Raw genomic sequence first — 72,089 nt, 5'->3', positions numbered from 1 at the left:
CAATTCCTAAGTCTTAGGATAGTTTTTCTGATTATTGAGATAATTGTATTGCTTAATCTGATTATATTTGGAGATTATTGTGACTGAATTATTGCCTAGCATTTGACATTGAGATGTTTATAACTTTGATTTCAATTATAATGTTATGGTTATGACATTTGTAATGATTTTGGAGTTAATATATTGTGATTTTCTAAGGTGGCTTAGAATTTTGGATTATATTGTCTCTTGCTAGCTTTAATTCTGTTATTTTGGATTTAAGAGTTCTAATCAAGCATTGGTTTCTAGCATCCTTAATCCCATTTTACTATTCTGGTTGCAGTTAGTAAATTGGGATTTTAAGAAAATATTTTGTGGCAACTCGAGGTGGCTCGGTTGTTGGATTAAAAGCTTAATCATAATTCTTAATTCATTGTTTTTAACTCCCATATCTTTTAGAGTGATGATTGCCTACGTTGTTGAATTGGAGGATTGATTATCATCAGTGTTATTTGTGTGTCTCATTTTCATTTCTTTCATCTTCAGTTATTTCAATCATCTTTTATATAAAAGAAAATAACAAAAAAAAAGTATTTTAATTTCAATTTAATTCAAGGCATTTAGTTAGTAATTTTTCAAAATCAAAAAATCCTTTTTATAGTTTAGGTTATTTGCATTTATTTATTAGGATTCAATTTCATTTTCGGCTCCTCAAAGTGAATACGACCCGGATTGTGCACTATATTGCATTAATTCGGTTAATTTTTGGAGTAACCCCAAAGCGACAATTAAGGGCAGTCTACTTCAAGTGGCGCCGTTGCCGGGGAGCCAAGAAATTGGTTCTCTAGTAATTAAGTGTCAAGTAATCTTGATTGGTGTTCATTTGTTGAGCCTTTTTACTTTTTGCATCTAGTTAGTTTTAGGATCTTTAGGTAGTTTGCATTTGTTTCTTTTGATTTTTCATGGCTTTTCTTTCATTTGCATCAAAATTTTTCAAAAATACAACCAAATATTTTTATTTTTCTTTGTTTTGCATATAGATATAGACACTTGCATGCCTTTGCATCATAATGTTGGATCTACATCCAAAATTTGGCAAAAATCTAAGTTCTCAAAAAAAAAAAAAATAGTTTGCTGGAACTAAAAAAAAAATTTTCTCGCCTAGAAAATTCTGAAAATTGGTATTCTAAAGATTTTGGGCATTTTAAGCAAGACTAATAGCTATGATATTAGCCCTAGCAAATTTTGGCCAAATTCAAACGTTTTCCTTACTTTTTCTAATTTTCTTTCTTTTCTGGAATTTTTCCAGATTTTTCTGTTTGTGTGTTTTTGTGTTATTTTTCTGATTTTTCTAGCTTTTTAGAATTGTTTTGAGTTTCTTTAGATTGGCTCTTTTAGGAATTGATTGTGTGACTCATGGCTTGGTTTAATAGCAATCATGATCTACCCTCGTACTCTCACTTTTTTGCAGGAAATAGTACATGGAATGAAGCACCTTCTAATTCAACATGTTCTCAAGAGATTGAAGAGTTGTTACAACAGTTAGACTCCTTCCAAACTCAGCTAGAGTGTCAAATGCCTAATCGCCTCTCTACCCATGACCCTTCTTGGATGAACCATCCTTCACATCAATCACCTAACCCATCACTCCAACCTCACCAACCATACTTTAATCATATATCTCTACCATATGCACGCCACCAAGAACCACCTCCTTTTCCATATGAATACTACCATCAACCCTCGTCCCAATCCAAGTACCATTCTCTCTCCCAATCTCATGAACCTCAATTCAATGAACCTGACCCATTTCTTACTATTCCTAAGAAGGACCAGATACAATTTTTAAGAGAAGCTTATGACCGCTTAAATTCATACTATCATGGATTACTTGAAGAAGCACGAATATCTGGAATCTCAAAGGAATCAAAGGAAGAGTTAGGAGAATGTAAGAGTGCATTGGAAAAGATCTTGAGTGATATAGCTCAAATTAAATATGAGAATGGGAAGGATAAGCCAAAGTGCCCAGATTTACTCGTACAAAAAGTTGAGATGAAGCAGGAGCATCTACAAACTCATAAGGACTTGTGTCCTATATCAGGTAATATTGATCCTCTTCTTGAAGAGATTGACCCTTGTGCTATAATTACTATTCCTATTAAAGCTTTTGATAATATGAGTGATATTGAGGTGGATGAAGAAATTGTCTGTGAATCCCCTCATGTTTTTGAACATGCTAATACTCAACCTATTGCTCTTAGTGGTAGTGATTTGGATGAAGATGCTGTTTTGTGTGATGATTTACATGCCAACCATGTTCCTCTTCACAGTGTTAGAAGTACTGTTATTGATAAGTATGAAAACATTAAGGTTGCTAAATCTTGTTTGAGTGCAATTATTGATGACAAATGTGAGAATGATCATTGCCTTGAGAACCAAATGCATGATAATTCCTTTGAGTTAGTAGCTTCTAGTGTTGTTGAGAAAGACTCTGAAATTTTGATTGACAAAATTATGCATGTAGATGCTGTGTCAATAGTAGTATTCTGCATGAATTTTCTTCTGCTTTCATGCTTTTACCTCCCACCTCTTGTGAATGTGATAGTGATGTGCTGTACTCTAATAACTGTCAGTTGGATTCTTCAGTTTCCACGTCACATGAACCTAAGTGTTTTGAAACTTTAAATGATTGTTTGACTCCTACTGATGGGAGTATCATTGACTTTCTTGGATGCTGTAGCTACTTGAAGAGCCTAGATCATAAAATGTCTTTACTTTATTTGAAATTTCTTGAAGTCTCTATTGTTAGATTTGGTACTGCTGCTGGCTTGTTTTCTGTGCAGGCACATAATTGGAAGGGATCTCCTCAACACCAAACTCCTCCAAAAGCTCTTGGACCTCTTCCAATTGATGCTGAGCCACCACCAAGAAAGTGCAATCATCAAGAGCAATCCTTTTTGTTAAATTTCATGTTTCTCATTATTGATGAAAATTTCTCTTTTAAGAGTCTAAGACACTTTAAGCACAAGGTTGTCTCTTTTCTCACTTATTTTCTCTTAACTTTGCATTGATTAACTATGCTTAACTGAATTATTGAAGAGGATAAGTGTGGGGGAGCTAGTCTAGTAGAAAAGTAACCTTGTTTTTGTTTACTCCCCTATTGATCCTCTTTTTCTCTTGTCATTAGCTTACCCTTGGATTTTGCATTGAGGACAATGCAAAATTTAAGTGTGGGGAAGGGATTGTTGTTGAGCTGTTTTGGAAAAAAAAAAAATTTTGCCTTTGGATTTGCTCCTATTTCCTGAGTATTGCTACTATAATTGCTCTCTTCTTTGCCTTATTGGTTGATTTCTAAATTGCATCGCATGATTTGAGAGTGATTCTTGCTTGGGAATTTTGATGATGGTTTCTATGTCCTCCTATTTTCATTCGCCTCAGTGTTCTGCACTGTTGTATGGGTGAGTTGCTGTTTTCTTTGTTGCTGACTTGACTTTTGTAATCCTTGGGCATCTCTTTTAAAATCCTTTTGCACAATGCTTGTGAATGTTGTACGGCTGAGTTTGATTGCATTTGATTTGAGTGATTTCTGTTCTTAGTTGGTTAGCATAGTAGAATGTCTTTGGTGCAATGTTATTAACCTTGTTTCATAGCTTGATCCTTAAGGAGGAAACATCTTGGAGAAAGCCTTGATGGAAGGATTGTTGAGCCATATATTTTTTCCTATCTTGTGCGATTTTCATCTAGTTTTGGTTAACCTGTAGAACTTGTCTAGATTCTTTTTCAAAACTGCATTAATACCTAGGTTTGTGAAGATGATAGGGGCATTCATTTCTAAACCTTTACCCAAACACAAACCACTTCATTTAACCTTTGTTCACCCCTTTGAGCCTTCACTTTCATTCCATTCATTTTATTTTTTTATTTTTTTTAGCAAGTGTTTGCATGAGTTACATTTGATTTTTCATTTTGAAAAGTACATCATTAATATCTATATCTTTGCCTTCTTGGGTTTGGATGCCAAAAAAAAAGCAAAAAAAAAAAGAGATAGAAAAAGGCAAGAAAGAGAAGAAAATGTTTAGAAAAAGCCAAAGAAAGAAAGTTATTAAAAAAAAAAAGTTGCAACAAAAGAATAAATTTGAAATAAGGCATTCCATGGTGGTTTGAAGAGCAAGGATTTCTGTCTCAAAAGGTTAAAATCTGCACTTTGGTGTTCTTTTATGATTGTACTTTAGCTCACTTTGAGTTGATACTTTATTGCTCATGCATTTCACTTGTTAGTCCATTCATTCATTTGGTCTTGTTTTTTGATATTACAACCCTTCAAGTCCCCTTGATCATGAGTCTAAGGTATGTTAGTGGTGGAGATATTAGAATTTCTACAAGCTTATGGTAGGTGCTAATCTAGGTGGATTGAGTGAAATTTTTCCCATTTGAGAGATGAGTGAAACACTTGTACCCTATATGAGCTCTATTATGTTTCTCTTCCTTTATCCTGTTATGTTTCTTGTGTTAATTTCTTTGCATTGAAGTGTTCTATGATTGTTGATTGATTAGGAATAAAGATTGCTTGAGTTAATTGCACATCTATGCTTAGTCGATTTTATGTTTGCTTGCATTGAGTCTCGTTATTGGATTTTTCTTTACTGATGTTTTGCCCAGGAGTGCAAAAGGCTAAGTGCGGGGGAGTTGACAAACTCAATTATTTTTATATATTTTGATATCTTTTATATGGGTTTTGTCAACTTAATTAGTCTTTTTAGCCTTAATTGATTATTAATTGATTTAATATATTTTATTTTGAATTATTATTTTATAGGGGCAAAGTTGTCATATTTTAGTTTAATTGTGATTAATTGATTTTTTTAGGACAATTAATGCTACCTTATCTTTGAATTTTTGCTTGCAGGTTTTTGGAAGATTTTGAAATGAAAATTAAAATAAAAAAAAAGATAAAAGAAAAATAAATTAAAATATATATAATAATAAAAGGGGGAGCAAAACGCAACGTTTTGCCCCCCAACCTAATATACTATAATTCTTCATCTCCACAAGACGCGGGGGGAAGAAGGCACGAGCTGGGGCGGCGGTGAAAAAGAAAAATAAAGAGGACCAGTCAAGACTTGTGAAGCACGAACAGGAGAGGACGCAAGCGGCGTGAAAACAGAGCTGGGCGACGTGAGGCGAGACGCGCTGGACGAGCACGGATGGCGCACAGGGACCTGTGAGTGAAAGAGAGTGACGGCACCCTTCATCACCACCGTCTTCTTCACTGCCATGGCCGACCGTATGAGGAAACTTATTGAAGTAGATTCTGAAATTATGCGTGGCTAGAGCTGAATAATCCTCTAATTCAACAATAATGGCAGGAGCTTCGATCATCAAAGGGGAGCTTCAGTTGCTTTAATTTCTTACTCAATAATTGTTTAACAATTCCTAGGTCTTAGGATAGTTTTTCTGATTATTGAGATAATTGTATTGCTTAATCTGATTATATTTGGAGATTATTGTGACTGAATTATTGCCTAGCATTTGACATTGGGATGTTTATAACTTTGATTTCAATTATAATGTTATGGTTATGACATTTGTAATGATTTTGGAGTTAATATATTGTGATTTTCTAAGGTGGTTTAGAATTTTGGATCATATTGTCTCTTGCTAGCTTTAATTCTGTTATTTTGGATTTAAGAGTTCTAATTAAGCATTGGTTTTTAGCATCCTTAATCCCATTTTACTATTCTGGTTGCAGTTAGTAAATTGGGATTTTAGGAAAATATTTTGTGGCAACTCGAGGTGGTTCGGTTGTTGGATTAAAAGCTTAATCATAATTCTTAATTCATTGTTTTTAACTCCCACATCTTTTAGAGTGATGATTGCCTGCGTTGTTGAATTGGAGGATTGATTATCATCATTGTTATTTGTGTGTCTCATTTTCATTTCTTTCATCTTCAGTTATTTCAATCATCTTTTATATAAAAGAAAATAACAAAAAAAAAGTATTTTAATTTTAATTTAATTCAAGGCATTTAGTTAGCAATCTTTCAAAATCAAAAAATCATTTTTATAGTTTAGGTTATTTGCATTTATTTATTAGGATTCAATTTCATTTTCGGCTCCTCAAAATGAATACGACCCGGATTGTGCACTATATTACAGTAATTCGGTTAATTTTTGGAGTAACCCCAAAGCGACAATTAAGGGAAGTTAACTTCAGGTTCCGCCCACTGCCACAGAAGATTCCCTTCACTGAACCCTAATCAACTAAATCATATCAAGATGGGTCCTCTTAGTTTCATGTTTTGCTCGCTCTGGCTCAAGTTGGCTAGAGAAGATGATCTTAATCACTTCATTTATTGTCGTCGTCTTTTGTTCTCTGTTATGTTATGTCATGAGATTGTAACTTTTGTGGTTTAATTTTTATTTGAACTCTTAAACCATATGCTTGTACATATATAGTGTCATGATATAGAAATGTCAAGGTATGTGTTATGCTACGTTGGCTCTCGTCCTTTATTTCACTTTAGTTTCTCAGATGCACCACTACTCCTTCGGTCCTTTTTATAATTCATAAATTCAACAAAATATTTTGTAATTTAGTACTCCATAATTTGGTTCATGAAATTTAATTTTCATCAATATGTTACATAAGGACTAATCTTGCATGGTTATGAAATTCGATAAATATTAAATTGCATTAATCAAATTGATAATTGAAACAAATTTTGAGGGACTAAAAATTTTGATGTCCCTTTTTTAGGGAAAAAAAACCCTAAATTCTGGACCATGTAATGTTTTAATTTGGGTCATTGTGTGTGCGTTTAAAGAAAAACACAGTGGCTGCGCATTGGGCAGACCTTTTTCTGAAGAAACTGGAGCTCTTACCCAAAAAAAGGAATCAAATTATAGTGTCTGCTTTTTTTTTTGAAAGAATTACAATCAAGTCTTATAAAAGAGAAATAATTATAAAAAAATTCTAATAACAACCTCAACAGCCTATAATGACAAGTCTTATAGTGAGAATAACAATCTATAGGATTTGTTTTTCAATTGTTTTCTTTGCCTGGGATCTCATTGTAATTCTTTTTTTTTTTCCCGCCAAAGCTTTAAATTAAACTTCGACGATGGCAAAAAGATAAAAGTAAACTGGCAGGCAATTGGTTAGGTGATCATCACACATGATTTGACTAAAGATTTCTCGACGATCAAAAGTAAATAAAAATTCAAAATATATATACCATAAATTAGCAACTTGTTATATGATTCACTAAGTTAGTACAACTACTTTTCAACCTTATTGTTTCCGAAATTAAATGCCTTGATTTATGTACAAAGTAGTTCACAGCATAAACATCTGATATTATCTCCCTTTTTTTTTTTAAATAAGAAACAATTTTTTTCGGAGTATAAGAAACAAATTGTCTTTGTCTAAGATTTTAAGGTTAATACAAACTTTGATTTTTTTTTTTAAGTTTACCCTCATTTTAGTTTTGGTCCTTCAAATTTCAAATCATAGGTTTTGGTCCCTCAAGTTTCTTTTCATTTAAAATATTTGTTCTTATAATCCAATAAAAACTTAGACCATTTTACTCTTTGAAGGATCAAAACCTATGATTTCAAGCTTGAGTGATTGAAACCGAAACGAAGGCAAACTTGATGGATCAAAAATTATATTAACTCTAATTTTAAAATGGTCTTTTCACTTTTACCCTTATTAAATATTCACTTATTATCTCTCTGAAATAAATTTTTACTCATTATCTCTCATATACTTTTTTTACAAACAAGGGAATAATTAGAAGAAGATGTATATATCTTACACATTTATTGCTTTTAACTAAATTTGACTAATAGTTTGATCCATATGATTTTGGTAGTTGTTTCTTATAATAAGGGATGGAGGGAGTATGTTTCACTCTATAATACTACTTTCAGCCCTTTATAAAGAACTAGTTGAAGATTTGATTTAATCTTAAATATAAAATCTCAATCCACCTTATCTATAGTATTTAGATAACTACCATAAAAAGTAATTTTTTACCACTATATAATTACAAAAGAGCTACTGCTTTTTTTTACAGTATATGTTGTGTTAAACACCGTAAAAAGATGTTGCTAAAACTGTTTTTTATAGTAGTGAAAATGAAATATTGTGAGGATGATTTAGCATTAGTGACCATCCACATATATATATATATATATATATATCTCAATACTACCTTTGATCTTAATTATAAGACCTCATTTGTAGTCCACAAATAAGGTCTTATAAATAGGATAGGAGGTAGTACATGTTATTAAAATTATCCTTGACTACATCTTAGTAGTGGTTTAATTTAATTACTGTCATATCGTGAATTAATTACTCCACCCGATATTTATTATAAGGATTTCTAACATGCCTCTTAATATAATGTTTTACTCAAAGTAATAATTTTTTATCCAATGTCTCTGGTAAATTATAAAACTTTCTAAGTAATTAATCAAACTCTTTTAACTAATGAATTTTATTGAGGATAATTTTGACATTTTATAATAAAAATTAATTTTAACTAGATTTCTTAATTTACATAAGCTGTTAATATGTACTTATAACTAGAATTTGGATAGGGAATAATAAATAATAGTAAGTCATTAGAACACAGTCTAATATGATGAAAAATTTATTGAAAAATAATGAAAATTTTCCAATAAATGAAATGGCTATTATATTTAAACGTGTGCACCATCATTGCCAAGTGCTTTGGAACAATGATATCTCACCTAACGCTCGTTTTTTACTCAAATTTTCACATCGGATATCCAAGTGAATTGAGACATAGGGTCCTACACTTAATTAATTGGACCCTTAGGCTGATAATTCCATGCTTAGAAAGGAAATTATTAGGACATAGTTAAACATAATATTTATTTGAGGGTCCCACTTATAAGTTATACTAAGGTATATTTTAGCATATGTTGACTAATTTCTATCATTGTCTGTCCAAATTTTGTGAAAAACTGAAAACTTTCATGAAATTGGATGTGTGGTAGATAATTGGACAAAGCAAAACCGACAGCCCAAAGTGACTTTATGTTGAGAAACCCACAAAATATATTTGAATTTTTAAAATGGAATTAAAAGTGATGATCATTATACATTGTCAATGACTTCTATGAGGGAATATTATTGTTAGTTACTAATTTTTTATCATTATGATTGATGAGAGTGGGGAGTAAGTTGAGTCCAACTGTAATAATTAAACATTACACATTAGTTGCTTGGGAACAATGGTTCAAGCCAGGGTTATAGAATGGCTTATTTCTAGTTTGTCCTTTCATTTCAAAGGAAAACAAAATGACAAGTAAAAGAGGACCAAAATGGTAGTAAGCGGCATCACTCTCGTAAAGAGAAAAACATATATTTGAATATAGGAAAACGCACTTATTGAGAATGCTTTAATCTTAATATTTCTGACCTAATAGCAATTAGTCTTAAATCCAAAGTAACTTAAGGATACTTTAAATTATGTAAAAAAAATAGTGCATATATATATAATTGTATCACATCATTACAGAAATTTAGTTTCAATTTTATGACATTTTATTTTTTTTAAAAAAAACACACAATCACATGACTTCATGATTTTTTTTTTTTGGGTTTTATGTGATTACTACATGATTTCAGAGCGACTATTTGTATTCATTTAGCACGTAACTTTTAGTTGATGAATACAAAAAGAAGTAAGGGTTTGATGGGTGGCACAACCGACGCCCCATGCCCTATTATGGCTAAGGCAGTGACTTCCAATTGTAGGGAGAAGGACTTGGAGGCCTAATATTAAAAGTTGATTGCTCTAAATTATTGAAATGTCATTTAAATAGTTATATTTTTAAGTGAAATTAAATGACAACACACAATTACCAAAAAGTTCCTTCTTTTTACGAAAAAAACCTATTTCTGTGGTAGAACTCTATCCCTATTGTCAATATTCAATTCATCATCAATCGCAGCCAGAGACACCATTGCCAGTGATTGGAACCACTATTGTTGATGGCTGGTGGAGCAGCCACCCTATTAGAGTTGAAGCGATTCTCAGTGCCCTTTTATTTTTTTAATTAAAAATTTATAATCTTATTTTTTTAATTTTTTAAATCAAACTCATCAAAAAATTTTCTTCCATTTCTCTTGTACTATATATAACCATTTCTTCCATTTCTCTTGTACTGTATATAAGATTAGGATGTAGGAAATTTTGATTGCCAAACCGTACATATAGATTAGCTTTCATCTGTGCAATGCTTTAATTTATCGTGATTCTAAATTTAAATTTAACATCATATAATACTAGTAGTATACTTACAAATGATGAATGCTTGTATAGGACTTGTTTTGGCTTTTAATTAAATGTATAATAACTGCTGGATTTTATTGTAATCGAAGAAACATAAAATATAAAGCCGACAGAAACTTGAAACAACAAAAGGAACCTTAGAAACAAGCAACTAGCTAGGTAGCCGCTATGAGTCTGATACATGAAGAGATCATTGTGGGAAGCATGTGGAAACATGATATAATGTGTGTGTAGATACATTGAACTTTATGAGGTGATGGAAGTTAGTAGGATGCGAAAAGATTTTGTCTAAATAATTAATGACCAACTTAACGTCAATCACGCAGACATGCTTTAAACTGATATAGCAACCTCACCATCTTATCAATAATCCTTTTATAAACCTCTCTTTCTCTCTCTCTGACTTCGAATTAAGCTTAACCTTACTCCATGTGTTTTCATTCATCTAAGGACTTCACACATGGGTTAGTTCTAGTTAATCTAACCCTTGTCCACAGTCTGATCTAATATCACGGCGACATTTAGTTCAAATCATCATTAATAAATTAATCCATAGATTGTTATGAAGCTTTTACCTGATTTTTAATTAAGGTTCTTGTGATCTTTTTTAATCAACTTTTTGTATTTTTTTTATTTGCATAGTTTTGCTTGATTTTAAATAAGTCCTCATACCTTCAGGTGGTTAATGACAAGATTAAAAAAAAAAAAACTATAAGAACCTTATTAAAAATCAAGTAAAACTATATAATGATCTGATTAAAGGGGGGAAAAACTCAGTGACCCAATTAAAATGATGTGAAACTATAAGTGTTTGGTAATAAAAACTACAAAGGCCTGACTTTTTTTTTCCCCAAAACAATTAAGGGCATGATTATAGCCTTATTAAATACTTTCTGATTTTATATGTAATACTCATTTTATAGTGTAATTTATAATACAAAATGAGTTTTATATTTAGAATGTGAAGAAATATTACACGTTGCATTATTCACTACGAATAATAAGCATTGCTATCAATAGTATTATTAAATTATGGAAAGTATAGATTTTTAGACATTATTATTTTAATTTTTTCCACATATTTTAATGAGGTTTTTTTTTTTGCAGCATTATTTATTTGTATTCATTTTATATTTCTCCTCATATTTTAATATAGAGGTTAGATATCTTAAAACCATAGGTTATCGGACGAAATAAAATAATCAATGAATTACGTAATGTACTAACTTGCATGACACATAATTAATTATTGTCAACGTCACTTTCTCTGTGCTCACACGTTCAAGATCTGTTTAAATACGACAACATATACAATAGATATTCATTATCTGAGATCTCTGATCCATGACTTGTGTTCTATCTTCTGTGCTTTTTACCAATATGACAATTTTCCTTCCTGTCCCACAAATGATTTTGCTTTCCTGTTTCTGAACATGCACTAAGCTGGTTTCTCTTCTATAAAACTTGCACTTATTTCACCACTTTTCAAGCTCTCACATGCCCACCATATTCACTTTGATCGATCACATAACTTTGTTTAATTTCACAGTTTCAAATCCCAAGATCGATCGATCGAAGTTCTAATTAGTTTCTCATCTTCTCTCTCCAATCTCTCTCTATCATGGCTGATATTGATTACCATACTAAAAAGCCACTGATCGATACAACTCCGACGTCGTCTCTGAAGCTCTTTGGCATTAACATTCACAAAGGTTCAGAATCTGATGAGGCCTTTAACTCCGGCAACGATCACCGGAAATACGAGTGCCAGTATTGTTGTCGTGAGTTTGCCAATTCACAAGCACTGGGAGGCCATCAAAATGCACACAAGAAAGAAAGACAGCTTCTGAAGCGAGCTCAAATGCAAGCTGCTCGTACTGCTTTTGCCGCTTCGCATCATACTTATATTCATCATCACAACCCAATCATATTTCCTCCACCTGATACCCTCACCGGATCGCCACCTCCGCCTCCGCCACGGCAGTCTCCGTGGCCGCACAGTGTGGCACAAAATCCACCACCTTCGGTGTATCATTCTGGGGAATTCGGTGTGTGTGTGAATTCTGGTTTTGCAGCAGGTTTGCATGATCCTTCACGATCATCATCTATGGCGGCATACGGCGGCTTTAATGGCGGCGATGGTGGCGAACGAGGCTTCAGTTTGGATTTGCAACTTAGTCTCTGATGAGTAAGGAGCATATTATTGACACTGAGATGCGCAAGATGTACGACAAGATCCAAAACAAGACGACACAATAAGGCTATATCAAGTTTGTAAGTATCTTGTCGGAGTTAAAATGAGTGTTGGATACAGTACTACTGTTTCATGTTTCGAGCACCAGTGCTTTAATTAATTAGATTTTGAGTTGCAGATGTGTTTTGGGAATTGATGTAAAAATCTTGGTTCGAATTATAAATCTGAAGCAAATGATATATATTCAAGCATTTTCAACACGCCCAAATCAGAACTTAATTAGAAATTGTTTTTCATTTTTTGACATATATACTTTTGTTCCACTTTCGCCATGTTTGTTATATAATTAATTAGTTTCAATAAACTTTTCCATAAGGAGAGAGAGCTATGGGAGAGAATGTGAGTACTATAAATATGGGATATAGGATTGCACGTATAGGAGCGTTTATGAAGAAAATGCTCCCATACCCGCAAGTCAATTTTCCCTAGCCTCTGTTCAAACACCTTAATTAGTCCATCCAATTCCAGTGGGTGATTGTGGTGCGAAGAGTCTAAGTGAGTTAGCAATTTATTTGCAGTGTCTTCGAGCAAGGTGATTTAGGATACTCCTTTTGTTCTTAATATAATACTTATTTAATTAATTTGATGAGATTAAGAAAATTAGATAAATTAGTTATTACAAGAAATATAACATATTTTTCCTAAAATACCATAGTCATCTTCCTTAATATCCCCCGACCTCCTACTTGATTATAGTTAAGGGAATATTAATAGCGGTAACTTAAAAAAAATTTGATAAATATAAAAAATAGGTATTACATTTAAGACTAAGATTAACTTAATAATTAGGTTATATATTAAGGAGTAGAAAAGTATCACATAAATTCCAAGTCAAACGAGTTGACTCGCCATTATGACAACTTTGCCTATGTTATGTTGGATGTTTTTACCCCACTATTTGAATTTATTCTACTGATAATATGGTGAATATGACTTGAGAGAGTTATTTTAATACAAATTATTGAAAGAAATATTGGTATCCCATAACAAGTGAATATGACTTCCTTCTACATTAACATTTGGGATCAAATGCTGATAGATGGAAAAAAATAATTCAAGGAGCAAAATCTGATAGAAACAAGTGTTATTTTTTAAGAAAACAATTTGTGACACGTTAAAAAATCAATTTTCTTAATTTTAACGATGTATTCTCTCTCTTTTTTGGTTTTATTCTTTTATCCAAAGAAAGAAACCCACGCACGCAGCCTATGTATAAAGGGTCAAGTCACAACTCCATACTCAATAAAAACTTAAAGAAGGTTATTAGAGCTATTGGACCCAAAAAACCCGGCCATAACGAGGGAGTTATTTGCCCCTTAGTGGAGGGAATATATTGCTAATTATTTAAAATCATTATCTTGACTGGCTACTACTAAGGTTACACAACACGATAACATCACACAGAAGTGTAAATATCTCTGGTGGAGCATTGAAGTGAAAGGATCACGGGCAATTAGGGTTTCTGGCAGGACCTCCAAAGAAGAAGAAGGCGCCCCAATTAGGATCATCAGAATGGTCAGGCTGGATATCGTAGCAATTGGGACGATCAATGCTGGTGAAGAGATGAGTATTAGGAGGAACCATTTGGTCTTTGTGATCGGCAATCTTAATGTTGGCAAAAAAGTTTGCTTTTCCATAACCTTCTCCTGCGAAATGCCCACTTCCCATTTGGGTTGTTGTGTTTTGTCCATTCGAGTTTGTGTTTATTATTTCGCCTCCCCACTCTACCGTCGTTGCGTTGTAAGAGAGTTAAGAGAACAAAGAGGAAGGCCAATATCCCATCACTTTATCTTCTCCGTATTGCATCCACCAGTCTCCGTTTTTAACATCCTGTGCTCATCACTTATCACAATTAATACTCCTTTCATATAAAACATGTTTAATTGACTTGGGTAGATTAAAAAAATTAGATGAACTAGTTAATCATAACAAATATGACCCCGATATCACTACAAAAAAATTGACTTTCAGAGGTGACAAAAAGTCACAGATGAAAGTATAAAAGTCGCCTTTGAAAGTTTTTAGCGGCAACTTGAAAAGTCGTTGCTGTAGTGACCGTGGTTGAAAACTTTCAGTGACGACAAAAAAATTCACCCCTAAAAGACACCTTCAGCGGTGACTTTTAGAAGTTTCAACAGGAACATTTGTCATCACTGAAAGCTACTTTCAGCTGCGACCTTATTGTCGCCACTAAAAGAACTTTTGGCCTGTTGCCGCCAAAAGTGACGCTAAAAGTAATGCCTAAGTAAAATTAGCTTTAATGATGCCATGTCATCATCACTGACGCCACGTCATCACTGGCCACCTCCACCTCATCACTGTCGGTCGCCACATCATCATCGACCAGACGCCACGTCATCATCAGCCACCTTCATGCCGTTGCCACATCACCACTCTCATGCCATGTCACCCTTCCCTGCCACGTCATTGCCTAAATATTTTCATGTTAAATGTGTCTTCTTCAAGGTTTGAACTTGTGACCACCTCTTTTCGTGTCCAATTTTCTTATCGTTGAGCTAGATTGAATTTGTTTATTATTATTGTAAAATAAAATATATATATTATTATATTATACTTTCATCGGTGACATTAGAAAGTCGCTACTAAAAAGTCATCGCAGAAAGTGGACTTTTAGTGGCTGCGGTGACTTCTTTTGTCGACGCCAAAAGTCGTCGCCTGAAGTCTTTTTTTTTTCATAGTGTTATATGTTCCTAAAATAGATAATAGACTAAAAGTGAATTGAGATCTTATATTTATAATTCATCTAATCCCCTAGTTACACTATCTTAGGGATCAAAGAGATGGCAATGAGTAAAGGAAGGACACTATATATATACTACCTGCGATCCTTAATGTAGAGTTAATTTGATTTTTAATTTGGTTCTAAATATAAAATCTCAATCTATTTTGTCTTTCATATTTATCTTTTTTTTCTAAAGTAGTTCTTGTAGTAGGTGCATATGTTAAATATTTCATTAAATGGTAGTTTTATTTAGTAAACATGATTAGCAAAGATATTTGGAAAAAAACAATATCTATTTATTACAAATAACTAACTTAACTAACTTTTTTAATCTTTCCAAATTAGTCAACTAGGTCTTATATTAAGGATCGGAGCCGGAGGTAGTGTGTGTGTAGAGAGAGAGAGAGAGAGAGAGAGAGAGACCTTCCAGATCATGATGGTGATAGAGGCTTGAGCATGGTCATTAGCATAGGTAGATAACGGTGTGATGCGTCCTCCCACGGCCACACCAGCATCGAGTTGAACAAATCCAGAACAAAGAAGATCATAACATCCAGTGGTATTGCTGGAGTCACTCTATCATCGGATCACAATATTTAATTTAGAAACAAATTTAACGATATGAAAATTATTCTGAACACAAACAGCAGTGTTGTTGAGAAATTAAACTTGAACTCACGGTCCAATATGTAAAGAGTCTGGTCGTATTATCCCCATATACTTGTGGATTCACCTGATCAATAGAGATATAGATTGGACAAATATAGACCTTTTTAATCTAATCTCATAAATTAAGAAAGGTAGTTAACAACATTAATCTTTTCAAAAATCATGCTCATTTTCCAGACCTACACCTGTTCAATTTTATTTCCTCACCTACTTTTGCATAAATTGAACAAAGGTAGATTTGAAAATGGCTGATAAATATGACTCCCCAGTCCTTAATATAGTCCTTAATGTATGATCTAATTGTTGAGTTGACATTGGTTCTAAATGTAAGACATATTTATTATATTTATCAATTTTTTCTAACTTACTCTTAGTAATACTCCATCAATCATAATCAAGTACGAGAAGAAGGGAGGACATCAAGTAAAATGATTATAGTATTTTAAGAAAAACATGTCATATTTCTTATAATTAATTAACTTACCTAACTTTCTTAATCTAATCAAATTAATTAAATAGGTCTCCGATCGTATTCTGTAAAGGTTCTTATATTTAGAATAAAAAAAAGCAGAATTAAAGGGTTTTATATTTAATATCGAAGTGAATATTCAAAAGCTACTTCATATGTTCGTGTGTGTGTGTGTGTATGATTAATTAAGAATACCTGCCAACCAGCTTCAATGGTATTTGTATTTACATCATCATCATTATTGATAAGCCAAATTTGAGAGACACTAAATTCACCGGACTGAACATGAGGATTCCAGGTGTTTATGGTTGCCTTTGCTCCATAATATGGTTCTTCATCTACATACATTGTAGCATACTAAATGCTCCAAAACCATCAAATCAAATTAAGTCAGAAAAAGAGAAACAACCGTAAATAAAGAAGAAACACATCAAATAAGCAAAACGAGAGACAAAGCTAGTAATTTTGGATAGAGGAACAACAATAAAACCTCTTGGATTCCTTTAGATCTGGCATATAAGCGACGAACAGAGACAGTTTTAGGATTCTTCTTCCCAAATCTTTGGATAGAGCTTGCCCTTAATATGTCTTCTCTTATTCTTCTTATAGGGATGGTTCCTTCTGGGCAGCTTCCACTTTGGTGCCATGGTTGAAAAATTGGCTTTGATGATTTCGAAGATCCATCAAGTTTTTCGAGTATATCGCCTTTTGGGTAAGAACTTGGCCTCATCTTGAATCAAATCGAAAATAATAATCAAGCAGCTTTGGAATTGTGAAAAACATATGTGATGAGAAGAAGCCCAATTAATAAATTAAACTCATGAAAGCAAATTGTGTGTTGGTTTCACCTTAATTTTGTGATTTTTGAGTTTTGGATGATCAAAAGCTGGTTGATTTAGAATCGAGACACAATCAATTATATCTCCATCAGGACTCTGCTTTGTTAACACAAAGGATCATGAAATTGCAAAACCATGAATTTATCCGAATTGTTAGTAAAACCCAAAATGACTTGGTCATATATTATCTTCGGTTTTAATTATAAGACCTCATTTGTAGAACGGGGCCTTATAATTAGAATCGGAGGTAGTACAATATAATCAGACATGGGGATAATTGAGAAATATGAAGATGAATTTGTCTACGTACCTTGATAGATTTAAGAGCTGGTTTATTCAACTTCTTCAACAGTTTCTGAACCTCAAGTTTCTGATTAAAACCGACGTCTTTGCGACCCGCGTTCGTCACTTGCACAGAAATCAACAAGAACACCAAAACATTTGCCACAAAGATCTTGTAATTTCCTAGATTGTCTGCCAGTATCGACTGTGAAAAGTAGACAAAGCTTTCTGAGAATTTATATATATAGGCAGATTATGCTACTAGTTGAATGTGAATTTATTGTTTTTCCTTCTTTTTTCATATAAGATCAATTTCCTTGCCAAATGAATCTAAACCTTCTCTGCTATAATCAATTGGATATATTTTTACTATATATAAGAAGTTATGTATGACTAACGTGTGATATGGCAAAGCATATTCATCGCCTAGTGCTCGTGAAATATGTAATCTATATTTTATGCATATCCAAATATTTTAAGTATAGCATTGATGAAATTATCCTATCTCGACTTGATTTAATCTTCCAAATCCAAATCATTAAATGCAAGAAAATTCGTAGGTATCAAATAATGCTTCAAGCATATATGCTTTTGATTCGCATACTTGAGATGCATCAGAACTCACAGGACATTTCTATAACTGCCAAAATATAAATAAATTAAATGCTTGTTTTGGAAATTATCATATGTGGAGTGAATATTTTTGTCCAGAAATAAAAAAGTGCTACTGGTTTCATGGTAATATAACGCTGCATCATGAAAATAAATAAATAAATGGCTGCTATAAAACGAAAAAAATATAAACATGACTCATAATACCTTTTGTAGGGAAAGGAAGAGCACCTCTTTTGGCAAAGAAATATAAATGATCTTCTGGAACTGAAGCATAAAAACTGTATAAAATTAATTAAATAATTTCTTAATTTTAAAAATTAATATATAAATAAATATAATATAATTGATGTTGTAAAAATTACAAATTGATATATTCCATATATAGGAAGTCTTTAATTTTCGAGTCCAGACGTAACAGCAGTCACAGTTAAAGTACAGTGTCGCGGTTAAAAAAGGAGCATTATGGCAGTAGATAATAATAGATAGATATGTTAAAAATAATAATAATAATAATAATATGTCATAGACAAACATGCTATAAAAAAAAAATACTTTCCCCTCTTGTGCTTATTAATATAAGTGCTAGTTTAACTTTCAACTTAGTTATAAATACAAGATCTCAATTTATTTTATTTTTTGTATTTATCTATTTTTTTAAAAATAATCTTTATAGTAGTTGTACATGTTGAAATTTTCATTAAATGATAGTTCTAACTAATGTATATGATTAGTAAGGATATTATAAGGAAGGTAATGCATATTTATTACAAATAATTAAATTAACAAACTTTTTTAATCTACTAAAATTAGTCAACTGCCACTGGTTTTTATATTAAAGACTAAAGGTACTAATAGATATTTTGTCCTAATTACATAATTTTTAATTTTGAACAATAATAACTTTTAAATAGAAAAAAATAACTTTTTTATCTTTCGAGTTTTAACTCAATTATGATTTAGTCCCTCAATTATTACACCTTATGATTCATTTCTTAAACTTTTAACTTGGTTAAAACTCATAGCGCCTAATACTTTCTCATTTAATAAATTAGTATTGGAGGTTTTTATTTAATTCTAAACATAAAACCTTAATTCATTTTCCCTCCTAAATTTATGATTTTCCCTCCCAAATATCTCTATGGATCATAAGTATTTTCTATCGAGAGATGATTTCAATATACATGATTAAACAAAAATAGTTTTAAAAAATCAACATATATTCGTTACAAATAACTAATTTAACTAATTTTGTTAATATAATCGTTATCTACCTCTTAATTGATTAGAGGTACTAACTTATTTTGAGTCATCATCCAATGTCTTTGTGGCAAAAAAAACTATTGTTTGGCGTGACTGTCAAATAAGCTCCAACCTTCGTTGATAACCCACAGCCCCTCCCCTGTTCCTCCTCATTGACTATATTAAATTGACAAATAATTTGAAAAAAATTGCCCTTGAATTTGTCAGCAACAATACCATTGACTTTGAAGTATTCTACTGAAGCTTAGGGGCAATATCAAGTAATTCTCCTAACTATATATCATCCAAATGTTAATTAGAGGCCAAGAGCCTTCACTGACCCGGCCGTCTACAAATAAATACCTCTTTTTTATTTACGCAGCAGGTCTTCTCTCTTCTCCCCTTGACTTTTCTTTTTGTTTTGTTTTCATTTTGGCCAACTTATTTTGACCTCTTCTAATGCCATATAATGAAGCATGTAACGCAGAATCCAATTTAAACTTCTCTTGCATCTTCTTGCCTTCATAGATTCTTCTCCTTTGTAACCTGAAGACTTTACAAAAAAGTCCCCTTTTCATCTCTCTGTTTCTCTCTCGGGATATTCGTTTTACCGTTGCAAGATCGAATTTTTAATTCTAAAGTACTGAAGAGTGAAGAGCCCAAGAAGCAAAGCGATTCACCAATCAAGCTTTTGATCCGTTCATTATGGCTGAGACGAGCAACGTCTCTCTGCAGCCCACTCTTGAGTCTTTCTTCCACACTCTTGACCCCATTTCTCAGATCCTCGCTCAGAGAAACTCCGACTCCGACCACCCTCTTCTTCGCCTGAGGCTAACCGCACTGGGTCACGGGCCCATGGAGAGGGGACCCAGCTATGAAGCTTACGCCCAATTAAGAGAATCAAAGCTCCGACTCAAGCTCATTACTCAGCAGCAACAACAAGAAGAGCTTGCTTGTTCAGAACCCGACCCGAAAGTAGTGACTCCTCCGCCGACGAAACTGGTCAGGTTTCGGTCGAGTTCGCAGAGAGAAAGGTATAGTGCAGGCCGTTCAAGTAGTGGGCGTAAAGGGTACTCTGTTCTTGCTCAGTCCGTTCCAGATTTCTCGGCGGCGGCATTACGGAAGGAGAATCGAAAGCCTGTGAGTACGACGCCGCCGCTGCCTGCAGCCAAGAGTTTATCGAGATCGTCCAGCGTGAAAGGAAGCAAGTCGGCGAATATTGCAGGGGAGAAGAGGGGTGGCGGCATTCTGATGGCGAGGAAGAGCCACGCCGCCATGGATGAACTCAGGAATTTCTCTGCCGCGGTGGGTAATGCCATTAAAGGTGAAAACAGAGGAGGAGGAAGAAAGACTGTTCTGGGATGCAGTAAGTTCGGATTTTGAAAATGAAAGGACTGTGGATATCGTCGAACCTTCTGATTTCTCCATTGTTATTTTATTCCTTCAATTTTTTGATCACCGGTCACATTGTAATAAAATTTAATAATTTTTTTCTTGCCCGAGAAATTGTAATAAAATTTGGTTCTGCCATCCGACTTACGAATGAATAAATATTTATGTCCTTGGGCCGAAAAGATAATATTTGTCTTGCCGGGCTTTGGACTGGACTCAGGCCCAATACAATGGACAGCCCATGCATCCAAGGTTTGGTGCTTTTTTTTTTATATATATATAACACAAACTCACAATTCACAAGCCCATTGGAGTTAAGTCTGACAGAACAGACCAGTTTCTCACAATATGATGAACCAAGTTTTAAAGTTTTACGGAGAGAAGTATCCATATTTAATACTCCTCCGATCCTTAATATAAGACCCATTTAACTAATTTGATTAGATTAAGGAAGTTAGGTAAGTTAGTTAATTATAAGAAAAGTGACACATTTTTCCTAAAATACCATAATCATCTTTTTTAATACCCCCTCTCCCTCTTCTATTTGATTATGGTTGAGAGAGTATTTATAGGGGTAATTTAGAGAAAATTGATAAATATGAGAAATGGGTCTTATATTTAGGACCAAAACCAACTCAACAATTGGGTCCTATATTAAGGACCGAAGGAGTACTTAACAATATCTTAAATAGGATTGTTTTCAATAATAAGATATCTATACATAAAAAAATGAGGAACAAACTCACAAAGGTTTGGCGTTGAATGAGGAGGAGAATGTTCTTTTTTTGGTACAAACGAGGAGGAGAATTTAATGTTAAGCAAGGATCAAATATGCTAGGTGGCCCAAAGCTTGATCGTGCGACTCAGTAATAGGATTTAGAAAAAACACCGAATACTAGATGGCCCAAAGGCTTATTAAAAAAAACATTTTATAATACTTTAAGCACATTCATTAATATTTTAACAATAGATTTACGCTTTAGCTTTTTTATACTCTATATGATAATTAATATTGTTTTCCCTGAAATTTCCCCTTAAAAAATATCGTTTTAATTATATAAAACAGAGTAAAAGAAAATAATGAACATGATGTGGGTAGATTTGGCCTTAAAACAATGGGTATGACTTGGATGAATTTTTAAAGCAGAAGTTAAAGCCGAATATGCAGAAGCAAGCATTTTAAACTCGCATCAGTTCGTGAAGGGCAAGAACGCTAGAGCGATTTAAACCAAAATAAAGTACTAGTAAAATAGAATAAATGATAATGATGATAAAATGTGGCCCGCATATACATAATTGCATTCTCTTGTAGTTATATCACAATCTCTAAGCATCGAACTACGTGAATTTAGAGGAACAAAGTCATTTGTCTCAAGTGGGAAAATAGACTCCATAAGTCAGCGTGTGTATTATTTAGTTTATACTCTTTCTCTTCAATTAATGCGGAGAAATGCGAAGATTCGTTAGACAAAGTTGAAAAAAGATTACAAATATGCCGAACATAAATTGTACTGTATCTAGTCCTAATTATAAGACCTTATTTATAGTCTACAAACAAGGTTTTATAAATAGGACCGGAGGTAGTATCTGGATTTTTAAGCAAATTTTAGATACTTTTGGGTAGCAAATTTTATAATGAGAGATTTTTAAGCAATTATTTATTTTTTTAAAAAAAATGCATACGTTAGTTTGCTTCTTATCATTCGATTTATTGAGGTTTTATTTATATTTTTCTAATAAAATATTATTCAACTTGAATCGATAACAATACACGAGGTATTTCCCTGACTCTAAATGTATAAGTTAAATAACTAATTGAAAAAATGATAGAAAAAGTACATGTTAAATTTCAAAATCAGAAATACGTGGTTTTAACAGATTTTAACTTGTCAAATACGTAACATGAATTATATATTGATTTATCTTCTATATCTCTCCAATCCTAAATATAAAAACACGGTAATTAATTTATAGGAATTAAAAAGTTAATTAAATTATTCATTTGTCAAAACATTATGTGTTGTTTCCAATTTAATCTTTTGTGTTCTGTAATAAAACTGCCATTGTATAAAAATTAAAAATCATTTTTTAGGTGTCCAATCAACATGGATGGTTTGAAAACAAATTATTTCATTCAATTCTTAATGTAAGACTTACTAATCTAATTTAAATAGATTGATAAAGTCAATTAAATAATTCAATTATAACAAAATGTGACATTAAGTTATACTTGGGTTTATAAAGTAAGTAGATTTTGCTTTTTTTAAAAGAAAAGATAAATATGAAAAATAAAATGAATCAATATTTTATATTTAGAATTAAATTTAATTGTAATTAATTTTTATATTAGGAATGAGATGAAGTATAAATATAAGAGATAAAATAAATTTAAATCTTATACTTAAAATTAAAAGAAATATCATAATTAACTTATATATATTTAGGAGATAAGGAAAGGAGTTATTCAGCACTCCCTCCAGTTTAAAATATGAGATAAAATTTATCTATTTGTATTTATTAAAAAAATTAGTTAAAATCAGTTTCAAATAAAGGTATCTATTTGTATTTATTAAAAAAATTAGTTAAAATCAGTTTATTAAAAAAATTAGTTAAAATCAGTTTATCTATTTGTATTTATTGATCAAGGTATGTATTTTCCTTCAAATGACCTTATTAAAAAAAATAAAAGATGTAATATACTCCTCCGGTCCTTAATATAAAACTCAATTCTTGAGTTGGTTTTGATCTTAAATATAAGATCCATTTCTTATATTTATCAATTTTCTCTAAATTACCCCTATAGATACTCTCTCAATCATAATTAAGTAGCAGAGGGAGAGGGAGTATTAAGTAAGATGATTATTGTATCTTAGGAAAAATGTGTCATTTTTCTTATAATTAACTAATTTACCTAAATTTCTTAATCTAATCAAATTAGTTAAATGTGTCTTATATTAAGGACCAGAGGAGTGTAAATTAAAAAGAGAATATATGTTAGGAGTAAAATTGAAAAAAAAACTCATTAAATATTTATACAAAATAAATGTTCTCTTATAAAAAATATCAAACCCCTTCAATAAAGTTTATCTTATATTTTAAATGGGGCAGTAATTTACTAATTTTTGTGCGAACCAAATCTTTAGGTGCTTGGGATTAAACTTTTTTTTGCCCCTCACATTTATCCTCGAGCTCTAAAGTCACTTTTAAAACATTTATCTGGGTTGTGTCGTAAAAAGTAAATGAGTTTCGCGAATCTTTGGGAAGAGGCAGGTAAACAAAATCCTCTGACCGCACGGCATGAAGTTTGAAGTTACAAGCAGTCAACCACAAGTTGTGCTGCGTCCCGACCGCTGCTGACGTACGAAGTTGAATCTTGGGAAAATCCCAAAAAAGGTCTTTAGAATATGTGAAATGTCAGATTGGGTCCTTAAATTTCAAAAATGACAGAATGGGTCATTGACCCAATCTGTCATTTGTGAAATTCAGGCGAATTGATAATTTTGCCCTCATTTATTCATTCACTACAATGATTTAAGGAATCACTATAAGAGTTTAGGTGTTACCTAGATTCGTATAGCGAATAACTACTCACTTTTTCATAGTCAGGTGTCTTGTTATTAACTAAAACTAATTCTGTAATCACTAGAACAATGTAAGTATTACCTAGATTTGTGTAGAGAATAACTATTCATTTTTTCATAGTTAGGTATCTTATTATTGTCAGGTACCTTATTATTAACTACAACGAATCTTGTAATCACTAGAATAGTATAAGCGTTACTTAGATTTGTTTAGAGAATAACTACTCACTTTTGCTCAGGGGCAAAAATGTCAATTCGCCTAAATTTCACAAATGACAGATTGGGTCAATGACCCATTCTGTCATTTTCGAAATTTAAGGACCTAATCTGGGATTTTTCATATTCCAAGGGCTTTTTTTGGGATTTTCCCTTGAATCTTCCTCTCTAAGTAATAGATCCCCTTATATTTTTAATACAAATAAAATATAAAAAGTGCTGTGAAAAATTGTAGTGTGCGTCAATTTGGTGAGGGGAGAACCATGCGCATACCCAATATTTTTTCGATTTTTAATATAAGATCTATTTAACTAATTTGATTAGATTAAGAAAGTTAGGTAAGTTAGTTAATTATAAGAAATGTAACACGTTTTTCCTAAAATATCATAATCATCTTTCTTAATACTCCCTCTCTCTCCCCTACTTGATTATGGTTGAGAGAGTATTTATAAGAGTAATTTAGAGAAAATTAATAAATATGAAAGATGTGTCTTATATTTAGGACAAAACCAACTCAATAATTAGATCTTATATTAAGGATCGGAAGAGTATTAAGTGACTAGGAAGATAAATGAGTCAAGAGGATGGTAGGCTTTGTACACGTATCAACCAGTTAATAGGAAACGATTTTCTCTCTGTGTAAAGTAACAAGCTTTTTTGTTATTATGTCACCTTGCTCTCTTATAAGAAGAATTTATTTAATTTTGAGGAGCATCGCTTCTTAAACTACTGAGGAGCTGCGAAGTATCTCGCCATGACTTAGACCATCAAATTTTTAGTGCTGCTTTCAACAAAAACAAATATAAAAAGAATGCTTAATTGTCATTTGTTTTTTTTTTTTTCATTTTAAATGACAAAGTAAGGTGAAACAAAAATGAAAAGCCTTCGTAATTGTTTGTAAAGGTTAAACACACTTTGTATTCTTTTTTTAAAAAAAAAAAAAATTAAAGGAGCATATGGTAAAAACACGACATTATAAGGGGGCTAAATGCTAATAGCATCAAGTTGCAAACGAGATTGAACTCTAAGTGGCATAAAAGTTCCTTGTAGTGATAGTTCATAGGCTTAGCTTGATTCTCCCTGCGCCCATTCTTTTAGAGGTGTTTGGACATAAAGCAAAACCATGATTTGAGTTGTAAAATCATGGTTCTGGAATCTTACTATCAAAACATGCTAATTTTTTGTAAAATTATTTTGTTTGAAAACTATGGTTTGAAAAAAAAAAACCAAAGTGTTTTGGAACTCCAAAAATCATTTAAAAAACTGTTTTTTAAATCAAGATAAAATTTTTCTTAAGTACTTATTTTGAAATCCGCAAAATTATTTTGGAAAAAGCTAATCCAAGTACACACGAAAAAAAAGTTGAGAATATCTTTGATACACATGAAATAATATTAAGATGATAAATTATAATTATCAATAAAACAAATGTTTCTAAAAGATAATCTAAAAAATAATAAACCATGCTGCATGAGGTATAATAATATCAATTATCGAACCATTATTTATAAACCATACTGGCTAAAAAGATGGCGGGTAAACAATACTTGCTAAAAATTATATTATGACTAATTTTAATAACATGAAAAAATTATCTAATTTTACTAATAAAAAAGAAGAAAGGTTTCACACAGATCATTTATTTTTTTCACCATTAGACGTTCTTAAAAAAATTAATCATGGCAAGACTGAAGCAGAAACTTTAAAACTTAAGCATTTTACTTTAAGATTTAGGCTTAGGTGTTTGCATGTGAAGAAAGTAATTAACTAGGAGTCACTCAATCACATGACAATTAAAATTGGATTGAAATGGTAATTTTGTAGAAATTATTTAATTTAAAAGAAGAAAATTGATAGATATTTTTCTGAATGAGTGGTCAGATCCTTTGGACAGTGTGGTGGTTGGATATCAACTGGGTCATGCCAATTCTTTCACTCCAGTCTCAGACGACAACTGCCCGCAGTCAACTTTGGCTTACATCTCATTTTCTAATTTCTATGTGAAATTTATGTAAAAACTCCAAGTTTTTTAATATAAATAATTTTAAAATAAAATATATAGATAAATAATATGGATGGTTCCCTTTTTTTTTGTCGGTAATTTTATATATAAAAAATTTTATACATCACGTTAGATTTACCCCTTTTGGTATTCTTTCAATTTTTTATATAATTGTATTAGTAAACTTTAAAAATTACAATTTTTAGAAAATTAAAAACACACTTTTAGTTATTCAATAAAAATATTAGAGGAAGTCTTGTGTGTTTGGATAAAGCACAAGATCCACAACTTCTGAATAGTTATGCCAAGAAAGTAATCTTTTCTTTTCGATTTGAAACTCCAAAAATTAAGAAAAAGGAGAATTTTTTTATAACAAAAAAAAAACAGAAAATTTTCTTTGTACTTGTATATTGGCATGGTTAATACTTAAAATAATTATGGGCAAATTATTGAAGTCCATCTAAATATTTAATTAAATCAGGAAAGAAGATTTTCCACTATATGTTGTTAGTTTTAAAAATATAAAAATCAAATCAGAAAAAATAAAAAATTAAATAACTTGGTATTTTTAATTATGAAAATAAGATGCACGGTACTAATAAGATACTAGTAATGTACATTGAATTATATATATTGGCATTATAACTGAAAATGATTAGAACTTTAGAAAGACTAGACTAACTTCAAGGTAGTGATCATGGCTAATTACCAAACAAATTTTCAAAATTTCTCAAGAATCAACAGTGAACAAATTCTGGCAAAAGAAATAGGAACAAGTGGCCATCACACCCATAAATAATGACAAGAAAAACAGAGCAAGCTCTTCGGGCATTCAACTGGACAACCACCGTCTCTGTGTCATTACTTGATTGTTCTATCTAAAGTTGATCACACAGAACAAGAAGCAATAAATATATAAATAGATAAGTAAATAAAATCAGTGCATACAGCCATGGTCTGATCTGATCAAAGAACAAAACAGAGCGACAGAAGAATAAGCAAGAGTGAAGAGACAGCAATACAAGGATGAGTTTCTTACCATGTGCCTCCATTGTACTATGAATCCTCTGCACAACCATCAAACATCCTTGTGTTTGACTTTGTCTTTGATCATACAACTTTTGCCCATATCTCAATGCATCACCACACGGTACAACCAGAAAAGATAAAAAAGGTCGCTTTCTTTACAAGAAATATCTGTGGAGGACCATATTGACAGTTCACTAATCTAATCTAAGGATCAGAGTAAAATGATTGGAATAGAACACGCAATGAAATGTATAATCACTTCCTCTTTGTCTTGTCTTTACTTTTGGAGAAGATTGAACCGAACCCAAATAGATTTGCAGATGGGACATGGAGAATAACAGGGACGCCATTACCATAAGATGCTTGAGATTTTTTCAGGGGAGGTTTTAGATAACTGTTGTGACACAACGAGGAAGATGAAGACCTTGCTGAAGCATGCAATTTCTGCGTATTGTTATTCTTACCTTCTTTTGACACAGACATGTTCTTCTTAACACTTGAGGTAGAAGGCGAAGTTGATCCTGTTGAATAGCTTCGAGATAGAAGTGGCAAAGGGCATAAGCTTCTTCCATACCCCGTTCCATAGCTCTTACTTCTCTTAAATCGCCAAAATGACTTGTGATTGTGAACTTGCTTTTCAACATCTGCTTCTTCTTTGAGCCTCTCTGGCTTCGAAACCTTCATGATTGAGACATTTTCTCGAACAGCTTCTGGGGGTGGAGATCTATGCTGATGGGGCAACAGAAACTGATGATGATCTGTTTGTTTCTGGGGAAAATTCTTCTTCTTCTTCTTCTTGATTTCAGAGGGAAGGAGCCTCCCATCTGAGAAAAGCTCATCGGCTGAAGACGCCTCCTGATCAAAGCTTTCACGAACACAGAAATCAAAATCAAAGGACGGATTGTTCAAACCCCAGGAATTTGATCGAGAAAGGTGTTGCTCAACTGGGATTGCATTAGAATGAAAGTCATAAGAGAATGAGATTCTTGGACTCACGGGATCCCCAGAATTTCCTGAGAAAAACTCAATAGCCATTAGAGAAAACAATAGCTACGACTGCGAAACGTGAGGATTAAGAAGAAGAGGAGGAAGAAGAAATGTAAATGTAATAGGGACAAGGGTTAGTGAACTAGAAAGTATTTAATAGCTTTCAAACCTAACAAAGACTGGAATTAAAAAAGCAGAGAGAAAAGCAAAAGTATTAGGAGTCAGAACTAGAATAAAATAAATGAAGAAAAGAGGACTAAGTCGTCACAGGGGTGCGATATCTGACACAGTTGAAAATGGAGAACAAGTTGGGAGGGATGAATCCGTGGTCCAGAGGAGAAACAGAGAAAGCAGCAGTGGGGGATTGGTTATGGGGAATGAGAAAACGATGAAGACTTTTGGGGAATTAAGCAACGTGACTTGTTTTTTCTCTGAAAGAAAACTTCTGGTGTCGATGATTTGTTGGGCTGTTGGAGAAGAGAGAGAGGGAGAGTTTAGCTTGACCAAGTAAAAGCCTAAAAGCCAGCTTGGTTTGAGGCTGCTAAAAAAAATCAAGAAAAAAGAAGATAGCATATTCTATGTATTGAATTTTTAATGAAAATATAAAAAAATTACGCACAAATTTTTTATATTCCTGAAATAAACCCCTAAATATTGTGGACGGCAAAATTCTTGAAAGCTATAAGTAGGACTGTTTCACAGGACGGTACGGGGACATGCTCGTCTTGCTAAACAGGAACAGGACGGGATGTCCCGTTTTCTTTTTTTAAAAAAAAAAACTGTAATTTTTTGTATAAATTTTTTAATAATTTTTTTATATTAAGCTTCTAAATATAAAAATATTATTCAAAATTTTATGTAGAAAGCTTAATTATATAATATAAAAAATATATAAAAAATACTGTAAAAAAATACCATAAAAAAATACTGTATAATAGTTTTATAAATTATTTTATTGAGGAAGAAAATTTTGTTAAGATAACATTGTAACTTAAGAGTTGAAAATTACTATAAAAAGTAATAATTATTATTAATAAGTGAATTAAATAATCTAATTATAATTATAAATAAGTAAGTTTTTTAAAGAAATACTCTGGGAGAACCCCACCCCGTCCCGTCCCGTCCCGTAGTTGTCTCATCCTGAATTTTTTTTTTCCTCGTCCCATCCAATCTCAAATTAATTACGACTGGGATGAGACAATCAGAATGGGACAAGTTGAACACCACGAGCTACAAGAATCATATCATATTATTATATATACATAATCTATACTTCCTTATAAGTCTTAAATGTAGTAATAAAATGTATTAATCAAGGAGATACTAAATTTTATGTGCTATTATGTAAAATTTGTTTTTATTGCACACTACCCTCTATATAATGTCCCAATATTTGAGTCAAGGATTATTAATTAGTGAAATTATAGAATCCAATTCTTTAGTCAGTTCTTGCATATATTAGCCAAGGAGATACTAAAATTTATGTATTATTATGTAAAATTTGTTTTTATGGCATTATTACCCTCTATATAATGTCACAATATCTTAGTGAAGGATTATTAGTTAGTGAAATTATAGAATCCAATTCTTTAATCAGTTCTTGCATATTTTAAACTTTTTGATACCCGTTAGCACTAAACAAAATTCAAAAAATCTATTTATATTTACTTTTCAAATTAAGGACTGATGAACATTTTTTTTCTTATTTTTATTTGTATTTTATGGATCTCTTAATGCTATTATTTCAGTATTTTTTTTATCCATAAATAATTGAGAATAATATTGATTCTAATTAGAAATAGATCATTGAGTTTCTTAAATTCATATAATCTATATTTAATTTGTTTAATATCAAATTATCAATATATTAATATCAATATTCAAAACCAGCCCAAGATAAATATAGTAGTATCTTCCTACAATGATTTAAATTTTGATTCATCACATTATAAGGGATTAATCTTTTCCGTCAGACCTAATTCCTATTAGTATTATAAATAGTAAAGTTAATTCTACAAATTTTATGTGATGCGTTAAACAATATATATTTCTGTTTTTATCATAAAATTTGTAACGAGCCATAATATCCATATATCATATGTTGGCAAAAAAATTTCATGTATCATATATAATGGATTTTACGTAATATTGATATTGTCATATAGTGTTTCTTCTTTTTTTTTGGGTTAGTGACGTCAATATTATGTAATCTTGAAAAGATACAAACATACGTCGTTATTTGCTATTGCCAATTTGGCATAGACATGATTTGATTAAATTTAAGCTGACGCTGAGATGATGCTAATAAGCTTTCTTTTGGCCCAAAAAATTAAAAAAATGGAGGATGCTAAGCTTATTTCACTAAATCAATCATTACTAACAAAATAGGAAGTTAATCAAACTTAATTCATACGCAAGAAGAATCCGAAATGCCATTAAATTTCTAATTAATGTGATAATCCTCTTAAATCAATGGATCGAGTTGCTTAGAGACGCAAACTCGTACATATGTGAGTTGTGTGGTGAACATGACCAGAATTTGGGTGTATGACAAACACAAATCTTTATAATGAGGTTTCATTTTCAAAAATGACGGGACGACTTGCATGCTTTTTTTTAATATTATTATTGGTTTTTACAAATTTGATCAAATTTTAATTTTGATCCTTATACTTACTTAGTTTGAGTTTAAATATAATACAGGGACCAAAACTAAAACTCATTAAAAGCATAGGATCAGTGGCTGAACTCATGCTAAAAAATTATGAAACTATAAAAATCAGAACCAATAATTTGAAACTATAAGAATCAAAATCAAAATTTAATTGAATTATTATTATTATTTTTGGTTAATGGAGGCTAATGTGACAAGCTTTGTATATGTTTTTAGGAGTTAGTCCCTAGTCGTATTTTACGTATTTATGAATAAAAAGGTTGCATTTTTGTCAATATAGTCGCGAATATACGACAAAATACATATTGATTATAAAAGAGCATATATATAGAATAATACATAATAGAATTCTCATTTAAAAACTCAACTTTTTCATTCAATCGTAGCATATGTACACATGGTTGTGATTTGACATCGACCCGCCCTAAGAAGTGTGCAAACGCTGAGGTCTTGATAATCCCAATCCTAACTTGGAGACTAACGGCTTATTTGCAGCTGCTCTTATTAAGTATTTATAAATACATTAATGTAAATTGAGACAAAATTTTCTTCAAAGTTATTTATATCATATTCTGTAGATTATAATTAAAGAACTGTTTTTGGAGAATCCTAACGCTAGTTCAAACAAATACTAAATAATCAACAGCCAACTATGAGGTACGCATGCCATTAAGCTTAAAACAACAACTTCTATTATTCATAAAAAACTATACATTACTGCTCATAAAAATCCCTTTCAGAATGAGAGTCTTGAGTTCAAAAGTCAAAACCCTAACTCAAGGTCTCAAACCAAATTTAGTGGCCATGAAAATTTAGTCACAAGCTCCTTTTCACTCAAGGTTTCTAACTGAAATAATTTTATCGTCAAATAAAGTGTAGATTATTTATACTGAAAATATCCAAAAAAATTGACAATAATTTGTCCATAAATAGTAAAATCACCCAAACTTATAGTCTAACCACATAATCAAGTTTCAACAAACATTTCTAAGTTAACATAGCAAAAAATTGAAGTTTCAAGCAGTTATCAACTTTAAATTTCGAAATCCCTTTCATGAAACTTATGAAATGAGAAAACAATTAAAATCCGATTAAATTCATTTTAGAACAATAAACAAACTTCATTAATTAAAATCCTTAAGTATAATCTAAATGCCCAATAACAAGTCAAATTTAAGCTCCCATTTTTGGGTTCAGCCCAAACTCCAAAAAAAATGATCGGTTAAAACTTGAACAAATCAAGAGTAGAATGAAGATTGAAGACTACCTTGGTGTTTAAGGGATTTTGGAGGCCTCCAAATCAGTCTAAAGTCGCCCAAAAATCATTCCTTAGCATAGCATTACCGTTCTTCCTTCCTTCTTTGTTTTTTTTTTTTTTTTAAATTTCCATCAAATTGTACCAGATATAAAATTCAAAAATTCAAAATTAATATGAAGCATATCCACAAGTTATGAATTAAGATTTTTTGAAAAGCTTGAGACATTTCCTTTTAGAGTACAAAGAACTTCTATAAAGCATTGCCATTTGCCCCTCAAAATTCAATAATTTCTGAGACAGTTCAGATATCATAAAAGCCCAAAGGTTCAGTTTGGTATGAAGTATTGAAAATGAGAAGTAAGGATTGAGATTAGGGTTGAAAAAACCTATTAAAAGATTGCTTAATATAAGTAATTATTTGCCACTTAGGATTGAGAAACCCATGTAGGTGGGATTGATGAATACTATGGAGGGAAGTTGTATTTTCTAATTCCACCTACATGGGTTTGCCCAATCCCAAGTAGCATATTAAACATTTTCTTAAGGTATTTTTTAATCTCAATCCCAATGTTTACTTATGATTCTCAATACTTTATACTAAACAGGATAAAACGATAATAAAAAAGTTATTGCGAATTTATCCGCTCTTTAATTTACTTAGATAATCATGCTTCTAAAACAAGTTTTAATGATGCGGGGTGTGTTACACTTTCCGAGTTAAGTTAGCTTATGATTTCGTAAGTTGGATGATTAGTAAAAAGGACACACGCACATTTTTGTTTCACAAAAGAAGTAGAAAATTAATTATTTATTTGTTACATGAAGAAATTAGTCATTTTTTAATTTAATGCAATGTAATGCTTGAAAAAATTGGCGCCAAAGAAATTTTCAAAAACTACATGCAATATAACATTTTACAAATAAAGAAATACATATGTACAAAATTAATTATAACAATATGGAAAATAATTTTAAAAAATTTGCATATAATAATAAATTTTTGAAAAGTAGATTATATAAATTTCATTATGCAGAATAAATGGCATAATGATGTGAAAAACTAAACTGCCGACTAGAATAGCCTCAAATATGGTTCACAAGTCCTTATATAAATTGTTGTTTCCAAGATGTGACATTAATCTAACTCTGCACATTCCTATAAATGAAAATGTGGCAATTACGTATTAAACGAAACTTCTCTTACTAACTACCACTAGCTAACTTATTATTATTGAGTCACATTAAAGCCACAACATGGTAAGAACAAGATAAATGACCTAACACATTTTAATATATCATCAGATTGTCTTTTTTTTTTTTTTTCACAAAAAGACCCATCAACGATATGAAATAGTCGGTTTTGAATAGATCCTTTTCTATTTAAATTGTATATTTTATTAAGAATAATTCATTTAATTTAAAACAAATTAATTCGGCGCGTTTTACCATATATACCATTATTATATATTGAGTTTCATTAGTGAATCTTAAGTGTGACATGATCTAAGTTTTAAATTATAGACAAGCTTGATAAATGAATGAGCAATCTTTCCCTTGAAAAAGATGGAAATTACGGGTTTGCTAATTAGGATATAAGGGAAGAAATAAATCAATTTTGAAACATCATTAACCAAGTTGAACTATTTTCTTGATGTGTAAGCTATTTGCTATCTCTAGTCTTGAATATAAGGAAAAAATAATCACCTCATTAGTATTAAGAAGTAATTATCCTTCTACCTGGGTTACGAATTGAAATTTTTCCACAAATACCCAAATTTAATGCTTAAATTGTTACTCTATATTTAACAATTCTTAAGTATTCCCAACTTAACGGAGGGTATATAATTAATTGAATGCAATTAGTGTATCAGACATAAGCTCAATTCTTATAAGTTGGACCAAAATAACCCTCCAAAAATTATTTTATATTCAATATCAGGTGGTAATTTCCCCCCTTATAGTTAGAGACTGAATGAGTAATTATATAATGTTTATAGAGGAAGATTAATATGATTTACTCTAATACATGGAAGATTTTCTCAGCGCATAAGCGAACACATCTTTTTCTTGTAAAAGGACATTTAGGAGTAATAGTTATCCTAAATTACTCATTAAAACAGTTTTAGCTTTCAAGTGTCAATCATTGAAATGTTCCCCTTAAGGTAACTGACAACAACGTTGACTATTGATTCCAAAGAGAATCTGACTTGCTTGACATGGCCATGTAGCCTAATAACGTAAATGTTTCTTTATAAGTACGATTACACTTGTAATATTAAGCCGTTAATATCTGAAAATCTAATTCAAGAAAAAAATGATTTTGCCTCACACGCGACATATGTAGGAGGAAAAATTTCGGTGTTAAAGGATATCTTGCTTGTAAGGTATTTATGAAAGAGCAGTCACCACTCCAAATTTTAATAATGCGGGGCAATTAGTACCCTCACTTTTTATTTATATCATATATGGATATGTATCCTTACCTACTAAGTCGGCACTCATCAAGGGCAAAAAATCTCTCAACTCATACTAACAGATTATATGTGTCTATCCTAACAAGCTATAAGACTACGATTTTTTTAATTATTTTTTAATTGATGAATAGCGAGTTAGCAAGCCATTTGAGAATTAGAACATGACATATAATGATTTGGTGTAAAAATGATTTAATTGCTCCATATTATCAAAGTTTTTGAACACTAGTCATAATTCTATGAATAATTTATGGGGAAAAAAGTATTCTTCAACCCAAAAGATTTTTTCGTTTAGACATGTGTGCCAATCAAACTAGTTTTTCTGTGGAGAGCTAATGGTCACCTTCACTGTCTGCTAGCTCTAGGGTGACATTACTATTATGTACACTTGAAGAGATAAATTGCTCCCATAAATAATTTGGGATAACTAGTGCTATTTGAAAGATAGTTCATAGGTAAAAATGCATTTTAACTTTTTTTGGGTTTTAAAAAAACTATTATTTAGGGGGTGTTTGGATTACCCAAGAATTGTTTTTAAAAATAACTTTTTCATAAATCGAAGTAAACTCTTTTATACATTTACAAATATTTTTAAAATCATGATTTTGGTTGCACTCAAACACCTTTTTATTATTCAGTCTGACAGAGATCCTTAGGGTCTTAATGGTGGGAGGTGAATGGCCAAAGAAGTAGGGTCTGTTAAAGGGAGATCACTCCTCTTGGAGATACGCTACCAAAAAACATTGAATCACCGACGGATTTATTGATGGAAGACGTTCCGTCACCAACGGAATTTGCCACAGATTTCAGACGAAAATTACTGACGGAATATTTCTGTGGCTAATTTCATTGGAAAAGGAATTTACTGACGAAATTAGCTATGGAAATATTCCGTCGGTAATTTCCATCAGAAATCCGTGGCAAATTCTGTTAGAAATTCTGTCAGAAAATTTTCCCATGAAAATTTTGACGGATTTATAACGGAAATTACCGACAAAATATTTTCTGTGGCTAATTCCGTCAGTAATATTATGTATTTGTTAATTTCTTTTCTCTAGGATACTATGTAATTAGAAATTTTATAACTTTATTCTTATAAAATGCTGTAATTCTATTTTTTCATGAGATAAAAGACTATTTTATGTAAGAAAGAAACCAACAGAAATCTAGTAAAGGGACATAGTGAAGTCGTGGAAGCATTGGTGAACTATACTAATTCAATCTTTGTTGACTTAAATATGAAAAAAAAAAATATTTCTTCACTTATTGGTTGATTATGACTATCTCAAATTAACTGAATATTATTTATCCTAATGTAGAAGAATAAATGAGAGAGACAAAATTAAATTTTACTAATATTTAAAGAATAGACATATGAAGAATATAATGAGTGCAAGGCAAATATTTGTATAGAATGGTTTACAACAATATTGCTAACATATTAGTATTGAGTTTGATAGAACTGTAAGGAACAACAAAATTTTCCTACCAAATATTTAACGTGATTATATTTTCAGGATTTGGATGTGACACTTTGATTAAAGGGAGAATTAGAGAGAAGGACCAATAGAAAGTGATATTTATAGAAAAGGATAATAAAAATTAAAATCATTTAAAGGGACCAAATATTCAAATACAAATTTAAAGATACTATACTGTTCTAATTCAAACCTCCTACATTTTCTTCTATATTTCCTCTTGCATTTTATTTTTAAAACTAATATAAATTAATAAATTTAACTACATTAAACATAGTTTCTCTCAAAATTTACAACCTACATAAAATCAATTAAAAAAAATGCAAACATTGTTCAGTCATGTAAAAATTAAAATTTTATTTTATTTTATAAAAAATAAGAAAATTTAAGATCATCACCGACTTTAATTAAAGATAAAAATTATATAATTTTATTAAAATTTAGATTATTATTAATTCATTGTATAAGAAATATTTAAAAAATGCAAAGAAAATGATTTCTTCAAATTTCTTAACGTTACATGAATTTTTTTATTACATAATTAGGTGGCTTTTGTTAAATGATTTTGACGAGGGATCTTATAACATTATAATAAATTAACCGAATTCTTTAAAGAAAAAACTAGGGATAAATTCCTCATTAAAAATTTAATTGGCAAATGGAACCTAGGATGATTGATTGCACAAGGAAAGATTAGTTGTATAAAAAGAAAGATAAGTTGCACAAAGGGAAAATAGTTTGCACAAAACATTATTTAGATGTGAGGAATTAGTTACACATAAGAGAATTTCATTTGCACAAAGAAAAATTGAGTTGCACATCACATAAAGGAATATCATTGCACAGAAAAGAAGATACACTGCACATAAGGGAAGATAAGTCACACACAAAAGAAGTTAAGTTACACAAAATTCTTAGGTCGCATTTGCTAATTAAATTTTCAATAGGGTCCCCAATTTTCCCTTCTTTAAATTTCTTAACATTACATGATATTTTTATTGAAAATCTGATGTAAATTTCTTATTAAATAAAAAAATAAATTATAAAAGTTTTTTTGAATTTTTTAAAATCGTGCATATAATAAATTAAATAATAATCTAAATTTTGATAAAGTATATAACTTTTATTTTCAATTAAAATCTTTGACGGTTTTAAGAAGAAAATTTCAAATTGTTTATAAAAAAATAAAAATTTAATTTTTTTTTTTCATGAATCAACAATATTTGCATAATTTTTAAATTGATTTATACGCGGGTTGCAAATTTTGAGAGAAATCAGGTTTAATTTAGTGAAATTTAGTCATTTGCATTAGTTTCAATAATAAAATGTAGGAGGGAATATAGGAAAACATTTAGGAGGTTTGGGAATAGGGGCAATATGGTATTTTTCAAATTTATATTTGAATATTTGCTCCTTTTAGATAATTTTAATTTTTATGATCTTCTCTCATAAATATTACTGCTTATTGGTCCTTCTCTCTAATTCTCCCTTGATTAAAAAATTACAACTCCTATTAATTAAGCAAACTGCTTAATGATTTGATTGTACATTACAATAATTTACAGCAGTCATCATTATAATGTGAGAGATGTATAAATCTTTTGTATCATCTCTTGTAATTTATTCATGACAACATAATTCTCCTTTTTTAGTCCATATCTTTATGTAATTTGATCTTGTCAATGTTATATATATTATGTATACATATCTTATCTTTTTTAAATAGATATGGATATTTTTAAACTGAAAAATATCAAATTATTTCAAATTAGACTGAAAAAATTAAACTGATATTTAATAGATCATATAATAATATATTAATTTGAAAAGCTGATTCTTCTTTTCCTTTTTTTTAAAAGTTAAATGCAAATTAATATAAATCAAATTATATGAACAAAATATATCGACATTAATATCAAGTTTTCTAGATATTGATTTAAAAAAAAGCCGCCAAACATTATAATATTATTCTAAATATAATATAATTATTCTTATGTGTGAAAAATAGTAAGACTTAAATTTAAACTTATCATTTATAAAAGCAAATTTGACATATGGTTTTTTTTTTTTGGTGAAAAATCAATTCCCTCCAAAAATATTGACCCTCCCTCCATTAAGCCGTAATCCCTCTCCTCTCGCCTTCTCATACGCAAGCCACTGCCCCCAGCTCTGCCTTCTCATACTTCGCAAGAAAGCTTCCTCTTCTTCTAGCCACCAGTGGCCTCGCATCACTCCTCCTCTACCCCTGCGATCTTGTCTCTCACTTCACCTCTAAATCATCGTCTCTCCGTCCTTTGTCTACCTCTGTTGCTTTCATCTGGCACCGTCTCTCCATCGTTAGTCAGGCAGAGCTTTCTTCTCCAGCTTCCCACACAGCTACCACATCTCCTCTACATCTTCGCTTCACCATCGTCATCTCCACTGTGCTTCACGGGCTTGTGTTCGTGCATGGGTCAATTGTGCGTCCTGATGGTTTGAGCTTCTTCCCCAGCCATTTTCGGTTGCTGTGACTTGTCTTGTTAACACTCTGCTCCGTGGTTTTGCCTTCAAGTAAGATTTCATTTTCCTGCTTTTAAGAATCAAAGCTAAGACTTTGAATGGTTTCTTAGCAGATCAGAGACGCATCCAACTGTAATGAGCATAGTAATCTTATCTTACTTTCTTTCATTGGTTTCTTAATCCCACTCTAGCCAATTCATTACGAAACCTTTGAAGCTTTGTCTGGGATTATGTTCGTGGTTTTAGTGTTAGATTGAGGTTAACTGCAAAACCTATCCTATGAGAGGGTATCTCTCTTCCATTTTGCGTTATCATGACATTTCCCCCTTTGTGTTAGAAAGGGTAGTTAATGATTCATTGGTGGTGAATGAGGGAAAACATCTTGATAAATGTTTTACGTGAGCATCACAAACCATCTTGCATCCATGCTCGTGTGCTTGTGACCTGGCTGGGGAAAAATCACTCATTAACTGTCAACCCAGCAAACTGCTTTGTTCTAGCACACTGGTTTTGTTAGTTAGAATTGCTGTCTTATCTGTTGTCTTGAAAAGCTGACAAAGTGCACCACACAATTCAAACCCCGTTCTTTGTTTGTCTATATCTAACAATGGGAAGATATAATACATATAATGGTAAATCAATTCTAAAGCAAAAACATGACCTGAAGGGATAGGATTGAAAGAAACAATAACAGCTAAAATAATTAACAAACTATTATTCATCAGCAAAGGAAAGTTGCTAGACTTTTATAAAGCAATGCCAACTTTTTTTTTTTAAAAAAATGAAATTAACTAGTTTAACTCAGCTGCAGCTGGGCGTGTAGTAAAATTAGCAAAACTCTTTGGATAGCAACGATTTTCAAAATAAGTAATAAACAGGATATGAAATTGGTAAGCTTTCATTGTTTTGAACCCATTCTTGGTGTCAAAAAAGAAAAAAAATGCTATTACCCAATTATGTCTTCAGCTACAGTAAGATCATCCCATTCTGAAAAATAATATCTTCAATAAGAAATGGGAAGACTTGAATCACTTTTTGAATATCTTGATCAAGCTTCAAGTGTGTTGTGAAACAATGCAATGTGTGTGTCAAATAAAGTCCCACATGGGAAAGATGAGAAGAAGTCTAAGTGTATAAATGAGATCAAGCATCCTTGGGGGGGTAAATGGGCCAAGAGGGAAGTAGGCCTTGCGCACACAACAACGGGCCACCAGGAGGGAAACGCAGTTGTAAACCAGCGATTTCCCCCCTTGCGCGTGAATTAAACGCGACAAAGCCTCATTTTACAAAAATTATTTTAAACTTTGTTGAATATTTTTTAATAAAATTATGCTTACCAGAAAAGCCTTATTTTGGACCTGTTAAAAGTCAAGAGGCTTGCCGTATCGTTCTGTGGCCGACCGGACGTGTCTCGCGGGGTGTAAACGAACGTTGTGTGCACCAACGTTCGTGTTGTTCCGTCTCCAACGGAACCTTGCGTTGCTTCGGTCGTACCCGCTCGGCGAAACAGAGGGATGCGTCCTCCGGTGATGTGGCCATTCGCGCCTGTATAAGGGACTGTCCAGACAGCGTGAAAATACACTGTTCCATCCTCTTCCTCTTCTCTCCCGCTGTGTTTCCTGTTACAATTGCTTTCGCTGTTCTGCTGCCTTGCTTCGCAGGAAGGGTTCGTTTGATCCTGGGGAGTGCCGCTACCCGTTACACCGAGGGATTGCGGAATATCTCTCAAGGACAGTGTCCTTGTGACGCGACTCGAACCGGATTTGCTGTTCCTCCTTTGCTGCCGCCAACAATCTTGAGAGATAGCCTGAACGATGGCTGCAAACAACGACGCTACTGGCTCCAGTGCTGTTCCTGTCAGCGTTCCCCTGAACGTCCCGGCAGCCATACCGCTTCCTAGGCCATTCCCTGACACATCCAAGATAGAAATGTTCGATGGGAGCAACTTTAGGCGGTGGCAAGAACGTGTCTACACAATTCTGGACATGCATGGAGTTGTCAATGCACTGACTCAATCAGAACCTGCTGCAGATGCTGATCAAGGACAGAAGGATATGTGGCACCAGGCCAACAAAGTATGCAGGCACACTTTGATCAGTACACTATCTAATGATTTATTTGACATCTACAGCGTCTACAAAGAAGCCAAGCAAATATGGGAATCATTGGTTCTCAAATATACTGCTGAGGACACTGGGAAGCAGAAATTTGTGGTCGGAAACTTCTATAGGTGGGAGATGACCGATGACAAAGACATCAAGCTTCAAATAAATGAATATCACAAATTACTGGAGGAACTTCGGGCTGAAAAGATCAATCTTCCTGACGAGTTCATCGCTGGGGTCCTGATTGAAAAGCTACCAACCTCATGGAACAACTACAAACAACAACTCAAGCATAAACAGAAACAATTGTCGCTTACCGGCTTGATCACTCACATCATCATTGAAGATACCAACAGAAGGACAATACAAGCAGCGAAAGAGAAAGAGACGGCTGCCAAAGCAAATCTAGTGGAAACAAAACCACGCAACAAGAGGTACGACCCTAACTCAAAGAAACAGAAAAATAAGAAGCCTGATTACAAACCCAAGGGCACTGACTCCAAGTTCAAGAAAAAGGGCAATTGTTTTGTTTGTGGCAAACCTGGACACTATGCAGCGCAGTGCAGGAAGAGGGCTAAGGGAAGTTTTCAAAAGGATGAAAATCCTCCCAAACCAAATGTGAATTTGGTTGAAGGAGATGACAGCGACAATGACGAAGTAATTGCTGCAATGCTCTCTCAGGCCCTCCTCATCTCTGATGTGAGAAAATGGGTGGTAGACTCTGGGGCTACCAAGCACATATGTGCAAACAGGGAAATGTATACCTCCTTCGAAAAAGGGGAAGATCACATTTATCTCGCTGACTCCCGAACTGCAAAGGTTCAGGGAAAAGGAAAAGTGGTGCTGAAACTCACATCTGGGAAGTCTCTAGTGCTAAATGATGTTCTGTATGTGCCCGATATGAGAGCAAATTTAATTTCTGTGGCTCTCTTGGGAAAGGCTGGGTCAAAGTGTCATTTGAGTCTGACAAAATTGTGATGACAAAGAACAATGTTCTTGTGGGGAAGGGTTACTGTAATCAAGGTCTCTTTGTACTGAGTGTCGATATGAATGATAATGCATCTTCTTCTGTTTACTTGGTTGATTCTTATGATCTATGGCATGCTAGATTAGGGCATATTAATAGGAAATATATCAAAAGGTTGCAACACCTTAAATTAATTTCTGAAACTAAAAGTAATAATATTGGTAAATGCGAGATTTGTGCAGAAACCAAAATGACTAAAAAATCACATTTTCCTACACAAAGAGAGACTGAGTTATTGTCATTAATACATACTGATTTAGGTGATTTGAAACAAACAGAGACTAGAGGTGGTAAAAGATACTATATTACTTTCATTGATGATTTTTCTAGATACACTAAGGTGTACCTGTTAAGAAATAAAGATGAAGCTTTTGAAAAATTTATCTTATATAAGGCAGAGGTAGAAAATCAACTAAGTAGGAAAATTAAAAGAGTTAGATCTGATAGAGGAGGAGAATATTTATTACTAAATGACTTTTGTGAAAAAGAGGGAATAATACATGAAGTAACACCTCCTTACTCACCTGAATCTAATGGAGTTGCAGAAAGGAAAAATAGAACTTTAAAAGAGATGATGAATGCTTTGCTTGTGAGTTCTGGTACACCTGATAACTTATGGGGTGAAGCCTTGTTATCTGCTTGCTTTTTACAAAATAGAATACCTCATAGGAAAACTAACAAAACACCTTATGAGTTGTGGAAAGGTTTTGTACCTAATCTTAAATATTTGAAAGTGTGGGGGTGCCTTGCAAAAGTTTTATTGCCTGATTTTAAGAAAAGGAAATTGGTTCTAAAACTGTTGACTGTATGTTCATTGGTTATGCTCAACAAAGTGCTGCTTATCGTTTTTTAGTTTTGAATCAAAACACAATTACTGAAACAAAAGATGCTGAATTTTTTGAAAACATTTTTCCATTAAAAGTTGAGCATATTCCCAAAGGTGTTGAAAATCCTTCTGCCTCTTTCCAAGAAAAAACAAATCAAGTTTTGATTGAAGAATTACGGAGAAGTAAAAGACAGAGAAAGGAAACATCCTTTGGAGATGATTTTTACACATTTTTAGTACAAAATGAACCTAGAAGCTTTTATGAAGCAATCTCTTCTCCGGATGCAGAGCTTTGGAAAGAAGCAATTAAAGATGAAATAGACTCCTTAAATAAAAATAAAACTTGGGTTTTGGTAGACTTGCCTTCAGGAGCAAAACCTATAGGTTGCAAATGGGTCTTTAGGAAAAAATATTTTCCTGATGGAACCATAGATAAATACAAAGCACGGCTTGTAGCTAAGGGTTTTACCCAAAAGGAAAATATTGATTATTTTGATACATTCTCTCCTGTTACAAGGATATCATCTGTTAGAATCCTTATTGCTTTAGCATCAATTCATAAGCTATTTATACATCAAATGGATGTTAAAACAGCATTTCTAAATGGTGATTTAGAAGAGGAAATTTATATGGTACAACCTGAAGGGTGTGCTGTTCCTGGGCAAGAAAACAAAGTATGTAAGTTAGTAAAATCTCTATATGGCTTAAAACAAGCACCCAAACAATGGCATGAGAAGTTAGATCAAGTTTTAATGAGTGGTGGTTTCTCTACTGTCGAAGTAGAAAGATGTGTTTATACTAAAGTTGTGAATAATGATTGTGTGATTATTTGTTTATATGTGGATGATATGCTTATTTTTGGAACCAGTATGAATGTTGTGCTTGAAACAAAAATGTTTCTTAATTCAAATTTTGATATGAAAGATCTGGGTGAAGCAAAAGTTATCTTAGGTGTTAAAATCACAAGAAATGAGAATGGTATCTTACTTTCTCAGGAACATTATGTCGAGAAAATACTGAGAAAGTTTGAACATTATGATGAAACTCCTTTGAGTACCCCTTATGATGCTAGTGTGCATCTAAAGAAGCATAAAGGAGATCCGATTGCTCAATCTATGTATGCACAGATTATTGGGAGTCTGTTGCATTTGATGAATTATACCAGGCCAGACATAGCATATGCTGTGTGCAGATTGAGCAGATATACTCACTGTCCAGGCAGTGAACATTGGGAAGCTCTGAAGAGATTATTACGATATCTGAAGGGTACCATGAATTATGGTATACTATATAGTGGATTTCCCGCTGTATTAGAAGGATACAGTGATGCTAATTGGATCTCAGATTCAGACGAGACAAAGTCCACTAGCGGTTATGTTTTTACATTTGGTGGTGGAGCTGTCACTTGGAAGTCAGCCAAACAAAGCATCATAACTCGATCCTCAAGGGATTCTGAGTTAGTTGCTATGGAATTGGCTGGTACAGAGGCTGAGTGGTTGAAAAACTTCTTAGCAAATATCCCATTGGGAGACAAGCCAACGCCATCAATATCATTACACTGTGATAACCAGGCATCAATAGCCACGGCCAAAAATAAAACATTTAATGGCAAAAGCAGACACATTCGATTGAGACACAATATTTTAAGGCAGCTGCTAAAGGACGAGGTGATCTCAATCGATTTTGTGAGGTCAGAAATGAACCTAGCAGATCCATTAACAAAACCCCTAGGGAGGAAACAAATTATTGAAACATCGAGGGGAATGGGACTAAAGCCAGTATGATTACGACAGCGATGGCAACCCAACCTTTGTGATTGGTGATCCCATGAAGAAGGTTCAATGGGTAAAAACAAGTCGCTCGTTAGTACTGCTAGCACTAAACCAAAATTACTAGTCCCTTCCTATGATGTGCGAGAAAGTGCTAGATTGCATATTGGAGGGTTGAGCAAAGCTCTTAATGATTTCAAATCCTACGGGATGGTGTATTCAGTGCAGGTACACTTAAATGAAATCACCTCTACGAATGTGGAGTGGGGCCGCTCCTATGAGATCATGGCAAAATCTCTAGAGCATTCGTTATGCACCAGGCACGCGCACGGCCGTTATAACGCGCAAAACCGTCGTTAACAGCGGAAATGTGGGGGTATAATCTGACTTTTAATGCCTCTGGTACACGCCGAAGAGATGACAGTTCATAGAAGCAGGCTTCACTGGCATCTCTGTGTACTAAGTGTTATTGGTCTAGGTCTAGTTCATAGTCGCAAGAACCACTAGATACAATGATTATACCCATGTGTGTAACTCTGGCTCTTTATTTGACACATGTGGGGGATTGTTGTGAAACAATGCAATGTGTGTGTCAAATAAAGTCCCACATGGGAAAGATGAGAAGAAGTCTAAGTGTATAAATGAGATCAAGCATCCTTGGGGGGGTAAATGGGCCAAGAGGGAAGTGGGCCTCGCGCACACAACAACGGGCCACCAGGAGGGAAACGCAGTTGTAAACCGGCGATTTCCCCCTGCGCGTGAATTATTAACGCGACAAAGCCTCATTTTACGAAAATTATTTTAAACTTTGTTGAATATTTTTTAATAAAATTATGTTTACCAGAAAAGCCTTATTTTGGACCTGTTAAAAGTCAAGAGGCTTGCCGTATCGTTCTGTGGCCGACCGGAAGCGTCTCGCGGGGTGTAAACGAACGTTGTGTGCACCAACGTTCGTGTTGTTCCGTCTCCAACGGAACCTTGCGTTGCTTCGGTCGTACCCGCTCGGCGAAACAGAGGGATGCGTCCTCCGGTGATGTGGCCATTCGCGCCTATATAAGGGACTGTCCAGACAGCGTGAAAATACACTGTTCCATCCTCTTCCTCTTCTCTCCCGCTGTGTTTCCTGTTACAATTGCTTTCGTTGTTCTGCTGCCTTGCTTCGCAGGAAGGGTTCGTTTGATCCTGGGGAGTGCCGCTGCCCGTTACACCGAGGGGTTGCGGAATATCTCTCAAGGACAGTGTCCTTGTGACGCGACTCGAACCGGATTTGCTGTTCCTCCTTTGCTGCCGCCAACAAAGTGTCACATGGCAAACCTCACGTTAAATTGCCTCTACATATGCTCTGCTTGCTTCTAATCTGGTTTGTTGAATATGTATCATTCACTCTAGAGCCAAAAACCACACATAAATTCCTTACGTACAAATAATGTCTTGGTATAGGAAAATCATTGTTGCTAATGGATCCTGGGCCACTGTGACAGGGCAACGAAACATTCTTTTGGAACAATTCATAACCCCTAAAAATTTTTTACTTATACTCTCCCGACTTTTGTTTTCTTGATCAAATCATGAGAAGAGTAAGGAAAGACATGGACTATGCTATCTTGCATTTCCTATGAAACTCCTTTCGACTCTTCTTACCATAAAGTTTAATAACAGGCATCAAAGAGTCTTCATTGAAGGCAAGAAGTTTACAGTACAATCATATAGAGTATGTGCTAGAAATTATGAACGAACTGTTAATATAATTGAGTTTCGATGGCAACATGGAACTGCACTAAAACACAGTCAAGTCATTTAACGAACAATTCAAGAGTGGAAAAAAGACAGAAATAGAAAGGTAAATGTAACTATGAGCAACACTACAAAAAAACAGCTAATTAGCGACGGAAATTCCGTCGCTAATTTTTTTGACGGATTAGCGACGGAATTTCTGTCCGTCGCTAAATTCCGTCGCTAATCCGTATTTAGGGACGAAATTAGCGACAGAATATTTTTCCGTCAGAGAATTCCGTTGCTAATTCCGTCAAAAAAATTAGCAACAGAAATTCCGTCGCAATTCCGTCAAAAATTAGCGACGGAATTTGTTTCCGTCATAAATTCCATTGCAAATTTTAAAAAAATAAATTACATAGGATATATATACAAGTAGAAAAATACTGTTTATCATAATTTATTTAAATCATTTAATTTTTTATATAGAATAATTTATTACATTTTATTATAGTAGTTATTTTTTGAATAACAAGATTTTTTGACTAATTGTAAATGATTTTCTTCAAATATATAAACCACATATACATAATATAATATAATGTAATATAATATATATAATTAAATTGTATATCTTATCAATGTTAATTAAAAAATAATTTAAAAAATATTTATGAAAAATTATTTATGATGTAAAATTCAAAATTAGTGTTGTTAGAAATTAAAATTATATTAAAAATATTTTTCAAAACATAAAACATTATAAAAATAGTAAAAAAATATTTTAAAATTATTTTTTCATTAAAATAGTTATGATTAAAATTATCATATAGTATATTTTTAGTTTTTAATAATATATATGTATATATAATTGTTTGTGTAAAATAATATAATATATATTTAATTTTACATAATAAGTCAACAGGTTCATTGCAACTCAACTGGTAAAGCTGCACGTGCGCACGGAGGAGGTCCTGGGTTCAAGCCATGGAAAAGTCACTTTGAGAAGGGAATTATGTGGTGGTGACACGTGACGCACACGTGGCAGGCAGAGGTGAGGTGACAAGCACACGTGGTAGGCAGAGGTGTGACACGTGGCGTACACATGGCACGCAGAGGTGAGGTGGCAGCACATGTGGCAGTAGACATGAGGTGGCACTGACACGTGGAGGTGGTCCCTAGTAATGACGTGGCAATTGGTAGAGGTGCCACGTGGCATTTTATTTTATTTTTTAAAAAAATCGATTTAGCAACGGATTAGTGACGGAATTTTTCTGTCGCTAATTACCGACGGAATTTTTCCATCGCTAATTAGGGACGGAAAATCCGTCGCTAATCCATCACTAATTAGCGACAGAACTTCAATTCCGTCGCTAACCAATTAGCGATAAAGGAATTAGCGACGGAACAAATTCCATCGCTAATCCATTTCCGTCGCTAAATAAAAAATTCGGTCGCTAAAAGCATGTTTTTTTGTAGTGCAAATAACATACCTTATAGCATGAACTAGAGTTTGAGGGCTGCAAAGGGAAAAAGGAAAAGAATTATGCATATTATTGCAATCAAAGCGCACAGATTCATGTTTGCCACTGTAACGCAGCCAAGTTTGTTGCTAATGAAACAAAAATCAAACCCGCCAAGTTTAATTGATTTACTTTTTATTGAGATTTATTTTGTGATGGTTATTTATTATTACTAACTCAAGGTTCTTGAATATGTAGATGACAGGTCGTGGTTTAAAGCGTGATAGAACAAACTTGATCACTTCATCTCCAATTATAAATGAAGAACGTAATAGACCCTCATTGTCATCTTCATTATCTCCAATGATGACTCAATCTGATAGTAGAGCCTCATTATCACCTCAAGCATCATCTCCTCAGATCCCATCTCCTAGAACTGAAAACTCGCATCCCCCTACTCCACAGGCCCCTCCTACTAGTTTTTCACCATCGGGTTATGATTCCTCAGATGGTCAAACATGGATATATCCTGAAAAGAAAACGTAAGTTGTTATCAAAGTTATATTATTTCACATCTTCATTTAGTTTATTAAAGCCATTCTAACAACATTTATAATGACTTTTTTTACAAAATTGTAATTGGGTTTAATCCTACTGTTGTTACTATACGAAATATTCTTCCTGTTATTCAAGAAAAATTTGACCATCCATGTTTCTAACTGGAAAGCAACACCCCTTGAGTACAAGAAAATGTAGTTTGATGAATGGACGGTAAATCTTATATCTAATTATTTATGTTTTCAGCTTTTTTTCTCTCATTATGTTTACTTTATGTTTTTTTCTGTTACTCATTTATGCAGCGCAAATATAAATGGTTGCCACAGTATAATGATGGCATTAAGAAAATTTGGAATACAAAGTGCACAGAAATTTTAAGAAATACAATGCATACTGTCAGGCAAGACTTGTATTAAAAACAAGTTAGGGCTAAATGGATTCCACATCAAGTGATGAATGAGTTAGAGAGAATATGGGCATCAAAAGATTATAAGGCCAAGTGTGAGATTGCTAAAGTTAGTTGAGCCTCAACCTCAAGAGGCACTCAACACAAAGGTAGGAGTATTCCTAATACTGAGCATAAGAGGAGGCTAGTAAGAATTTATCTTCAAATTAAATCATTATTTATTTAATGCATATGTAATACATACTCGTAAATAATTTCAGGCTTTGGAGTTAGGAAGAGACCCTACTATGTTTGAACTATTCAAGAGGACGCATTTAAATGATAAAACCGGAAAATTTGCGGATCGGCGAGCAGAATTAGCTCATGTGAGTATATGTTTCTAATGTTTGTTGTATTGGATCTGAACTTGTGCTGACGGCCAGAGGCCTGACTAGTTGTAGTGTGTGTCTTATTGAATGTTAGTCATATTAAATCATTTGGATAGTGCTGACTGTCGAAAGCTAACTAGTGTTAGGCAAAAGTCTATTGCTTTTGACTTGTTGGAAGTTATAGAACTTATACACACGCTACTCTCCAATCTGCTTTACTTTGTTGTTGAACTTGGGTTACATTTGCATATTGTTCAATTTAATAGAATTGGTAAATGTCATCGTCTGCTATAAATTAGTGAATTATGGTATCCTTTCTTATTCTTGGTGCAATTTTATTTTTGAAAATTGGTTTTTCTAAATATCACTCTTATTCCTTTAGATTTAACTTGTTCTGGATTTATTTTTTTGAAGTTGGGATTAAGTCGAAAAGGATCTTGCCTTAAATATATATATATATATATATATATATATATAAAGCACATGAGGCATTCATATTTTGCTGCACCAATTTGCTAGAAGAAAATTTTATAGTTTTAATTTGAACATGTCCTGAAATTTGTTACTAAATCAACATGTGTTCTGGGATAACCTTCAACATGTGTCATGGCATCAGATTCATTTTTTTCCCCCTTCCATCATACAAAAGTGGGATATTTTTATTTCTTTTTTATTGATTATGGTTTTGCTTAACATAACTACTAAATTTTTATTATGTCATGATGAATTATTTCTTTTTTTAGTGATGCATGATTGTGAATTCTTATTTAAATAAAACATACACTTACCTCATCCTACACCTTTTGTTTTATAGGATGAGTTTACAAGGAGAAAGGCAGAATTAAGTTCTGAAAGAGGCTCTCTAAGCGTGCAATCTAATTAGGAAGAATTTAATATATGGTTAGAGGTTATAGGTGGCAAGAACAAGAAGGGCTGCATCTATGGATTTGGATCCGAGGCGGATGATGATATTTGTGCTCCTCAGGGATCTTCTCCTTCTATTAACAGCACTAGCATCAATCCTAATGTTGAAACTGAATTGCGTACGAGGATAACAGAGCTTGCACAGGAGAAGCAACAAATTAAACAAGAGCATGAAGAGATGAAACAAAATTACAGCAAAATCATGTTTGCATTGGAGGGAATGGGAATTAGATTATCTAAGCCATTTAGTAGCAATAGAAATTTAGAAAATGATAGTTGAGGGTCATTATTATTAGACAACTTGGGTTATTATTTCTGCCTTTTAGTTGTTGACATTTGACATTTCATGTATCCAGGATCTGTGAAAGACTATATATTTTTAATTACAATATGCTTGATTTTCAACAAATTCAATTACCTTTTACTTCCTCTTGACAAACTAAACAATTAATCAAAATAAAATAAATTTTATAATATAAGAAAACCAACAAAAAAACAGAATTACTGGTGCGGGAAATTAGCCACGGAATTACCCAAGGAATATTCCGTGGCTGATTAGCCCCAGATTTTCCCATAGAATTTTCCGTGGCTAATTTGCGACGGAATATTCCGTGGCAAATTCCGTGGCTGATTTGCCATGGAATATTCCGTCGCAAATTACGTGGCTGATCAGCCACGGAATATTCCGTCAAAAAACTACTGACAGAAATTATCCCTCGCAAATCTGTTGGTAATTATTGATGGAATTTTTGTCAGAAATCTGTCAGAAATTACCGACGGAATTTCGGATTCCGTCGCAAATGAAATTAGCGACGAAAGAATTTTTGTCGGTAATCTCGTTCTGTCACAAATCCGTCAAAAATTCCATCAGTAATTTTATATTCCGTCAGTAATTCCATCGGTATTTGGGTGTTTTTTTTTTGTAGCGATATGTCTTTTCAATTCCATTTCAGACAACTTGCCCTGTGATTGTGGTGGGGTGTTCAAATATCAAGCTCTCAATAATCACCCAAAAATAAAAAATAATAATAATAAAATTAACGCAGCGGTATTGCTTTAACTGTGTTTGTCATCTTACCGATAAAAACATAATTTGGAAAGGGCTATATTCATTTAAGAATGATACTATTGATATTGATTGGACTTCGAAAAAGGGGGAGAGAAATTTCGCTCTTAGTCGGTGGGTGGTGGGCTTTGCCGCCTTGCTTTGCTTAAGCTGGTTTCGTCCTGGCACGACAATTTCTTGCTGCTTTCTGCTGGTATTTTCCTGTGTGTTATCTTATCTGGTGTTGGAATTCTCCTCTACATATATACATGACTTGGAAATCGTCGCAAAAGAATGAATTTTACTACCACTCCTCAATCTTCAACCAAGGATCATCAGGCATGCATGGTGTTTTTGCCCAAGATTTTTGGACAGCAGCAAAATTCATCCACATGATAAACTTAAGACTCTCATCAGTTATAATTGGAAGCTACATTCAACATTACGGGACGGAGTTATTTGCTTCTTATTACTTTGAGGTTCCCATGGATCTTGAGCATATGTTATCTAGTGATCCATGGGTTTTCATAAGTGGCTCTCTTCTTCTTCTTATTATACCAGAAAGCTGCATATTTGACAAGTTTCTTTATGGCTTCAAGTAACCGGGCTGCCAGTAGATCTTTTCACACCTCATAATACCGCACAAACTAGCTATTGGACGGGTTCTTGGTCTTATCCTCAGAAATCTCATAGTTTTGCGTTATCTAGCGTTTGATTAAATCTTGATAATCCTCTGCAAATCAACGGTTTGGTGAGTTTGCCTGCAGGATTATTTACTACTCGTGAGTTTTTACTCTTTTTTTTGGGGGGGGGGGGGTATGAACATAAAGAGATATGGGGACCATGTTGCGTACCATCTAGATGAGGACACAACTATCCTTAACAACTAATTAAACATACTACCTCCGGTCTCTAGTATAAGAGCTAGTTGACTAATTTGAATACATTAAAGAAATTAGTTAAGTTGGTTATTTGTGATAAATAAGTATTGTCTTTCCTAAAGTATCCTTATTAATCAAGTGTATTGGCTAGAATTACCATTATTACAATGATCATCTTAGGAAAAAATGGATAAATATAAAAGAGAAAGTGAATTGAGGTTTTATATTTAGTACAAAAATAAAAGTCAAACAAGCTCTTATATTAAGAACCGGAAGTAGTATTATAGACCCTTTTATAAATCCTAACACTAATTTGTGATCTCAACAAACTAAGCTACGATCTTAACTGACTTTAATATCTCCAGCATACTTATGAATGATCAACAATAATTCAAGTACTCACGTACCAATGATTCGAAGCCCGCTACCTTTGGTTCCGATTGTTTGACAGCATTATATATTCTCATAAGTTAATGGGTTTGATGATCTTTGGGACGATTGTCCCAAGGGTCTCCGCCAGAACTGCCTCATGTAATGTCTTGTTTTATGTTTTAGCTTTATCTCTCATTCTGAGTCCAACAACAACTACTACTATTTTTTTAATATAATAAAATTAAATATATGCGTACGTACAAACATGTCAATCCCGAATTCAAATATAAAATCTCATCTAAACATGACAGGTGACATTTTTACTGAGGCAACTAGTCGTTGATAGAATCTAACTATTTTTTTTAAGCTACGCATAGCTTTTTCTGTTGTTGAAGGTAATCATATTCAAAATGCTGTGGGACACTAAACATGGAATTTAAGCCTTGATCACTCGTGAAGTATTTTGCTACACAGCTTACAGTCTAAACACTCGGGGCAAAACTAAATGCTTCCTATGACCAAGTTCATACAAAAATTTTTCCTTGGGCTCTTATGTTTCTTTGTTTGTGTCTCTTGTTATGGGTCTTTGTTTCGGTTTTCTTTATGTTCTCTGTCTCGTATGGCCCACTTGGTCATCTAGGACCAAATGAGCTTTAATTTTGTTTTTTGAAAAAAAAATGTTGTAATCGTTTTACTCTTTAATAAATTTGATCTTGGCGGAAAAATTATTGATTGAGATGTTAATATGCCCTATTAACATAAAAAAGAATTACATATAATTATATATTTTAAAATGTTCCTTTTGAGGTGAAGGTCCTTCGATCTTCTCAATTAATAATCAGCAACATCCATTTTCCAGTGTCAAATAGTGATTGTTTTATTCATGCCTCAACCGCGTTAAAACATACAATCCCATGCATTAAGATATTAACAACGATTTTGTGTTATAATATAAAAGTCTTATGCAATGCATCAAATCAAATATATTAGAAACCATTCAATTTATAATTTTGTTATGATCAAAATCATACGATTGATCCTTTAATGTCAGAGCTTACAATCTTTAATATCCGATGCATTTAGTACGTGGTGTTTCTTCTAGGTCAATATTATAATCTTAATCACAATTAAAAGTAAATAATGTATTAGAATCCCAGATTCTGTAATTAATGTGAATATACACACCTTCAGCAAAACAAGTTTCTTTTATTTGTATTATGAACGTATGACAACCAAAACCCATGTAGAAAGCAATGTACAAACTAATTTTCTCAATTCAAATATTCAACTTGTAGAACTTGAAAATTACTTTCAAATAGAAATACAATTATGTCTGCATAAATAGTAACAAACATTAAAATCAAAATCAATAAGCTTCGTTTAATTTTGGATTGATTCGGTTGAGCGAATTCGCTCGAAACATGCTCTTAATTTATATCAAGCTCTTAAAAAAGGTTATCATGATTTTAGTAAATATGTTTTAATTCATTCATTCATTTCACGACTTTACCGCACGCTCTGAGAGGATCCAAACCCGAGATAATTGTAGGACTCTTTCTGAATTAAATGAACGAAACGTTTAGTTTCTTCACCCCACAAGCTTAATTTTTTTTCTTACGAGGGTTTTCCTTTGTTCAGCTATATAATTTCGCAAAGGAAAAAGTAAATATGTTATATTTATTCTTTTACTTTTCAAAAGTTGAATAGGAACATTGTATGGTAATTAATGGTGGATCTCACACTATATTTCATGTACAATGCATATTCTTAACTCATTAATTTGGAGGTATGGCGGTGCATGTATAAATACAGGCCCATCGAAATGTTAGAACACACAATTAGGAGCTCTTTGATCTCTCTTCCTCATCTCAGAGGATTTCATCTGAAGTCTTTCAGGTGATTGGTCTTGTTCATCATACTTGATTTCTATTTTAGTTATACGAGAAGTATATATATATATATATATATATATATATATATATCGGTTTTGTGAAATGAAATTTCCTCTCTGTTGAGGAAATGCTGTTTTCAGATCAATTTCATTTCGTACAATATGGAGAAATATCAATATAGTAAAATAATTTTTGAGTTTTTTTAACTGTCAATTGTTTTCTTCAACTTCGTTTTGTGTGCATCGCATGGAATGCTTAAAATTGAACAAAACAATTTTAGGCATTTCCAGCCTTTAACTAATATCATTTTCATTATATGTGTGTGTGTGGGTCGTAGTACATACTTCATATTATATTAAATAAACTTTTATTATGTTGTTAGTTTGCTTTTCAGCTGTGAAGAAGAACAAATGGCTGCTTACAACAAGAAGAAGGTTGCGTTCATCATGGGATCAACTGGAACAGGAAAAACCAAGCTTTCAATTGACCTGGGTTCCCATTTCCCGTCTGAAATCATCAACGCCGACAAGATCCAAGTTTACAAAGGTCTAGACATAATCACAAACAAGGTCCCAGAATCTGAGCGACGAGGAATCCCGCACCACCTCCTGGGAATCATCGAAGATCCCGAATTCGACTACTCTCCCACCCATTTCTGCGACCATGTCATCTCTGCGATCGAACACATCACCCAACGAGGACACCTCCCCATCATCGTCGGAGGCTCCAACACTTACCTCGAATACCTTGTGGAAGATCCCACCTTGGACTTTCGCTCCAAATATGATTGTTGCTTCCTCTGGCTCGACGTGTCTCTTGACGTCCTCTTTCCCTATCTGGACAAAAGGGTCGATGAAATGGCAGACGCAGGGTTTGTGGATGAGACCAGAGAGTACTTCCTTCCTGAGGCTGATTATTCTGCTGGAATCAGAAGAGCCATCGGCGCTCCTGAACTGCACGAGTATTTTAAAGTTGAGAACGATGCTAATGTCGACGATGAAACCAAACAAGAGTTGCTCAAAGACGCCATTCAGAGAATGAAACGTAACACTCATACGCTGGCTCGAGTGCAACTTGCAAAGATACAACGCATCAATGATGAGCTTGCTTGGGGATTGAATCGTATTGATGCTACTGAGGTATTTGAGGCTGCTCTAAATGGAAGTGCGTATAAGTGTTTGTGGGAAGATCTGGTTTCTAATCCCAGCAAGCAGATTGTTCAGAGCTTCCTTCAAGCCTAGATGAGTGAGGGCAAAGCTACAGAATAATTATTCTTTTTGACTACATAATTGGCGAAGTTATATAAGGTGGAGGGATATATCTACAAGATAGATTTTTAACTTGCATATCTTTTTTCAAACCGTTGAAAAATAAGAGGATGTAATGTCTTCTAAGTTTTAGCTTTTATGAAATAATAATAATATTTCCATTATTGTTATACATACATAAACATATATATTTCAAAATTTCGATTCTTAAATGCGAAACACTTAGATCACAAATAGCATGCATTTTTTTAAACATAGTTTGAGGATCAAGTAACGTTATCTTGGGGTGAGACTTTGTTTGCACTCCAAGTTTGAATAGTGACAAGTAATAAAATGATGAGAAAAGTATTATTGCTATGAGGATTTGGTTTCAAAACGGTACGTGATCAAGCATTGATTATCTCACTTCTGTCTAATTTGAGCATTGTATTAAAAACCAGATCGGACGGGCAGTTCGGATCAAAAATATGTGAACTGGTCACTTGTCCAGTTTAGTTCTTGTTCAAAATTGGAGAGAAACTAACTTGGACTAACCTGTTTTGAATCGGTGTAACCTAGGTAACTCGCTGGGTAAGATGGGTTCACCGGGTTAATTTTTCTTTTGCCTTCCAGGTTCTAAGGGTGACGCCACACCCTAATAGGAAAGAAGAAAGCTTGAAGAAGATGGAGATAGAAGCATGTCAAGAAAGAAGAAACTTGAAGAAAAGAAAAAAAGATGAAAAAATTACCTAGCATGATATATAATGGTTAATAGAGAGAGACAGAGAACACTAAAATGTTGATGAGAGAGAGAGGGAGGAAAAAAAGGCCAAGCAAGCCTACAGAAGAGGGAAGAAAACGAAGAGGAATTGGAAAGGAAGGAGGGTGAAGGAAGCAGACGTGTGGGCGAAAAGGAAAGATGTAATGTCAATCCTGCTGCGTTGGGAAAAAACAAAGTGCTGTAAAGTCGAATAAAAAAATAAATGCAGACCAAAAAAATTCATATTCCAATGCATCAGTTGGCTAGGTTTATAAGGATACCTAATGTATAGGTATAGCTGTATGAGTTTAACGGATGTAAAAAAAAAATAAAAGTCTAAAAAATTATTTATTCTAAAAAAATTTCTGTTTATTATAAATTTTTTAAAATCAAAAGATTTTAAGAATATTTATTTTTATTAATAAAAAACTAAAAAGATTGTTATATTTAGTAGGACTGTGTTATTATTTTTGCCACTTATTTATATTATTTTAAAAATTTATATCATTATTTTGGTTTGTTATTATATAGTTAAGAATTATATTATTTTTATTACGATCGATCTGATCCTGATTTGATGCTGATCTAACCCACTAACCCTTAACTCACTGTCTCAATTGGTTCATTAAGCGGTCCGGCTTTTAGTACCTTGAATTTGAGTGACACAAATATCAAGAGTAAAAGAAAATTATTTTTAAAAGGAGAAATTAGTTAAAACAAATGATTTTTGGACTTCAATGATAAAATTGGACTTAGCTAAGATTATTTAACCCCCTTGAATTTATTAACATTCAATTTACCTCCTATCATAAAAGCTTTTAATGAAAATATGTGTTAGTCTATGATTCAAAATGTACTTGTAAAAGATTTCTCAAGTCAAGAATAAGTGTTTAATTCTATTAGTTGCTCAATCTATTGTTACAAGTAATAAAACCCAATTTTAAGCTCCAATCATAAAGTAACTATGTAAGGTTGGCAAGTATATCTCTCTCTTACCAACAAAACCGTCTATTCGATAAGCAAACTTCAAGTTTTCACATAATTTTACCCAAGTTCTACACTCAAACTAGCCTTCTCAAGTATCATTCAAATGAACATAACATCTAAATGGTGATCAAGTGCTTAGAAGCATTAAGCAAGGGGTAAAATAAACACATGTATATTATTAATCACAAAATGAGATTAGGAATCAAGGATTAATCCATGCAAAGGTTCAAGATAATCCTAGAATCAAAGGTTTAGCTATACATGTTCAGAAATTCTGTGAAAAGATACAGATAAACTAGTGCTAATATTGAACATGTGAAAGAAAAGGAGAATGGAGAAGAAGAACCAAGATATGAAGCCAAAATCTCTTCCAAACTTCAAACCCCAACTCAATCTCTATCAAAATCCATGATCTAGCACACCAAAGAGCTCCCAAATACACCCCAGAAGACCAGAATGAGTGAAAATGGTGCATCCCTTCGATTTATACAGCATATGGAGCCTTAAGACACGTGTTGTCTCCAAAATGCGTAGCTTCAATAATTCTATGTTGGCTGCAACCAAGATTTCTCTTGGCTACAGCCAATTTCTCTCTGCCTCCTTTGTTGGCTAAAGCCAAAGACTTCTGTTGGCTGAGGCTAACGGCTCACTATTTTGGATCTCTTCTTTATTTGACTTTTCCATTGTGTCTTGACTTTCTAAGCTTCTCTCCAACTTCATGGGCATTAATATTTGCTTCAAATGGCTCCATGAGCAAGCTTCAATCACCTACAAAGCAAGATAAATTATGAAAGCCAAAGTTGATGAACTAGGGACAAAATATTGGCAATTAATCAAATATTCATAACTTTAGCCCAAGTATCAACTATGCACATTTTCCTTTCATAAGTATTTCTAGATATGCATTAATTTTTGCAAGAAGTGTAACAACTAAAGGAAAATGTGATGAAATAACATGAATTTCGTAAGGTTAACACACCCCCAAACTTGAACTTTTACTCATCCTCAAGTAAATCATACAGTAAAACAACTCAGTTTATCAATTATCCACTTACTTGGCATGCATGAAGTTTTCCTTATAGTTGCTCAACAAGATATACTCAATAAAAACGTAGTGAAATACAGAAGAATGCAAGATCCATAACATAACAATAGGCTTTCTAGCAATTTTCAAAATGTGTGTGTGAGAGAGGAGTCATAATATAATTTTCCTGTGATTGTTAAGATTAGATGTAACATTTCAATAAGTATAACACAACCCCAACATCAGAGCTTCATATGTCTAGCATTTTGCTCTCTCTCAATAGAAGAATGGTTTCACACACTTCTAAAATCAGTGGGACTTTATAAGCTTGTAATGTGGCCACGGATTAAGCTTATTGAAAGAATGGTAAAGGAGACAATTCAAATATCTTGAGATAAATGATTTCATGTACTCTTTACTTTTCCTTTACTACACAAAATTTTCTTTCAAAAAGCCAACCTTTCCCCTAAACTTGTGTCATCATTTTGGTCATCTAGTTACAAACTATTATCATCGCTATAATGTTCCTTTTAACCACCAACTAACTTCAGAAATATGCTATCAGAGGCCTTCTCTCCTCAAGCTTATTTTGCTTCACCAAGTACCGTCTTTGATTTAGCTTGGTACATGGATAGCAGTGCTAACAACCATGTTTCTCCATCTTCTGATTATTTAGATAAGACTCTTCCAGCTTGTAAGTCTCATCTTCTTGCATGTACTGGTGAGAAAACTCAAATCCAAGCTGTTGGCTTTACTGCTATTCCTTGTTCTCCTCTTCACTCAAGCTGGATGATACTCTAATAGTTCTTGCTACAACCAAGAAATTAATGAGTATTTATAGGTTGATTGAAGATAACATGGTTGATGTATTGTTTACTGATCACGGTTGCATTGTGAAGGACAAAGTGACAGGACAAGTGTTGATTCAAGGGGGACCAGAAATATATCCAATGAGGTATGATCATCATCATCAAGCTCAAGCTCATTTTGCTGCTGCACTATCTTTTGCTCCAGAGGCATGTTTTTCTAATTTAGTTAAGCTCATTTTGTTGTTGCGCTATCTTTTGCTCCAAAGGCATGTTTTTATAAATTAGAACACCCTTATGATAGAGTTTTGAGACAAATATTAAATGATGGTAATGTGAAAATCAAGTCTAGACACAAACTTTTCTGTAAAGCCTGTCAATATGGGAAATTTAAATATTTACCTTTTCCTAATTGTAGCTCTCATGCTTCTGCTTCTCTTGATTTAATTCATACTAATCTCTGGAAACCCTCACATGTTCAATTTGTTCAAGGGCACTGTTTTTATATCCACTTTGTTGATGATTTTAGCCGTCACACATGGTTATATCTACTTTAGTTTAAAGTTTTAGTTGAGAATCGATTTGGGACTAAAATTAAGAGCCTACAAAGTGATATGGGAATAGAATACAAGCCCTTCATTAATGTTGCTCAAGCTCATGTAATTAATCTCAAATATACTTGTCCATATACTTCTCAACAAAATGGCCGTGCAGAGTGCAAGCATTGGCACATTGTGGAAACTGGTTTAAATCTTTTAGCTCAAGCTCACATGCCTTTAACATGTTGGGTTGATGTTTTTCAAGCTGTTGTATTTTTAATTTACAGACTCCCAACACCAGTTCTCAACAATGACACCCCTCTGTTTAAACTCTTTAAAATAGAGCTAGATTATAAATCCTTGCAACCATTTGGGTGTTCGTGTTATCCCTGTCTAGCTTAAGCCTTACAATGATCACAAGTTTCAATTTCATAGTAAAAACTGTGTTTCTTGGCTATGCTTCTTAACAAAAGGGGTATAAGTGCTTGAGCTCCATTGGACGCATTTACATTTCAAGGCATGTAGGTTTTGATCCTTCAGTTTTTCCCTTTGCAATAGGTTTTTTAAATCATAGGTTTGGTGGGATTCAAAATGAAAATGTGGTCCCTATAGTCATTCACTCTAGGCCTTATTCTACAGTAGCTTTACCCTCTAAGCAACCTATTTTGCCACCTCTCTTACCAAGACAGAGCACACCCTTCACTATCTCACCAAAACAAAGCTCACCATCCACTTTCGTGCCTCAACACTTATTGAGGAGTGACGACACCACTGCACAACCATTTGTCTCTTCTTCTGTATTGATGAGCAACTCTTTATCATCTTTCTCTACTTCAAGTAGTCCCACTAATGTGACAGATTAACCCATTACTAATGTGCATCCAATGACCATTAGAGCTAAAAGTGGTATTTGCAAGCCCACGTAATCCTTTATTGGGTTTTATCTTCTGAGCATCCAAAGTCCTTAACTCAAGTAGCTGAGCCCAATACTATTTCTGAAGCCTCAGTTTCACCTCAATGGCGACAAGCTATGGTGAGTGAATTCGATGCCCTCAAATAGAACCAAGCATGGTATCTTGTACGTACCCTATGATGGCCCTTCAAAGATCATTGATTGCCGATGGGTGTTTAGGATGAAATTCAATGCTGATAGCTCTCTCTTGAACCACAAAGCTAGGTTGGTAGCCAAGGGTTTTCAACAAACTCCTGGTCTTGATTTAACAAAACTTTCAGCCCTGTAGTTAAAATAGCCACCATTAGAGTTGTTCTTACGATTGTAGTCACATTTAATTAGGAAGTAAGGCAATTGGAGATCAACAATGCTTTTCTCAATGGATTCCTATGAGAAAATGTGTATATGTGTCAACTAGAGGGTTTTGTTGATCCCAAGAGACCAAATCATGTATGTAAGCCTGTCAAAGTGATCTATGGATTGAAACAAGCTCCATTAACTTGGTATGAGAGATCAAGTGCGACTTTATTGCAGTGGGTTTCAAGAATGCTCGAAGTGATATGTCCCTCTTCATGCTTCACACTAACAAACTCACAGTATTCGTTTTGATTTATGTTGATGATATTTTGATTACTGAGAACAATTCATCCTATTTAAAGTCTTCTGTGCACAGGCCAAATTCTCCCTTTTCTCTAAAAGACTTGGATCCCTTGCATTATTTCTTGGGTGGCACGAGATAGTTCTAGTATTCCTCCTAATTAGGCTGAATATGTTCTTGGTCTTTTTAAGCGTTTTAATATGTTTGATGCTGCATTACTAGCAACACCAATGGTCACGGGAAGACAATTTGCTATTCATGATGGTAAACCACTAATTGATGCCACAAAATATCAACAAGCAATTGGAGCACTTCAATGGCTTACAACAACTTTTCCTGACATTGCCTTTTCAGTTAACAAACTTAGCCAATTTTATCAAAACCCATAGATGTTCATTTTAAAGGGGTGTGAAACGGATACTTAGATATCTTAAAGGGACTTATCACTAGGGACTTCACATTAAACCATTTGTTAATATACATTTGACAGCTTTAAAGATGCAGATTAGGTTACCAATATGGATGATCGCAAGTCTATGGCTGGTTGCTGTGTGTGTGTGTGTATCTGGGCAATACTTTAGTAAATTGGGCTTCTAGAAAACAGAGAGTTGTGCCAAGATCAAGCCCTAAATCTGAGTACCGTGCTTTAGCTGATTCTGCAGGAGAGGTCAACTGGCTATGCTCTTTATTATTTGAACTGGGTCTCTTCTTAAATCATCCTCCAATTATTTGGTGTGATAATCTCAGTGCTAATGCCTTCGCAGCCAACCAGTCCAACATGCTGGAACAAAGCATATAGAAAAAGATATTCACTTTGTTCGCGATCAACTGTTGGCAAAAGCACTTGATGGTCGACACACAAAGTAGCTGATTATTTCACCAAGGCTTTAACTTTGCCTCGGTTCTCTACTTTTCGCAACCAACTTGGTTTGTGTATCACCCCGTCTCGTTTGAGGGAGAGAGTTAGAAAATAAAATCATTTTATAATAGTAGAAATTACAGTGGGATAAGAATGAGGTTATGATATTTGTATTATATGTCTTTGTATCAATACGAGTCTCTTGTATATTGGTTACCCTGTACCCTTTCCTTCTATATAAACGTGAACAGTGGGGGCCAGCCATCAATCAAGGTTTTTAGCTCATTTCTCATTTTGTGATTCTTGTTATACTTTCCTTCTAAAAGAGTGTACAGTCTTAATATCACATGTTATTTGATATGTCTCTTATTACTTTTTGCAGTCCGATGAGATTTTTGAGAAGAAATCCCCTTTTAAGGTAAGGCAACATCTTGCATCCAAAAGGATGGTTGACTGGAATTGTTATATCTTTGACAATTTGCTTATTCAACTAAAGATTTGATTATCGCATGGAAAAGGGGGTTTCAATTAATGGAGCTGCTATATTTTTTTCTTGTTTGCTTCAAGTCATTTTCATGGCCATTCCTGTGTGTCAAGCTCAATTTCACGAGGAAGTTTTCTCGTCAAAATTCTAACTTCTCCTAAATGCTTTCGGAGAGTTCTACTGAGAATCAGGTAGATTGAACTGACAAGAAGGGTGCAGAATTAATAAAAATTATAACCACGCTGTGTGTGTGTGTGTGTGTGTGTATTCAAGAATATTTTTATACGTGTCCAATTGTTTATCGAAGTATGTGGTCAATCAACTAATCAGTTCTCTGTTTTAAGTTGTTTAGTGTAATGAGTCTTATATTGGAGAACTTCACACAGGTGTGACGTGAATTGTAAGTTTAAATGGTTCTCTTCTCCCTCATAATAAGCTAGTTTTTTAGGATCATTTTTTTTTCAACTTGTACTTATCACATTGCTGTCATAATTGGCAGGAGCCAAGGTGGTGTGAAGCTGCCAAGAACGTTTGATAAATCTTCATTCAGAGTATATTTAAAGAATATTTGAAATGATTTTTTGAGAGTTATCAATGATTTTTGGAGCATTATTTGGGAGGTTGCTTTTTAAATATCTTAGTTTCCAAGAATTATCTTATCTTATTTCATTTTTTATTTTATTTTCTTTTCGGTTTTCCTTTCTGTATTTGTTTCATTTCTCTTCTGCTTTCATTGCCAGAAAGGAGGCCCTGAGAGAAGCAAAATTTTGCAGGTGCTGAATGAATGTAGGGACGACAGCGTTTTTGTGGAGAGGAGAATTTGGAATTGGAGAGACCTAAGAAAGAGCGATTTTTCAGAGTTTAGGAGGAGGCGGGAGTTTGGACTGCTCATCGATCATCTTCTCTGTCTTCGACTGGTTCAGCGGAGGAGATTGAAGACGAGAGGAGGTCGCCGACGCTGGCGCAGAAGACGCCGTCGAAGCTGGTTCTGAGGAGAGGGAAGATGCCGCTGTTCTTCTGCTCAGAGAAAGCTCGATGAAGCAGCCGAGGAAGAAAAGGATCAGAGCAGAGACGTAGGCGAAATTGTGCAGAGGTGGAGGAACTGGACCAGAGACGTCATCTGCGTTTCGTGCTTTCATTTTTTTCCTTCCCTTTCTTCTTTGATTTCCATTATGATTTTGATTCCGAACTTGTCGCTGAGATGGTTTTAATTCAAGTTATGTATGGCTAATTTTTCTTTGCAACCTAGAGTTACCAATCCCTAGCCTCATAAAATTTGTTTTACTAAATTGGTTAGCTTTAAAGTTAATTTTTATAGGCACTTCATAGTATCGTGTATGGTTTACAAGTTTAAGGAGCTTTTTTTTTTTTTTTCTTTTTGCGGTTACAAAGTTCAAGGAGCTTTTCTTCATGACATATGCTAATCTTTTAGTATTAGACTTGTGCTCATTGCATTTAGTTCATCAGGTTTTATATTTTTCTCTAACACTTCGTACTTCAATTTATTTTTGGTTGTAAAGGAATTTAAATGTTTTATAACAAAAGTGTGATTAACTTGAATGTATCCAAGAGTTAACGAAGAAGAATGTATCTTTATTGTATATCTTCATTAAAAGAACATTCTAGTTTTCATATTCTCAATGAATGGAGAGCAAAACCGACATCAAAAACACTAGAAGCTAATTTTTTTACCAATTATAATATGCAAATTATTATACTATAGAACTTGAAAATCATTTTTAATGATAGTAAAAGAAATTAAATATATGGTAACATTGAAATCAAAATCAATAGTCTTATGCAAGACGTAAGAGATTGTTGGAAAAATAAACAATCGCCAATTACTAGCTGCATTTCCCATTGGTCGACCCTTTACTACAAAATAAATGACTTTTTGTGACAACTTTGAGTGGCAACTCTTTAAAGTGGTTACTAAAACTTGACTTTCTGTAGCCACAATAAAAATAGTCCATGAATGTCAGACTTTTTGTGGCGATTATAATTGTTGCCGCTGAAAAAGTCTGTAACACTCGAATTTTATGATTTAGGATGAGTAGAAAAGAGAAAAATTTATTAAAATTATTTATTTGCCAAATAAAGGGGGAAAATTATGGAATGATGATTTTTAGGGTTTAGAGACATTTTGGAAAAGGTATTTCCCCAAAAATGGCTTAAATAATTTTAATAGATAATTTTAAGAGAAGAATGGTTTATTTTCTATGGAAATTATGGAAAAAATACTTAGAGATTTATATTTAATCTGAGAATTTTAGGATAACCAGTTGTGATGGATAAGAAAAATCCATTCAGGATATTTTGGTTTAATTTCTGGATATATCTTATATTTCAGAAAAATAGGAAAGGGATAAGATTGGAGGAATAATTATTTTGGAGGGCAAAATGGTCCAGCAACTATGTAATACACGTGCTGCCTTCTCCATTAGCCACCTGATTCACTTCTTCATTACATAACTGATCACCGTGGCATTCTTTCATTTCCTTCCATCCGCGACAGTGAGAGAACTCGAGAGAGGGAGTAGTGCCGGAGGTGGTGATCGAAGGAGTTTTTCTTGCATGCAACCGGCGATCTTGATTAAGGTGAGCCTCCTGAACTTCCTTCCACTCTTGTTTTCTCCGGTCTGTGGCTTAATAAGGTGCAAAGGTCGACTGACAGAATTTGGTTAGTGAGAGGAAGTGAAGAAAGGAAGAAAAGGATCGGTGAAATGGTGTTTCTCGGTAAGATAGAAGTGGGTAGAAGTAGTTTTTGATCTTGCATGTGCTTTTCCTTGTCTTTGCGCTGCTGTCCGAACAGGGGTGTGTGTCTGGAAATGTTTAGTGATGATTTTCGAATTGTATGATTCATCTTCCCTCTGGTTATGGCTGTTCAAATCTGGGTAGTGAATTTTCAAGGTCAAGTTATGAAGCTAGTATGAGGTAATAAGTATATGTATGTATGTATATGTGTGTATGTGTGTACCGAATGGTTGCTCTGTTTTTGACTTGGCCGAACAGGGGTTAAAGGCTTGGGGGAGTCTGGTTCTGCTGATTCTAAACAGGGGAAAATCTTCCGTTTAAGGTTGGTTTTGGTTTGGAGGAAGAGATCGAGGAAGATGCAAAATATATATTCATGTGTGTTATTGACTTTGAGGGTAACGTGCAGGAGTAGTATATATATATGTTCTGTGTTGGCCGACTTCTGAATATATATATATATATATGTATATCTAGCTAGGTGTGTTAAATGTGGGATGGTGATTTTGGATCGGTATGAAAGGGGAGAACCGAAACTTATGTGTGTGTGTATGATAGTCGCTGGTTTAGATGACGACTGGTTTTTGAGAGGAGACCGAACTGATATATATATATATATATATATATAGTTTCGGTATATGTAGCTTCTGTTTCTGTAAGTTGGGAAGAGTATAATATTATATGTATACACACGGTTATTACTGCTGTTAGAACTTGGGAGATACATTTATATATATGTCGTCGTTGCTGGAAGATTTTGGGATTGCATTTTCTGATTTACAAACGTGTTCAAGTTGCTGTTTTTATGTTCCTTGATGTCAAGAAACTACTTTGGACTGCTAAATGATCGAGGAGTTGAGTAGAAACATTATTCGGATTTGACGTTAAAGTTGCTAAAGGAAATAAAAAGGGAGAAAAGTTGCTGTCCAAATTTTAAGAGAGTATTGATACATGAATATGAAATTGAAGCAGTAATTATGTTAGTCAAAATTTGGTGATAGGCTTGAATGGATGTGTTGAAATTAAAAAGGAATTAATTCTACTAAAAGTGATTTTCATGAATTTAGGAAATGAGAAAATAAAGGAATTTTTCATATTATGGGTGAGAATGTTTGAAGCTTGACATTTGCTACTATAGAGGATCGAAAAGTGTTGAATAGAGAAGTAATAGAAGGATTATAAGCTAAAATAAGATGAATGGCTGTTGAGGTTGATTTTGGAATGTTCAGGATGAGTGACAATTAGTTTATTTGGATTCCTTGTGTGGATAGGAGAATAAGAAAGTTTTATAGTAAAGTTATAACTAGTAACTAAATTAATAAACATTTGGATATAGGCTTGAATTGAGATGTTGAAATTGGGACTTTGAGTTTGATCATGTTCCTAAATGAAAAATGTTAAAGAGTTAAGAGAAAATACTGTTCCGAGTTCTTTAGATTTTAAAAGTAAAGGTAATGGTTTAAAAGGAAAGAAGATCTTGTTGTTTTAAGTTTCTACATAGGATATTAATAATTAGGAAGTGAATTATCACAAGGACAAATTACAAGTTCAATAGACTTAAGATAAGATTACTTGATTGAAACCCAATGAGGAGAATATAAGTATGTTAATATGTGTGATTGAATGTGTATTATAAATGAGTACGTGTAAGTCAAAGTCATTCGGACTTTTTACTTGATTGAAACTCAAGTAAGTGGACTTGAAAGCAAATGCATGTGAGACATGACATTGTCCTTAAAATAAAATAAATAGAAATAGTATTTTTGACCAAGATGACTAGTTACTAAGTAAAGTAACTGTATGAGTTGAGATAAGGAAGGAAGCCTTTCAAAGAGAATAGTTTGAATAAGAAAATTGTCCAGGATGATCACTATTAAATAAGGGTAGAGATGGAAAGAGATTGGGAATTAAAGAGGGTTATTTAATTTATAAATTATGTTGGATCAAGCATTAACCTACTTTTACTAAAATAATAGGTTTTGATATCTGCAAAAGCCTACCGAAGAAGCTAAGAGAAAGGAAACGAGTAAGGTTTGATTTTGAAGCAGAAGGTTCAGGTAGTAGTTCTTTCCTACCTTACACTTGTGTATGATTGCTGCATGTCTGTTTGTGCCATATTGCTGTTTAAAGCATGAGAACATGTAATCCTAATTCCTTGCATGGATTATTTAGCCGTGATCACATGTAGCTGATAGACATGGGGCAGTGATTGCCAATTATTTGCGCATTATTTATTCAGCTTGTCTATCTGTCATTGCGCATAAATGCTTAATTGCATTAGCTTGCAAGGTTATGTTCCACTTTGGCTTGTTTTGCATGCTTTATGTAATCTGCAAATTTGTTTGATGGAAATTACTACTACGGGGATTCGTTCGAATCTCACCCTCCAATTTATGATGAACAGTGAAAGCTAGTAGCCCGAAGGACAAGGAGGTTGTTTAAGAAGAAGGTGGGCTGGTTGAAGAGCAGAGATACCTGTTATAATTCTGTAAATTGTATAGCAAAATATATGGGCAAGTAACTTTACTTGCTCTATGGAAATATTATTTTGTATCCTCTAGAAGAAGGAAGTGAGCATTGCCAGGTGCATGTATATGCTGTCAACCAAGAGCGTTGTTTTATTTTTAATATAATATTATAAGATTGTATAGTATGAAATTATTTTAGGTGATAATAGATTAAGTTGAAAGCAGGGTTGATATTGGATCACTCATCAGTTATCTGAAGGTTTGAAATATTTGATCAACGGATTCTAATGTTAAAGGGGGGAAAAAAATTTCCCTGTCTTTTTCCCAAGTCGGAAACCTGGCATTAGTGATTTCGCAGGCGTTAAAATGATCCTATTAGTATATATAAAAGTAAGGTGTTGCAAAGTCAGTGTTATTTTTTCAGCAATTTTTTTTTATCACCAATGATCATAATTTTCTCATTTTTTTCTTTAAATATAATTTAACGCATCAAATTATTAAATCCGTTATCACATCATGAAGAAATTAAAAAAAGATAATTAATAAATTTTCATTGTCAAAGATTTTGTGCTTAAATTGATACTTTATTTTAAAATGAATGATACATCACTAGTAATGTATTATTATTTTTAATTCAAATAGTATCTATAGCCAAGATGTAAATGTTCCAACTTTGATTTCTTTATTATTGGTGCGTATACTTAAAAATGATTGTTCTAATAATTTGATATGTAAAATATAAAAAAGGATAGGAGTAAATTCTTGGACATCCTCTCTTTTAAGCAACGTGAGACTTTACTTTTGACATATCTGCACATGTTTACAACATTTGTCATAGTTCAACCCAATTGACCATTATATTTGACATCAAATTCATAATTTTGTTATCATCAAAATCGCAATTGGCCATTTGATCTTAAAGTTTACAATATTCAATATCTTATGCATTAATTCAATACGTGGATTTCTTCTAGTTCAATGTTACACGTGGCAGTTATAATTGAGTGAAGGTTTTTATTTATTTACTGGTGAAATTTAGACTCTTAATCACAATTAAAAGCAAACAATGTATGAGATGCAATATGTAAAAGGTATTATTCATTTGTTAAAAGGGTTAATATACCAGATTTTGTAATTAATGTGTGAATATGTATCCATCTTCATTAAAACAAGTTTCTATTATTTGTATGACCAACTCCTACATGGAAAGCAATAAAAGCTAATTTTTCTCAGTTCCAAATTTCAAATATATAACTTGTTGAACTTAGAAATTATTTTTAAATAGTAAGGTAATATATGTGTATAAATAGTAAAAACGTTAAAATTTAAATTAATAAGATTGGATTAATTTTGTATTGATTTGGTTGACTGAATTGGCTCAATACATGCTCTTTATTTATATCGAGAGTTTAAAAAAGGTTGTCATGATTTTAATATACGTTAATTGGTTTATTAGTTTTGTCAGTTGTTTGAACTCTTAGAGAACTGTTAGAAAATTGCCGGACTCTTTTTGAATTGAATAAATGAAATACGTAATCTCTTGAACATTTTAGTTTATTTCATTTTTTCACAAGGGTTTTCCTTATTTAAGCCTTATTTTCCAAAAGGAAAAAGTAATTAAACATGTTGTATTTACCCATTTACTTCTCATAAAATTTGAATAGGAACACTGTATGGTAATTAATGGAGTATCTCATACTATAATTCAAGTACAATGTACATTCTTAACCAATTAATACGAAGATATGGTTGTGCACGTATAAATATAGGCCAATCAAAAAGCTAAACACACGATTGAGAGCTCTTTGATCTCTCTTCCTCCTCTCAGCATTTCATCTAAAGTTTTCCAGGTTGTTAATATTATTCATCATACCTCTCCTCCTCCTCCTCCCTCTAAATCTTCTTTCATATCTTATATACTTGATTTTTTTTTTAATTTATACTAGAAGGCTTTCTTTCTTTTCAATATTGACTGCAACTGTGAAGTCTGACCCCAAACCTAGTGTCACAAAGGGCATACATCTTGTATGACTAGACGCAGTGATTTTTGGCATATATACAAGAAGTTTGACATATCAGCTTTCATAAATGAAATTTCACCTTGAGGAAACACTCTTTTAAGATCAATTTCTTTTGGTACAATAGGAGAATCAATGCAGTGAAATGGTTTTGGAGTTTTTCATCGATGATAAACATATTGTTTTTTGCCAATTTTTTTCTTCAAACTCATACCTAGAAATATTCTAACTTTTGTGTGCATGGCATGGAATGCTTAAACTTGGACAAAACAATTTTCAACATTGAACTCCATGCAACTCACAAGGGAATCAATATCTAGTTTTAACTAATAACATTTTCATTATATATTTGCATCGTATAGTACATATATACTATATATTATATTAAATCAAGGTTGTTTTTATGAACATTTTCATTGAAGGTTATTATTATCAACTGTTAAGAAGAACAAATGGCTGCTTGCGACAAGAAGAAGGTTGTGTTCATCATGGGATCAACTGGAACAGGAAAAACCAAGCTTTCAATCGACCTGGGCTCACATTTCCCCTCTCAAATCATCAACGCTGACAAGATCCAAGTGTACAAAGGTCTGGACATAATCACCAACAAGGTCCCGGAATCCGAGCGAAGAGGAATCCCACATCACCTCCTGGGAATCATCGAAGATCCCGAATTCGACTACTCTCCCACCCTTTTCTGCGACCATGTCATCTCTGCGATCGAACACATCTCCCAACAAGGACACCTTCCCATCATCGTCGGAGGCTCCAACACTTACCTAGAATACCTTGTGGAAGATCCCACCTTGGACTTTCGTTCCAAACATGATTGTTGCTTCCTCTGGCTCGACGTGTCTCTTGATGTCCTCTTTCCCTATCTGGACAAAAGGGTCGATGAAATGGCGGACGCAGGGTTTGTGGATGAGACCAGAGAATACTTCCTTCCTGAGGTTGATTATTCTGCTGGAATAAGAAGAGCCATCGGCGCTCCTGAACTGCACGAGTATTTTAAGGTTGAGAACGATGTTAATGTGGACGATGAAACCAAACAAGAGTTGCTCAGAGATGCCATGCAGAGAATGAAAGAGAACACTCATACGCTGGCTAGAGTGCAACTTTCAAAGATACAACGCATCAATGATGAGCGTTCTTGGGGATTGAATCGTATTGATGCTACTGAGGTATTTGAGGCTGTTCTGAATGGAAGTGCGTATCAGAGTTTATGGAAAGATTTGGTTTTCAATCCCAGCAAACAGATTGTTCAGAGCTTCCTTGAAGCCTATATGAGTGAGAGCAAAGCTGCAGAATAATTTTTTTTTGGCCACATAATTGGCGAATTTAAATAAGGTGGAGGGATATATTTACAAGACAGATTTTTAATTTACATATCTTTCTTCAAAACGTTGAAAATAAGAGGATGTAATGTCTTCAAAGTTTTATCTTTCATGAAATAATAATATTATTTCCTTATGTTATACGTACATAAAGATATATTTCAAATTTTCGATTCTCAAATACCAAACACTTAGATCTCCAATAACATACATAAACATAGTTTCAAGTAACATTATCTTGGGGTGAGAACATTTTTGCAACCCATTGTACAGTTTGTGTCACGATGTGAAATAAAATGATGAAAAAAGTATTCTTCCTATGAGGATTTAGTTTCAAAATCCTAATCAACTAGTATCAATTATCACCCTTTACGTAATTTGAGTGATACAATATCAAAAGTGAAAGGAAAATTAAAATTAGAAAGAAATAAATAATAAAAACAAATGATTCTTGGACTTCAAGGATAAAATGGAAACTAGCTAGAATTATTATCTCCCTTGTATTTCTTGACATTCAATTCACCTCCTCTCTTAAATATTCTTAGTGAATGTGTTAGCCTTGAGTTCAAAAAGTACTTGCAAGTGCTCTCTAAAATCACGAACAACTATTCAGTTTCATTAATTCCTCAATCTCTTGTTACAAGTAGTAAAATACAAATTCTAAGAGCCAATCCTAATGGACTATCCAAGATTGGCAAGTGTGTGTGTGTATCTATCTTACCAACAAAACTATTCATTCAATAATATACAAACTTTAAGTTTTGCTGATACAATTTTATCCCAGTTCTACATTCAAAATCTCTCTTAAACGTCAATTAAGTGATATAAATGGTGATTAAGCATTTGATGTCCTCCTGTAAGAAGAGTTTAGAGGATCAAAGCTTAGAGTAGATATATGAAGGG

At 33.2% G+C, this 72,089-nt stretch overlaps 4 protein-coding genes, 1 long non-coding RNA gene and 1 pseudogene across 5 annotated transcripts; 4 read left to right on the top strand and 2 right to left on the bottom strand.

Annotated features, from left to right (window-relative positions):
• Positions 1 to 14,007: 14,007 nt before the first annotated feature.
• Positions 14,008 to 18,198, bottom strand: LOC114750713 (uncharacterized; annotated as a pseudogene).
• Positions 18,199 to 19,978: 1,780 nt separating this feature from the next.
• On the top strand, positions 19,979 to 21,031 carry LOC114750660 (uncharacterized). Its single transcript, XM_028939258.1, has one exon. The coding sequence runs from the start codon at positions 20,126 to 20,128 to the stop codon at positions 20,801 to 20,803; it is 678 nt and encodes a 225-aa protein (XP_028795091.1). The 5' UTR covers positions 19,979 to 20,125; the 3' UTR covers positions 20,804 to 21,031.
• A 6,376-nt stretch (positions 21,032 to 27,407) lies between these two features.
• LOC114750686 (uncharacterized) lies at positions 27,408 to 29,020 on the bottom strand. The gene has a single exon (XM_028939286.1). It carries the CDS (start codon positions 28,673 to 28,675, stop codon positions 27,896 to 27,898), a length of 780 nt encoding a protein of 259 aa, XP_028795119.1. The 5' UTR covers positions 28,676 to 29,020; the 3' UTR covers positions 27,408 to 27,895.
• A 20,009-nt stretch (positions 29,021 to 49,029) lies between these two features.
• Positions 49,030 to 50,097, top strand: LOC114750670 (uncharacterized). The gene is made up of 3 exons (XR_003740683.1): positions 49,030 to 49,064; positions 49,138 to 49,242; positions 50,060 to 50,097. It is a non-coding gene; the product is annotated as an uncharacterized LOC114750670 (long non-coding RNA).
• Positions 50,098 to 54,769: 4,672 nt separating this feature from the next.
• On the top strand, positions 54,770 to 55,600 carry LOC114750705 (adenylate isopentenyltransferase 5, chloroplastic-like). The gene has a single exon (XM_028939308.1). It carries the CDS (start codon positions 54,770 to 54,772, stop codon positions 55,598 to 55,600), a length of 831 nt encoding a protein of 276 aa, XP_028795141.1.
• A 14,704-nt stretch (positions 55,601 to 70,304) lies between these two features.
• LOC114750677 (adenylate isopentenyltransferase 5, chloroplastic-like) lies at positions 70,305 to 71,162 on the top strand. Its single transcript, XM_028939276.1, has one exon. It carries the CDS (start codon positions 70,305 to 70,307, stop codon positions 71,160 to 71,162), a length of 858 nt encoding a protein of 285 aa, XP_028795109.1.
• Positions 71,163 to 72,089: the final 927 nt, after the last annotated feature.

Source organism: Neltuma alba, unplaced genomic scaffold (genome assembly GCF_004799145.2).
Source record: "Neltuma alba isolate B1F8T4 unplaced genomic scaffold, ASM479914v2 tig00001113_pilon, whole genome shotgun sequence".
Lineage (NCBI taxonomy): Eukaryota > Viridiplantae > Streptophyta > Magnoliopsida > Fabales > Fabaceae > Neltuma > Neltuma alba.
The sequence above is the reverse complement of the archived record's forward strand: the minus strand, read 5'-3'. Positions and strand labels throughout refer to the sequence as shown.

Bases quoted from the DNA above. Each gene is read 5' to 3' on its own strand.
- LOC114750660 (XM_028939258.1), top strand. From the start codon at position 20,126: ATGGCTGAGACGAGCAACGTCTCTCTGCAGCCCACTCTTGAGTCTTTC.
- LOC114750686 (XM_028939286.1), bottom strand. From the start codon at position 28,675: ATGGCTATTGAGTTTTTCTCAGGAAATTCTGGGGATCCCGTGAGTCCA.
- LOC114750705 (XM_028939308.1), top strand. From the start codon at position 54,770: ATGGCTGCTTACAACAAGAAGAAGGTTGCGTTCATCATGGGATCAACT.
- LOC114750677 (XM_028939276.1), top strand. From the start codon at position 70,305: ATGGCTGCTTGCGACAAGAAGAAGGTTGTGTTCATCATGGGATCAACT.